The sequence below is a fragment of the Helianthus annuus genome, chromosome 6 (genome assembly GCF_002127325.2).
Source record: "Helianthus annuus cultivar XRQ/B chromosome 6, HanXRQr2.0-SUNRISE, whole genome shotgun sequence".
Classification (NCBI taxonomy): Eukaryota; Viridiplantae; Streptophyta; class Magnoliopsida; order Asterales; family Asteraceae; genus Helianthus; species Helianthus annuus.
In genome coordinates, this window is record NC_035438.2 from 38,033,835 (window position 1) to 38,105,923 (window position 72,089).

Below are 72,089 nucleotides of genomic sequence, written 5' to 3' on the forward strand. Positions count from 1 at the left end.
GCTACTAACTCGGTTTGCTTGCTAGCTTGGATTCCGCACTCGCTAGTAGGTTTGTATAACAAGGTTTAGGTTCGTAATCCTCCGCGAAACAGGGACCTACAAGTGGTATCAGAGCTAAGGCTCTTAACCTTGTTTAAAACCGGGTTTTACAAGTTGTGGTGTGTTGAAACACTTGGTTTTGCACCTGTTTTTACTTAGCTTCTTGTACTTTCTTTGAGTAAAAACGTGTCTAAACTAACCGGGAGTGTTTAAAGTGGGGTTGGGTAACTTGAAAAATTGTTTTAAGTAATTTTGAATTTTCCGGCCATATTCCGGTTAAAAATTCCGGTGACTGGGGTTGAAGATAAGGTTGCCATTTTTGGGCATTATTTTTGAAAGTCAAAAAGTAGGTGAAGATTTGTGTGCAGAACATACCTTTCTGCCGAAAGTACTTCACCAACCCATCACCTTTTTCACCAACCTATCACATCAGATCAGTCTGTGTCAGAGGTCTCGAAAGATATCTTTCGACATCGAAAGACTATCCTTCGACATCTGTCGATCAAGGAAGGCTCGAAAGATTGTTATCCTTCGACCCATCCTTCGAAGTCTGAGTCATATCCTTCGAGAAAGGAATCTAATCGAAAGACAAGTGTCCGAAAAATAAGGATCTATCGTATTGGTGAATCTTTCGAGATCTGTTGTTCGAAAGATAAGGATTTAGCTCGAAAGATAAGGATCTTTAAAAGGAGAATCCTTCGAGCTCTTGAATCTTTCGAAATCATTGTTCGAGAGTCAACAGTAATCTTTCGAATACTGTTGATCCTTCGAACAAGATTATATCTTTCGATTGTGGTCTGTTTATAGTTAACAAGTTTCTGTGATTTCAGATCTTTCGACCAGGATCTTTCGGTTGTGTTTCGGATCATTCTTACTTAGCATTTATTTTGCTTATCTATCATGAATCCGAGTTGGTGGGGAAGTCCGGCTCCAGACAGTGGAAAATACATGAATACCAGTCAATCTCCATCATGGGCCGAATCGCCAGTATCTACATCCTCACAAACAAATGCCACTCCAGCTGGTCAATGGGCGTTTGTTTCAAATCAAACTCCGAGTATTCAAAGTCTTCTACTAAGCGAAAGTGAAACCGGAAGTTTGAACAGGCCTCCAAAGTTGATGCATCTTAATGAATATCCGGGATGGGTTGATCGTTTCCATACATATATTCTTGGTCAAAATACAGAGTTATGGTTGCGGTTCACTACGGAATTCGATCAAACTATCGAGGTTGCTGCTTCTTCGACAGCTACATTTGCCGATCTTCCTGATGATCAAAAGAAGACGTATGACTTAGAAAAGAAAGCATACGCTATTCTCACTCAAGCACTGAGCAAGGATATTTATCATCAGTTCGTCAGTTTCAAGACTACGAAGAAGCTGTGGGATGCATTGAAGACAAGAGGAGTAGGTAATGAAGCCACACGTCAACTACGACGAGATCTACTAAAGAAAGAATTCGATGGCTTCACATGTATGGATAAGGAGTCCTTGGGAGATATGACAAGCCGCTTCTATCATCTACTTACTGAGCTGACCAACTTTGAAGTCACAACGACTCCAACAGAGGTGGTAAAGAAATTTGCCGATGCATTGCCTCCTCAATGGAATAACTTCCTGGAAATCTTGAAGTACAACGGAACGTTGAAAACTACAAATATCAACGATTTCGTGCAGCTTCTGGAGAACAAGGATCAGGAAGAAACGTTGAAGGCAAAGAGAGTTGCAGTGCCACAGAATCCAGAGATGTATTATGGCACCTCCACTACTTCATCTGCAAAAGCCGGTTCACATGCTCCACTTCAAACGGCGTTTGTCACAAGCACGGATATGTATGGCAATCCAGTGCAAGTTCCTGTAAAGCCGCCTCCAACCACAGATTTGTATGGAAATCCAATACAACCACCTCCTCCTCCTCCTGCTCAACAACCACAATATGCGTGTTATGGAGGAACATCATCTGCTGCAGGTCAACAATCAAAGCCAAGTACAGTACAGCTCGACACGTCAAGCTTCTCTAAAATCAGTGTGGAGATAGCTAAGGAACACATGGAGCTGCTTAACACTGTAGTGAGCGCGTACTGTGGGTTGATAGAAGGTCAGATTGGAAACATTAATCTGACACAAGAAGATTACAGGCAGATTGATAAGGAAGAGATGGACTTGATGGATATCAAGTGGGCCTTTGCGAGTGCAGTGAGAAGAGCAAAGGATTGGATGGAAAGTACTGGCAGAACCAGCTTGGAAAGTAAGCGAGACACCAAGTATGGGTTCGATAAGCAAGCTGTTAAATGCTTCAACTGTGGTGAACGGGGCCACTTTAAAAGGGAATGTACAAAGCCAGCACAGCACGGGAATCAAAATCCCTTCAGAAACCGAGGCAACCAGCAGAATCAGAACAGAAACACTGAGCGTTCATTGGTGCCTGCAAATAACCAAACCAACCGAGCACTTGCAGTTCAGGTGGATGAAGGTTGTGACTGGTCAATCCAGTTGGGTGCTGATGCTCCTGATGAAACAGCATGTTTTGCTCAGGTTGTAAAGAAGCTAGTTCACACCAGTGGTGGAGAATCTTCTGCCAGTGGTGGTGAATCATCTGAAGATGAAGATTCGTCTGGTTACAGTAGAAGTGTTGATGAAGAATCATCCAATTCTGGTGATGATTATGTGGGTGAGACATCGAATGCAGCAATCGATGCAGATATTGATGAACTCTTGGAGGAAGCTGCAGCAGAAGCTCAAAGAAGATCTATTCTGGTGGATCAAGCTGCTTATACTTCGTCTTCTCTCCATTCAGCCTTTATGGCTAATGTCGACGGTTCATCAAGTCAGGTATGTGTCGATGAACCCACTGCTGTTAATTGTGATGAATGTGCTAGGTTGCATGCTAGATGTGCTGAGATGGAGAAAAGTATGTCTGAGTTGCAAGGCAAACATGATGCTTTACAAGCTAGTTTGTTTGACTTGCAAGACAAACATACTACTGTGAATGAGAATTTGAGTGTCTTGCAAAGTAAGCATGACGCTTTGCAAGAAAAATATGATGTGACCTTTCTCCACAATCAGAAATTGACTGTGGATCTCTCAAAATGCACAGAAGCCAACATGTTTCATGAAAACCATGAAAAAGAATTTAAGTCAATGATTGAAACATTAAAGAAAGATAAAACTGAATTGACAAAAATGGTTTCAAGAAAACAGACGGACATTAATTTGTATATCTCTCGTCTTGAAACAATGCAAAAAGAGATGGCCTGTGTGAAAACCGAAAGTGATGCGATCAAACTCAAGCTAGACAGTTATTTGAGTTCTAGCTATGTGTTAGATCACATCATTGACGTTCAGAAGGAAAAGAGAGATGTCACATGTATAGGCTACAAGAAGTGTCCACCACCAGTGAGACATAATTATGACGCCATGCCTGATGAAGAGGACAGGGTATTCTTTGAACCTACTGTGCCTCTAGATGTTAAGGAGTTTGCTGCAGGACTCGGATACCAAAAGGAAGTATCCTCAGATTCAGATGTGTCAGCAGATACATTTGTGAGTGCTGAACAGAATCAAGATCCTCCAGTTGTGATTGAGGATGCTGATTCGTCTGATGATGAATCTGACGATACTGTCCCAGCAAAGTCTGATGCGGTAGCCAAAAATGAGGACATACCTCTTGAGAATCACATTCTATGTGATCCCCCTGTCAAACCCGCTAAGACTGTTGCAACTGAGTCCTCGTCTGAGAAGGAGTCGGAGAGTGTGAATTTGCTGTACACTCTAGTTGGTGATGATAAAATTTACTCAGACAAAGATTTTCCCATTAAGAATGTTAATCAATCCTTAATCTGCAAAGTCTTTGAGAATTCGACAAGTAAGTTCTTGGGAAAGGCAGGACCTAAAGTTACAGTCACACAGTGTCCCCCAATCCCAAAGGCTGAAATTCGAAAGCAATTTGGAAACAAGAAATTACCAACAGTGACAACACAGCAAAATCACACCAAACCCAAAGGTAAAACACCGGCTCAAGCTAACAAGAAGCCGAACCAAAAGAAGAAGAAGAATGTTAACTTTGTGAAATCGACGGGAACAGACAAAATTGAGAAGTTTGAAAATCAATCTAACTTAGATTTTGTCAAGAAAGCTATTGTCGAGAAAAGAAATGAACCAAGCAGTTCAAAAACTAGTACCTCGAGTTCACAAAGTTCAACATCATCGGCTAGACGATCACATGATTCTTCGGGGTTTGTAGAACGAAGATCATGTTTTGAGTGTGGAACCATTGGGCACATTATTAGAAACTGCCCATATCTTCATAAGCAGAAAGGAAAGGTTGATGATCCCCGTGGCAAAACTGACCGTAAGCCAACTGTTTCCACAAAACAAGATCCCCGCCTTGTAAAAGAAAGGGAAAAGAAACAGAAACGCCAACAGGTCAAAAAGATAGAAAAAGCGATTAAAACCGATGCGGTTCAAAAACAATCTGTTGTTGTAAAACCAGAAACTTCTAAAACTTCAAATCATCAAGAAGTTAAACTTTTAAAGAAAAACACTGGTGAAACAAAACAGACTTGGAAACCAAAAACGGTTGTTGAATCAGGGGGACCATCACAATTCACCAACCATCAAAGACAAGAAGTGATTGTCATTGATGAAAATGGAAGACCCAAGACCACAATGGCTTGGGTCCCCATCTCCAACTAATTCATTTGAGTTCATGTGCAGGGTGCTTCAGGAGGAACTATCAGTAGTCACTGGATTGTTGATAGTGGGGCATCCAGGCACATGACGGGCGACATGAAGCTTCTCTACGACGTTAAATCTATTAGAGGAGGTTATGTTGCTTTTGCTGGAGATAAAGGTGGATATATAACGGGTGAAGGAATGATATCTAACGGGATTGTCAGCTTTGACAAGATCAATTATGTGCAACAACTTGATCACAATCTTCTTAGTGTTTCTCAAATTTGTGACAAGAAATTCTCAGTACACTTTGATGCTAATGGATGTTATGTGCTGAAACCCGGCTTCAAAATTCCAAAAGAATGGATTCTCTTGTCGGCTCCAAGGATAAATGATTTGTACGTCCTTGACATGAGCCAGGCTATTACTACGTCTGCACAAGCAACTTGTTTCGTTTCTAAAGCCACAGAAAAAGACACTATCTCTTGGCACAGACGAATGGGCCACATTCACTTACGCAAAATGAATCATTTGGTTTCAAATGAATTGGTGAATGGTGTTCCCCTCAAAAATTTCCATCTTCAAGACGTCTGTGTTTCGTGCCAGAAAGGAAAGCAAACAAAGAAGAAGCACCCTACAAAGAAGATCAACACAGTGGCAGTTCCTCTTGAGCGTTTGCACATGGATTTGTTCGGTCCTGTCAAGCACAAGAGTATTCGGGGTGATCAATACTGCCTCGTGGTTACTGATGATTATTCAAGATTTTCTTGGGTTGCGTTTATGGCACACAAGAGTGAAACCTTTGGCATTATCAAAAACTTGATCATTCAGATTGAGAATTTGTATAAGTTGAAGGTTAGGCGGATACGTAGCGACAATGGTACTGAATTTAAGAATCATTCCATGGCGGAGTTCTGCACTTCAAAGGGTATTCTTCATGAGTTTAGTGCAGCTTATACTCCTCAACAGAATGGTGTCGCTGAACGTAAGAACCGCACATTGATCGAGACTGCTAGGACAATGTTGGTAGAGTCACAGTTGCCCATTCCATTCTGGACTGAAGCTGTGGCCTCTGCATGTTACACATTGAACAGAGTCCTTACAGTCAAAAGACACAACAAGACCTGCTTTGAGCTTCTTCAAAAACGGAAACCAGATTTGTCTTATCTCGAACCGTTTGGAGCTCCATGCACAATCATCGATCCTAATGGAAAGTTTGGGGCAAGAGCAATTGATGGATACTTTCTTGGGTATGCCACCCCTAACTTACGAGTCTGGAATCTAGAGACTAAAAGGGTCGAGGAATGGTCTGAGGTCAGAGTACAAAGGCACACCTTGCCAGTCAAAAATCCGGGTCAACCTTGGATGTTTGAGTATGATGACTTCTTCAATTCGATCAATGTTGAAGCCGTTGAAGAAAATGCTGCGGCTAGGATGTTTTTCGAGAGTGACAATGCAACAGTTTCACCGGTGGCTCGTCCAATTCTTGTGAATCAAGAACCATCTTCTTCGGTGAACAATAATACTCTCAACAATGAGGATTTTCATGATGCAAACGAATTGAACGAATCTTCAGAGGATGATGAATTTCTAGATGCAGATCAAGAAGCTCCTACAACAGCAGTTCATGGTACTTCAGAGGGTACTCCTCCAGTGGTTACACATAGAACAGCTGAGACTACTGCATCATCCTCTTCGTCAATTCCGGGTCTTGAATTGGTTGTTGATCTTAATCTTAACAACCTGGGTATAAATGTTCCAGTTCCAGATAATCCAGAAACAAGGATTCATAATACCCATCCTCAACAAAACATCATTGGAAATGTGCAAAGTGGCGTACAAACAAGAAACATGTTGCGAAACAACAACAATGCAGGCTTGTATGCAGCTATTCGAGAATCCGGGCAACAAAACGATTGGTCCTTTGCGTGTTATGTTTCACAAGAAGAACCAAGAACGTGGAAAGAAGCCTTAAAAGATAATGCTTGGGTTGAAGCAATGCAGGAAGAACTGCAACAATTCCAGAAGCTGGGTGTCTGGAAACTAGTAGAGAAACCTGCTGGATACAAGAAGATTGGTACCCGTTGGGTTTTCAAATGCAAAAAGGATGACCGCGGAGTTGTTATCCGAAACAAAGCTCGTTTAGTCGTTCAAGGTTTTCGTCAGATTGAAGGGATCGACTACAACGAAGTCTATGCACCAGTGGCACGTCTCGAAGCAATTCGAATCTTTCTAGCCTATGCGTCCTTCAAAGGATTCAAGGTTTATCAGATGGACGTGAAAAGTGCATTTTTACACGGTGTGGTTGAAGAAGAGGTGTACGTCGAACAGCCTCCAGGTTTTGAAGATCCTATCCATCCCGATCGGGTTTGGTTGCTCAACAAAGCTCTTTATGGTCTTCATCAAGCACCACGAGCTTGGTATGCAACCTTATCACACTATCTGCTGGAGAACGGTTTTCGTAGAGGTCTTATCGACTGTACTCTCTTCATCAAGGAACAAGATGGAGATCTTCTTCTGGTACAGGTATACGTTGATGACATTATTTTTGGTTCTACTAATGATGTCTTGTGTAGGGAATTCGAGCGCATCATGTAGGATAAATTCGAGATGAGTGCTATGGGGGAAATGACTTTCTTCTTGGGCCTACAAGTGCAACAAACGGAGTCTGGGATATTCATCCATCAGACTAAATATGTTGGTGACATCTTGAGCCGGTTCCAGATGTCTGATGCAACGCCCATTGGTACCCCATTGCCAACTAATCACGGAATTACTCCAGACTCGAAGGGAGAAGCTGTTAGCCCTTCAATCTATCGCGCTATGATCGGATCTCTTATGTACCTCACAGCATCAAGGCCAGACATAATGTACCCGACGTGCCTGCTTGCCAGATATCAAGTTAATCCGAAGGCCTCACATCTTGCTGCTGTCAAAAGGATCTTTCGTTATTTGAAGACTTACCCCGACACCGGTCTGTGGTATCCTAGGGATAATAACTTTGACTTGGTCGCATTCAGTGATTCTGATTTTGGCGGATGTAAAATCGACGGCAAATCCACAACGGCTGGATGTCAGTTTTTAGGAAATCGCCTAGTTACATGGCAGTGCAAGAAGCAGACGTGTGTAGCTACATCAACATGCGAAGCTGAATACATTGCTGCCTCAAGTTGTTGCTCCCAAGTTCTTTGGATCCAACAACAAATGCGGGACTACGGTTTTGAATTCCTAACTACTCCTATTTACGTTGATAACTCTGCTGCTTTAGATATCACTAGAAATCCTGTGCAGCATTCAAAGACCAAACACATCGAAATCAAATATCACTTCATACGTGATTGCTTTGAGAAAAGGCTAATCGATGTTGTTAAGGTCCACACCGATGACCAACGTGCCGACTTATTTACCAAAGCTTTTGACAAATCTAGATTTGACTTCTTATTATTGGTAAACGGCATTAAGGTCAAGCAAGAGTAAAACCAACATCGGAAAATCATTTTTGTAAATATCTTTGTGTTTTAAATTTATCTTAGTTTGTTGATTTTAGGGGGAGTAAATCCAAAAATCGGAAAATACAAAAACATCGAAAAATTTCAAAAACACAAAAACAATAGAAAAACAAAAATGAGTTTCCTGGAGAGCAAAAGAGAAAATGATAGTACATCAGTGGTCTATCCAAACCTCTTTAAACCTTAAATGCAAAACGATAAGCAGCTCTATATAAGATGTATCGGTAGGCTCACAATCATTTTAAAGTGTGCAGGGTGATATAAATCTTAATCGACTGAAGATCAGGTGGGAACCATTCATTGGCATATGGTCTTAGTACCGAAATTTCGTTTGATAGATTGCCGAGGTTCTGAGATATTCGGTCTTTATGCTGCTTATCATCTGGGTATCATGGTTGTATCTTTTACCGAAAAATAACGGGGACGCAAGTCTAGATCTTCCATGATACTATACATACGTGTACATATTGCATACTGCATTCGACCTCAATAAGTGATAAACAATCACATGTCCAAATCAAATAAGTGATAAAATATCACATTTATCCGGGTGTCAAGTTCGTCTCTCTGCTGTACGGAAGTACTGACCTGTTCACGGACTTGCACCTGTGCCCTCATGCATACGAAAATCAAGTTCCTCATCAATAAGTGATTATATCACAAAGGACTTGTTTTCAATTCAAAATAAGTGAGTATCTCACAATTTATACGGTCAAACAGATGATAATCGGTATACTCACCGGTAAGATGAACTCTCGTGCATACCTTGATACGGGAATGTGTCGTGATGTGGATGAACACCGGTCGGTAAGTATAAATCATACATTAACGTATCCTCTAAACATGATTACATCTGATAAGTTGAGCTTAAGTGGACAACGATACCGATAATTGTTATAGGATGCTTATCTTAATGTTAACTAACTGAACAACAAGAGTGTTTTGGCATGACCGTACACTGATATGATTCTCTTACCCTCGAAACTCGCAAAAAGAATATCTGTATATGTTTATGTACTGCTTAACTTTTATTATTTCTTTTAAACAGTTTCGTCGTTTGGTGCATATCAGCACGACATTAGCGGTGATGTCGTTTGATAACACTCAAAGGATTTTAACTTGTTGTCTTTTAATCTCAAAAATACCAAAAAGATTTTAGGTGTGTTTTAATATAAACTTTATAAAAGCCAAAAAGATTTTCTTTCTACTTTGTTTTCGATCGTACGATGTTGGAGCTCAAGTCTTCGTTACCTGAAACCTGACGGAAAACCGAACTGACTAAATCTTCATAAACGGTCAAAAATTTGCAGATTTTGAAAGTTAGTGTTTTAAATTGATAAATTTATTAAAACTTTCAAACTGTCGGACGGTGTTTGTTTGTGACATGGTCATTCATGTGTTTATGTTAACTATATTCCAAGCAGTTGTTCTCATTACGCGTTTAGATTTCTTGCATGTGCAGATTCTAAAGGCTAGGAGAACATGGTCGATGACAAGCTTTGGAATGAAGACACGACAAGAAGGCACTCAACTAATGAAGATGATCGAGTTGCCGCTGGCCATCATCAACACCACAAGGATCTCACTTCATAAAGATAAAGTCTTTTCACGAGCATAACTCAAGGGGGAGCTTATGTTAAGGGGGAGTTTGTCAACACACTTCCTACATGATACGGGTAGTTTGTTGATACACTCTTTGCTTTCAAGACGTGAAGACTTTGAAGATCCTCCGACATTGAAGACTTGAAAGGACATCAGAGTTTTGAGAACTCGAAGACCCAAAGACCGTCGAAGTTCAAGACGAGTCTACATTTATTGGAAGACAAAGACAAAGCTACAGCCAAGGGGGAGTTTGTTGGTGCACTTGTGTCTGTACTTTGTCTGTATTCGGTCTGATATAAACGATGTCCTGATTTGTGTTGTAAGTTGACCAAGTCAACCATCCTCCGGCTTGACTTGGACAACATTTGAAAGATGTTCTGATCGAAGGATAGCCTCGAAGGATACACCTGATCCTTCGAGGTGATCGAAAGATATGGTTCGACCATGGTTCGACCATTAGACCTCGAAGGATGATCCTTCGAGGTCCATGCTGATCTTTCGTGTGAACTGTGATCGATAGATGATCCTTCGGACCATCTATCAGATCCTTCGATCCAGACCTGCTGAGCTGGGTATATATACCCATGCATGTGTTGAGTGTGAGTTAGTTCTGTCATTTGCACATTCGAGAGATAGAGAGTGTTGAGAGCATTCTGTCCAGAACTCACACACACACTGAGAGAGTTTATAGAACATTTCTGTAAACATTGAGCTTGTAACCGAACCCTCATTGCATTAATACAAGTTGTGTTAATCGGTGAACTCGTGTGTTTGTTTCTCTACTTGCTACTAACTCGGTTTGCTTGCTAGCTTGGATTCCGCACTCGCTAGTAGGTTTGTATAACAAGGTTTAGGTTCGTAATCCTCCGCGAAACAGGGACCTACAACCACAATTGAAGCACTTTACTGCCTGTTTATCGAACCCATACTTGGTGTCTTTCTTGCTTTCCAAGCTGGTTCTGCCAGTACTTTCCATGAAATCCTTTGCCCTTCTTACAGCACTAGCAAAGGCCCACTTGATATCCATCAAGTCCATCTCTTCCTTATCAATCTGCCTATAGTCTTTTTGTGTCAGATTAATGTTGCCAATCTGACCTTCCACTAACCCACAGTACGCGCTCACTATAGTGTTAAGCAGCTCCATGTGTTCCCTTGCTACTTCTACACTGACCTTAGAGAAGCTTGAAGTGTCGAGCTGTACTGTATTTGGTTTTGATTGCTGACCAGCAGACGATGTCCCTCCATAACACGCTTGTTGTTGAGCAGGAGGAGGAGGAGGTGGTTGTATTGGATTTCCATACATGTCTGTGGTGGGAGCTGGCTTAACAGGAACTTGTACTGGATTGCCATACATATCTGTGCTTGTGACAAATGTCGTTTGAAGTGGAGCATGTGGACCGGTTCTTGCAGACGAAGAACTGGAAGTTCCATAATACATTTCTGGATTTTGTGGCACTGGAACTCTTTTTGCCTTTAATGTTTCCTCCTGATCCTTGTTTTCCAAAAGCTGCACGAAGTCGTTGATGTTTGTAGTTCTCAAAACTCCGTTATACTTCAAGATTTCCAAGAAACTATTCCATTGGGGAGGCAATGCATCAGCAAACTTCTTCACCACCTCTGCTGTAGTTGTCGCTACTCCAAAATTGTTCAACTCTGTAAGCAAGTGATAAAACCGGCTTGTCATATCTCCCAAAGACTCCTTATCCATGCACGTGAAACAGTCAAATTCTTTCTTGAGAAGATCATGACGCAATTGACGTGTTGCTTCATTCCCTACTCCTCTGGTTTTCAACCCGTCCCACAACTTCTTCGTTGTCTTGAAACTGACAAACTGGTGGTAGATATCTTTGCTTAACGCCTGAGTGAGAATGGCGTATGCTTTCTTTTCCAGATCATACGTTTTCTTTTGATCTTCAGGAAGATCGGCAAACGTAGCAGTATCTGAAGCAGCAACCTCTATAGCTTGATCGAAATCTGTAGTGAAACGTATCCACAGTTCGGTATTTTGACCAAGAACGTATGTACGAAATCTATCAACCCAACCCGGATACTCGTTTAAGTGCATCAACTTAGGAGGTCGATTCAAACTTCCGGTTTCGCTTTCGCTCAATAAGATACTTTGAATGCTCGGAGTTTGATTTGATACTAATGCCCATTGACCTGTCGATATGGCATTTGCTTGCGAAGATGTCGACACCGGAGATTCGGCCCATGAGGGAGATAGACTTGTATTTGTGTACTTTCCACTATCCGGAGCCGGTGTACCCCACCATGAGGGAGTTGAACCTGTACTTGTGTATTTTCCACTATCTGGAGCCGGAGTTCCCCACCAACTTGGGTTCATGTTTTATAAGAAAAATGAATTCTATATGAATATCTCGAATGATAACAGCCAGCCGAATGATCCAAGCTCGAAAGACAAGACAAACACAAACTTGTTAAACCTAAACAGACTAAGATCGAAGGATCAATAATTGTTCGAAGGATCAACAGTGTTCGAAAGATCACTGTTGAATTTCGAACAATGATTTCGAAAGATTCACAATTGAAAGATCCTTATCTTTAAAATATATATCCTTCGAAAAGATTCCCTAGATCGAAGGATAAGTCTCAGACTTCGAAGGATGTTCGAAGGATGATTATCTATCGAAACTTCCTTTGATCGAAAGATGATCTTTCGACTTCGAAGGATATCCTTCGATCTCTACTGACACGGCTGACACGAAAAGTGACAGGTTGGTGAAAAGGTGATGGGTTGGTAGAAAGCTTTCGGCAGAAAGGTATGTTCAGACCATACCTTTTCACCAAAACCAATTTGACCAATAAAATATTGCTTAAAATGGAAAGATCTTATCCAGAAACCGGTCACCGGAGTAAGCCGGAATTTGGCCGGAAATCACCAAGTTTCTTAAAAACAAGTTTTTAAGTTACCCAACCCGTCCTTTAACACACCCGGTTAGCTTAGAACACGTTTTTACGTCAAGAAATGCGAGAAAAACACTAAAAACGGGTGCTAAACCATGTGAGTTTTTGTCCAAACACTCCAAAGTCTTGTATAAACTCGGTTTTAACAAGGAAAAGAGCCAATGCTCTGATACCACTTGTAGGTCCCTCGGAGGATGAGGTTAAACCTTAACCTTGTTATGTTAACACACTAGCAAGTGCGGAATCCAAGCTAGAGTGCAAACCGAGATGAAACAAGCACAAACACAAGACACACAATATTCACCGATTAACACCACTTGTATTAATACGAATGAAAGGTTCGGTTACAAGCTCAATGTTTACAAATCTATTTTGCAAACTCTCTCTAGGTCTGTGTGTGCTCACAACAGAAAGCTCTCTCTTTTTCTATGTCTGTCTATCTTTCTGTCTAGCTTGCTTCTACTGAAGTGAACACATTACACGGTTATATATACCCAACACAGATCGTCTGGTCGAAGGATCAGATAGACTGATCGAAAGATCATCTATCGATCTGAAACCTGTCGAAGGATCCACATATACCTCGAAGGATGATCTATCGAGGTCCATCAACATCCATCGAAGGTTTATCTTTCGAGCTCATCGAAGGATCTAAGCAATCCTTCGATGACTCATCCTTCGACACAGACATATTACAATCATGTACTAACTGTTTGTCCAAGTCAAACCAGGAGGATGGTTGACTTGGTCAAACTTACAAGACTAATGAAGGACATCGTTTTATATCATGACAAAATACAGACAAAGTACAGACACAAGTGCACCAACACTATCTTAATAATGTCAAACCCTAACTTGGTTTATATATACTAACCTAACTTGCTAGCCAAGACATTACCATATTAATTATCACATAATTAGAAAACTTAACCAATTTAACCCACTTATCAAATATGGTCTCCAAGTTCACTAACTTGTGACTTGCTAAACCCATTTATTTTCCGGGTTGGATCCCTCGCTCAGGCCAAACAACAATTGAGCCAACATAGATTTCTTCTACTAGTTAGGCATACCTATCCTAAGATTTAACAAAACAGCAAAAAAGTTAGACAGTTTAAAGAAATTGTGAAAGCATAACGATCCTATAGCGAATGATACTTTCATTACATGTTATAAACAATTACCGTTATGCTTGTCCAAGAGTCAAAACCCATACTTGTAATTACATCAACCGAATGAAATAAATTAGAAAACCGAATGTCGGTCTAGCCTCCTGCAAAACAACGTACTCTAGTTAATATTTTTTGATGTAATTTTTTTGAACGTCTAATAAAGCCTGGTCACCGAGTATACTTATTGGCAAAAGGCCACTAACGTCTACAATCGCACACAACGCTGGTAACCCGGCTTGTCACCAGTTTCAAAGGAAACTCACCTCCCGAAGACCTACTGTGGTAAAACCCCTGGCTCACGCATGACGTTTTATCACCAACAAGACTCCAATCGATAACCTCCTCTAGAGAAAGTCACTAGAGTACCGCTAAAGCACCGCGCCCCTTTGTTTTTTTTTTTTTTTTAATGTAATGATTGGGAAAGGAAGAAGAAAAACTAGTTATGTAATTATTTAACAAATTTAAAGTATGAAAAAAGGGTAGTCACTAGTCAGTGATAGGGATTTACGGGGAAATTTAAAAGTTAACATAAGTAATTGGATGGTCATGTGATGTCATGAAACTATGATAGGTCACCGCTCACTAACTTGGGTTAAAGGATGACCAATATTGTAATCAATAAATAAACTATCGTCATTAGTTAGTTCGTAAGTTACATTAAGTTTAAATAGAAAAGTAAAGTGTAACAATTTAATAAAATTAGTGATAAAAAAGCACCAACATTTATTTTGTTATTATAGTAAAGTGAGAAATTAAAAGAACTTATTTAAAAATTACCGACAAATGTATGCTCTGGGTCGTCCACATCTTGAGGTCAAACCCATTTTTACGCAAAAGAAAGCATTTGGACTTGAGTTGATCAAAACATAAGATAGTCAAAATTTATGGTTTAGAAAACATAGAAGAACATAAGTTTCTTTCTAATTTTGGACAGTTAACAACCTCTAAGCTCTTCCCATCTTTGGTGGTTTATTTTCTCCCCCTCATTTTCCCATTCATTTCTCATTAACATCATATTCTCCATCCTTACTTCCTTCCTTCCTTCCCATTTTCTGAAACCAAAACAAAATATTTTTCACTTTTATGGTAGGAAAGTAAACTTGAAACACGATGAAAGGGGCTGATCTTGAAAGCGTTCAGATCGACCCAATAGATGGCCGTAAGCCTGCCGGGTTGCCACCGATGTTAAGCCGCACCTCTAGTAAGGCAACATCTGTTCAAAAGGGACCGCCACCTTCTGGTGGAGGGGCGCCAAAAATGGGCCGCACAACATCAACGGCTGCCAAAGGGCTTAATAGCTTACGGTTTCTTGATAGAACCGTGACCGGAAAAGAAGGGGATGCATGGAGGTCGATTGAGAGACGTTTTAATCAATTTGCTGTCGCGGGAAAGCTACCTAAAGACAAATTTGGAATCTGCCTTGGTTAGAAATTAAAATTAGTTTGAAAAATGTTGACATGCATATAATGCATGCAGGTGGTATATATATATTTTCTTTGTTGAATGTTCGTTTTATGTTTGTAGGAATGGGAGATAGCATCGAATTCGCAGGGGAGTTGTATGATGCAATGGCTAGGCGTAGGAATATAGATGGTGAAGAAGGGCTCACTAAAGAACAAGTTAGAGATTTTTGGGAAGAGATGACAAAGAAAGACCTTGATGCTCGGCTTAGTATCTTTTTCGACATGTAAATAGAAATTAGCCATGTTTGTTCGATTGCGCTTGCTTATGATAGAATCAGAATATCCAAGCTAAAGATTTTATTGATTTAATGTTTTAGGTGTGACAAGAATGGGGATGGGATATTATCAGAGGAAGAGGTAAAAGAGGTGAGAAATTATCAAAGAAACGTTTTTATCTTCCCATTCATTGCTAAAATCTTAAACTCATGCTGAATTTTCTCGTCCTTAAGGTACTTATAATGAGCGCTTCGGCGAACAAGCTTTCGAATTTCAAGAACCAAGCCGGGACATATGCAGCTCTAATCATGGATGAACTAGACCCTGACCATCGTGGTTACATAGAGGTTATATATATATATATATATATGCTATTTTTGCAATATTTGAAGCCTGTTTGGATTTGTGTAACTTCTATAAATAACAAGTTTTTAGCATTTTATGAAAACTTCTGCTTCTTATTATCTTGGCCACTTTCATATCATTGGTAACAGAACTCATTATTTGAAATTAAAATTAGATTACCTCTTTATCATGCTTTTAAACTAATTTAAGAGGCGATAACTCTCAATTTTAGTCATTTTCAAACAAGCAAATATATGATTGTTGCAACTTTAAGCAACAGAATCAAACATAACACTATTTTCTATACCTGGTTTTGTTAGATTTAATTATCTTATTCTGATTTTCAGTATTATAGAATTACTTCAAAATACACATTCAAATTAAACACCCCTTTCACCTTGTTACTATTTTTCTAAACTTTGTTTCTTGGGTTAGATTCACCCACACCCTACTATGAGTGGGATCTTACTGCGTATATTTTTTTTGGGGACAGATGTGGCAACTCGAAATCCTGCTAACAGGCATGGTATTGAAGGATAATGGCAAGCCAAACCAGAAATCAGAGAATACTAAAAAGAATCAAGATACAACGAATCTAGCAATGTCTATGATCCCACAAAGCTATCGCCACCCAACTAGAAGATTCATAAATGAAGGGATAGAACTTGTACAAGACAACTGGAAAAGATTTTGGGTAGTAACCATATTCCTCGTGCTTAACTTCTTACTTTTTGAATGGAAATTTCTTCAGTATAGCAAACTGCCAACATTTGAAGTAATGGGTTATTGTGTATGCGTAGCCAAGGCTGCGGGTGAGACCCTAAAGCTTAACATGGCTCTAATTCTCCTTCCGGTTTGTAGAAAAACACTCACAGGCTTACGAGAAACATGGTTAGGGAAACTTTTACCTTTTGATGATAACATCAACTTCCATAAACTTATCTCCGTCGCCATTGTGATTGGAGTTATAGCCCATACTGTAGCACACATGGGCTGCAACTTTATAAGGATTAGCACTTGCCCCCCAGCCACTTTTCAACGTGTTTATGGAAATTTGCTCCCAGCGCAACCATCGTACAAGGATCTAATGTTAACAATCCCAGGTGTTACGGGTGTGATCATGGACGTAATGATGTTCTTTTGTTTTCTACTCGCGACGCATGCTTTTAGAAGAAATGTCATAAATTTACCATGGCCGTTTAATAATTTAGCCGGTTTTACCTCCTTTTGGTATGCCCATCATCTTCTGATTATCGTTTACATCTTGTTGATCCTGCATGGGTACTTCCTCGTGTTCGCCACTTTTTGGTACATGAAAACAGTAAGCCAATTACCTAGTGATACCAACAGTTTACACATACCATCTTCGATTCGACGTTTGAACCATAAATGCAAACTTAATTACATTGCAGACATGGATGTATCTTGTGCTCCCAATGTTGTGTTATGCAAGTGAGAGAGTGTTTACAGCCTCTGACCATAACCATCGGGTTAATATCGTTAAGGTGACCATCAATGCATCTATTATCTCTCTTTTTAACCACCCATAATGAAATCTGATGTGTATATCTCTTTATAGGCTATCATATACACTGGAAATGTCCTAGCTCTCTATATGAGCAAACCTAATGGATTCAAGTACAGGAGCGGGATGTACCTTTTTGTTAAATGTCCAAATATATCAGGTTTCGAATGGTACAAATCTCTTTGATCCAGTCCAACTTAATATAAAAATGTCAAAGAAGTATTGTTTTACAGCGATATAAATTTAAAGAAACCAAATGTACCCTATAAAATCCTACACATGGGAATTGCTAGGAGAGTCTGCAGAATAATTTTAAAGAAATGATTACGAAATAACCAATACGTATACACTATCTAATAAAATGCTCAAAACCTTTCACTTTCTCACAAAACAACCACATCTTCGGTCATTAAAGGGAAAGATGGTATTTTGTTAAAGTTATCCCCAAGCTGAACTAAAACATGATATTGTTTATCGCAGGCATCCTTTCTCCATAACTTCTGCACCTGGAGATGATTACTTAAGTGTACATATTCGAACTTTAGGAGACTGGACAACAGCCCTTAAAAACGAATTTGCAAAGGTAAAACCAATTAGAGCTTCTAGGCTTCATGCACCAGTATTTGAAACTTACTGGTCAATGTTTATATACAACCTTTTTTACTGTTAATCTAAATTCTAAAACACAGAAATGCAGGCTTGTGAGCCTCCACCACAGAAACCTCAAATTGGTGCTTCTGCTTCAAGAGCTGTAAAAGGAAACCTTGTTCGATTAGAAACCAAAGCAAACGTTAATGTTTCTGTAGAAGAAGCGCAAGCAATGTAAGCATAAAAACAAGCCTAAACTATCCATTGTGTATTTTTGCATATCTTTCTCTTTAAGTTATGGTCTTGGCTTTGTCTTATTCCAGATACCCTACAATAATCATCAAAGGACCATATGGAGCTCCGGCTCAAGATTACAGAAAATATGACATCCTATTACTTATTGGTTTGGGTATTGGAGCAACCCCCTTCATTAGCATTTTGAAAGATCTCTTAAACCACCAAAGGGAAGCAGTAAGTAGTACTTCTTTTATACCATGTTACCTTATAAAGGGTTGTGCTAAAGGTACCCCACCCTCCTCTCGTTTTACTTATTGCACCCTTAAACTTGACACATCAGTAAATTTTTCCCTTTTCACACTATAAAACAAAAAATTATTGATCTGATGTTTTCAGAGGGGGTATGATGAAAACTTAGGAGGGGTGAGATACGTTTAGCCAACCCCTTCGTAAAACGAGTTATGCTAATCATATTCTCATAGGCGTATGATGGAAAAGTTCCGGAACGCGCCTACTTCTATTGGGTGACAAGGGAACAAGGATCATTTGAGTGGTTCAAAGGTGTTATGGATGATATTGCTGAGTATGACAAAGAGGTAGGTTCAATTCTGGTGAACAAAACAAATGCATTATTTCATTGCTACACAAAGGAGTATCGACATATTACCCAAAAGATACATGTCAGTATTTTTTTTATAAAACAGTCCACACCCCCTCTAATCTTACCCTAATTCTACACCAATATCCAATATGAGACTCAAACCCTCAACCTGATAGAGAGGAACACCACTTTACACACGTTGATAACAGGGATCTCTAACGAAAAAAAACAGTCACACATAAAAATGTTACAAATATAAATTAAATTAAATGGTCAGTAATCACCGACAGATTACCTACAAAATTTCTACCCGTTAAAACCGACAGTTATCGACGAATACAGTTTCATCATTTTTGGAGGGAACGGTAGTCCGTCCGTGATACATTTTGTAGTGTTTTCATGTGTGAAGCAAAAAAGTATTGTTATAATGGGTATTTTGAATGTGAATTGCAGCACATAATCGAAATGCATACCTACTTGACATGTGTTCATGAAGAAGGTGATGCACGATCTGCGCTCATTGCCATGGTGCAGTCTCTACAACATGCCAAAAACGGGGTGGATGTTGTCTCCCAAAGTCGTGTATGTTTTCTTGAAACTGTTATCCCGTATTGTTCTTTACTTCCTAGAGAATTCTGTTTCTAATGAGTAAATCATAACAGATAAGAACACATTTTTCAAGACCTAACTGGAAGAGGGTATTCTCCACTTTGGCAACCAACCATGATTCTGCTAGAATTGGTAATTAGCCACCTTATTTCATAATCTAATATCTACTATCTGTTTTGATAATTTGTGATATTCTATGGATACCTTTTGATCGTTGTTGACTTACAGGTGTGTTCTATTGTGGGAGCCAAACGCTCGTCAAATCACTAGAAAGTATTGCCAAAGAATTTTCCGTAGAAACTTCAACTCGCTTTGAATTCCACAAAGAGAACTTCTAATAATCCAATGTACTTAAAAAGTTTTGGTTACGAGAAATCAACTTGTACATCTAGAAGTCCTTGGTTAGGGTTTGGAATCTTGATTGAAGTTCCAACGCTTGTGATATCGGGCGTGTTTGTATGTTCGTATTTATGATCATCTGCAATAGGAATACCTAGTGTTGATAGAAAAGGATAGTTTTAATTCATACTTTTATTGATATCGTTTTAGTGAAACGCAAAACGGGTTTGGGTTTGTTTTAGTTAATAGTTAATTGGTCAAGACTTATATTATGTTTATTATTAATAAAACTCTATGTGGATCGATGTTAAGTCGGGTTAGGAGTCCAATATGGTTATGTAGTGTTGCAAGGGAAACCTTATTTGAATGGTTATCATAAAACCGATTGGGGAATCAGGATCAACAACCATTGCGACGTTTCATGGTTGTATAACTAGGGGTGTTAAGAACGGTCTGTAATCACATTCCAAATCAATCAATCAAAGTCAAGAATCGTACTATATTTGTTTTTTGTTTGATTCATTTGATACGTTATAACATGGAGAAGAGATGTGAACATTGCGAATTGTATTTCGAGTATGATTCATGGGATGATCTCGGGTTCGAAAACACTAACAGTGGTATTAGAGCCAAAGGCTCAAAATCATACTCGTATGGAAATCAAGAAGACAGAAACCAAGGGAATCGCAGTGGTGAATTAGAGTACACGGGAACATCAAGGTTTGCACAAGGTGAGTTCGCGAACAAGGATGAGGCCATGGGTATTGGTGTTAAGTTTGTCAAAGGAAAAAAAAGGCCACGATAGCGACAAATAAAAGAAGGTTGCATTGGGGTTGTCATCCTTTCAATCTAGATGGAAGAGACCAAGTTTTAGATTCGCCATGAAGACGGTTCCAAGGCAAGATTGTAGGAAAATTAATCGGTAGACTAAGAAAACTAGGAGTACGGTGCTATCCCTGTCACAAGATTAGTCATATTGCATCCATATGTCCTCGTAAGTTCATCAATGTTAAATCTGAACCACAAGATGGTGATTATCTTGTGAAGGGGACAGATGGGGTGTCTGGAACAACATGTGGATTGTTGATCCATCTTACAAGCATCACATGACTGGTAATAAAATGATTTTCAAAGTCTTTAACACGCATTTTGGCATTACTACAAACAAAAAGAGTAAGGATTATGTTTTCATACATGGTGTTGGTGAATCCAAAATAAAGGAAATTGAAAACTATTCCTTGCATATGTTACATGCCAACCATGGAACATAATGTTCTTACAATAGAACAATTGCTATACCGATAGAGGTTATTATTGTGACAACCGACAAAATAAGTGGTAATTCCATACAACTTAACAATTAATTATACGCTTAATTACGGTCGTTTACGACTTAATTTGTGCATGATTAGGTCATACAAAGTCTAACAATCATAGGATCGACATGGTTAAACTTTACAAATGATATTGTTACATTCGTCGCGTCGCGAGAAAACAACAAACTATGTCCAAATATGTTGGCAAAATGCGGAAAATCACTATTCACTGAACACAATATTCATGCCAGCAAGTTCTGAAAACTGGCTGAAATGATCAACGAACGTTTTGAAATCATGGTATCATTGAAATATGAACAAAAACCCCTAATTAGGGGCACAAAATGCAAAAACACTTAACTTTCTGGAAAATGCCCACATTAATAAATTGTCCGATCCGTACTATTATATAACAAATTACACTTTGTCTACAACATCAAAAATTCAGCAATTGCAATGTAAATAAAACTTGTAAGTGATGTTAATCATCCTAAACAATCCCTAGGATATCAATTAAATATCAAAGGTATTATTACCGGTGTTGTCGAATACCTTCCAAATATTACCTGATATCGAGCCGACAATGCGACTAGTGATTAAATTACTATCTTAACATCTAATGCACAAGTATAGTGAACTAGTTAAGATTGGTTTGACATCATAAACGTCATTAACCTTCTAATGATGCATGAACTTCACTAACGACCTAAATATCTCACTTAAGAATTTTGGCACATGTAACTTACACTTTACCCTCACCCCATGTGGGTCCCACAAGCCCTTACCTACATTGCTAATTTATGATAATAAGTATGGTATGTAGGATTCCAATATGGACATGAAAGATTTTGATAATCCTTATAACCATAACCACCATTCCTTATAATTTTCAAGACTCAAAAAAAAATTTGCAACACTCCCTCATCTTTCTCCTTGGTTTCGGCCTAACCACCACCCACATAACCACCCATTTTCCACCATAAATATAACAACCCTCAAAATATTCCGACACCCTAATATATTTTAAAATACCCCAATATGTCTACAAGTTTTTGTGTCGCTCGCGGGCCGCGTAAGACCACACCTGGGTCTACGCGGGGCGCGACAGCTCCAATCTCAGCCGAAACCCTAGCGTGCCACGTGTTGTCATCGTGTCGGAGCTATAGTGCTGACCCAGACAAGCTAGGCCCTACCATCCCTACTACGCGGACGACCCTTATGTCTACGCGGGCCGCGAGAAACCCGATTTCAGCTCCTATAAATTTGGAGCTCAGGCCTTCGGTCGAAACTCGCTCACAATCTTTTCTTTCTCTCAAATTTCACATAGTAGGCAGAATCCTCGGGTATAATACCCCCTAATAATGAAGTTCTGCTCTGTTGTAAGTATCATAATAACCCCTGGATACGTATTAGATACGCTGCCCGATTGATCTAGGGTTCCGTAACGGCTGTCGTGGTTCTGCCTGACGTAGTTGTTGGAATGTCGTCTCGGGGAGGGTATTACTAATGTTAAAATAGGTTATTATACTAACACGTGTGCATTTGTGTAATTTATAGATAATCACAAGGAAAACCTTACAGAAAACCTAAGACAGCAATGTGAGTAATCTCCTTTTTGTAAACTGTTTTTACAAAACCTCACACGATTAATTATATATATTAAATAGTTATTGAGTATTTGTAAGGATACAATTATCGTCGGTATGTTGGGGTTTTGTATACAAAATTTATTACTGCCTTGCGAGAAGTAACATTTCCACAAGTCGGGTTGACAGTACCGTGGGTGGTAATTGGTATAACTTGGAAACAAATGTAATTGCGTGAACGCCCTCAATATTGTACAATGGTCTTTATTAAACTTGATTAAACTGGGATTCACTCACCAGTATTTCCCACTGAAAAAATGTTTTTAAACGCGTTTCAGGTAACAAAATATGAAAACCAAATAGAAGCCAGCTGGACAGCACTGAAGGCTTGGAAAAGTGGCAATAAAGTTACCTAAAATAAATAGATGTTTTTATTAAATAAAATAGGGTATTATCCCTATGAAAATGTGCGTACTTGAAACTTGGGTTTTTCCCATATATTTAATATATTAAAGGTGTGGTATTTTACTCTGATAAAATATGTCCTAACTACGGTCCTGATGTAAATTCCGCTGCCAAAATGGATAAACACAAGATACCACCAAAACTAGCCGCGGCCGCCCGTTCCCGGGTTGTTAGGGGATGGGGGTTGCGACAATAAACCACCACATTTCAAGCATAAAACCTCACTTTACGATGATATAAAGGGGTTTCAAGTTTGGAGGAGCACTAGAGAACACTTTGGAGCTTCATATATTCATCATCTTCATCCTAGAGTTCACTAACTTTGTGCAAAGTTGTAAGATAAATTCTCACCATTTTTAAGCTTCTTATGTTATGTAGGATCATAAAGTACATCTTGTTCATCTTGAACTTAACAAAAATCAAAGCTTAAAACTTAATCACAACATAAAAAGTCTATAAAAATAACATATTATATGTTGATGATGTTGTTTTGTGTTAGCTAGTTTACATGCTCTTGATCATGTTGTTATGTGAAAACACCGGATCGATGACAAACATCAAACATTGCACTTGATTCAAGACATGAAGAACAAAATATGGTAGATGACGAAGAAGATGCAAGACAAACTCATTCATTTCAATACAATCATCACAGATTACATACCAAACGAGTATACATCATCTTCTACAAGCTGGTTTAGATCACAAAGATCTAAACCCTAGCTTTCTCTCACTAACACATAGTCTCTCTCTCTCTAGAATTTACACCAGGAGAATGACCCAGTTGGGAGAGGAGCACAAAGCTTCAAGAGTTGCCCTAATCTACACAATACACACATATATATAGGCTAGGGACTAAACCCGGACAAAACACATTGTCCGGGATACAAATCAATACAATAATCCGAAACACTAGAAAGTCGTCCGGAATGCCTTCAGCAATTGATAATCTTCATTATCATTGACTTTAACTTGGACTTCTGCTTTGGTTGACCAGAACTGATAAGTGACAGTTACCCGGCAGGAACTGCACTTACATGTTAAAGTAGGTCTTTTAGTTTGATGATCTTGTATGAACTTGATTAGAAATGATGATCTAAACAACTTGATGTTTAGATCTAAACAAGCAAGTCGTATTCTCTTCACCTCCTCACTTGATCCGGACAACATAAGTACCATAAAACTTTTCGATAATCCGAAACTGACTTCAAGTTTCCAAACTACACATAATTCTGACTCTTAGTTAGTTATCCGGTACCCCAGGTAACCCGGAATAACTAGAAAAACTCGGAACATGCACAACTCGAAACTTCCGAACTACACAAACTTCTAAACTTAGTTAAAAATCCTGTACCCCAGGTAACCCGGAATTCTAGAAAATTCGAAACTCGTAAAACCCGAAAGCTCTTGAAACCTCGGATCAGATCATCTGAGCAGTATTTAGAGTACAAAGGAATTCGAAACAAGCAAGGAAATAAAGGAAACTCTGAAGAAACCTGGAACAATAAACTCAGAACCAAATTTTAATAATAAACTCAGAACCAAATTTTAATAATACAGACTTATTAAAACTTAAAACTCGGAACAACTTGGAACAAATCCAATAGTTTCAATCCGACTTTAAAGCTCGAAACCTGTTAAAACTTGGAACTGAACAGTAAAACTCGGATCACAGAATCTCGGACTACAATGAACTTTTGAAACTCAGATTCACAAAACTCAGACACTATACTACGATCAAACAAACTCGGACTTAACACTGGTTTCAAAACTCGGATCACATGTTGAAACTCGGAACAGAGTACTTTTGAAACTCGGATCACATGTCTGGTTCTCAAAACTCGGATCACATGTTGAAACTCGGACCACATGTTAAAACAATGAACTTTTAACAAAACTCGGAAGTTTCAAACTCGGAAACTTGTAAAGTAATCGTAAAACTCAAGTATTGTCGGACTTAAACTCAGTGACAATACTCGGAAGTTTCAAAACCCCGGAAAAACTAAAACTCAGACTTAAACTCAGCGACAATACTCGGATATTGGTCCGAGTTTCAAACTCAGCGACAATACTCGAACTTAAACTCAGCGACAATACTCGGATATTGGTCTGAGTTTCAAACTCAGCGACAATACTCGGATATTGGTCCGAGTTTCAAACTCAGCGACAATACTCGGAAGTTTCATACTCGGACTTAAACTCAGACTATTGGAAACTCGGACTGTTAACATTAAAACCAAATATGAAACCAAAACTCAGAACTCTAGTTTGATTAAAAACTCGGAACACTTGAGAGGATTCAAAAATTCGGAGTATTAAAAACTCGGAACACTAGAGGATTCAAAAATTCGGAGTAGGTTGATGAAAGTGTAAAACTCAGACAAGTTTCAATAACCAATCTCCGGACTCTCCCCAGTGTGACTTCACACTGGTTCACCAAAACCCCGGAAACACAAACACAGAGTTTTAAACTCAGACAAACCTTTTTGGATCAAAACCCTAGATCTCCAAAACCCCAGCAGTTCTCTCCAACACAGCTCGAATATCTTCATATCTGGACCAAAATCTTCACGTCTTCAAGATGTTTGGCGGAAACAAACATCAAATCAAGAGCAATGGTGATTCAGAAGGCAGTTAGACCATTCTGAATCGGTAACCATGCTCTGATACCACTGTGAAAACACCGGATCGATGACGAACATCAAACATTGCACTTGATTCAAGACATGAAGAACAAAATATGGTAGATGACGAAGAAGATGCAAGACAAACTCATTCATTTCAATACAATCATCACAGAGTACATACCAAACGAGTATACATCATCTTCTACAAGCTGGTGTAGATCACAAAGATCTAAACCCTAGCTTTCTCTCACTAACACATAGTCTCTCTCTCTCTCTCTAGAATTTACACCAGGAGAATGAACCAGTTGGGAGAGGAGCACAAAGCTTCAAGAGTTGCCCTAATCTACACAATACACACATATATATAGGCTAGGGACTAAACCCGGACAAAACACATTGTCCGGGATACAAATCAATACAATAATCCGAAACACTAGAAAGTCGTCCGGAATGCCTTCAGCAATTGATAATCTTCATTATCATTGACTTTAACTTGGACTTCTGCTTTGTTTGACCAGAACTGATAAGTGACAGTTACTCGGCAGGAACTGCACTTACATGTTAAAGTAGGTCTTTTAGTTTGATGATCTTGTATGAACTTGATTAGAAATGATGATCTAAACAACTTGATGTTTAGATCTAAACAAGATCATCAACCTCATGATCCATAGACTTTACTACAACTTGAAAATGATTTATAGCATATATAACTATTATAAAAGTTAAAAACCATGGTTTTCACTATAATGGTCTTAAAAGTAGATTAAACAAGGTTATTTAAAAGAAAGAACAAGACTAGAAGGCATGCGAAATATGAAGATTTAAAATGATCTTGTTAAAAGATATAAAAGTGTCATCATTTTTAAAAGTGTTGTTGAAAATAAATATAGAAAGTTCATGGAGTATGAGGATGTTTATGTGTAAATTATACATGCAAGGTTGGTGCTTTGAAACTTGATTTGATATTGATTATAATTATGGGGCTTAAACATGTTTGAAATACGTTTTTAAAACGTGAAAAACGCCATAGTTTAGGGGAAACTATGGTGAAATTTTCTAAAATCTTAATCACGATTAAGGTGAAATTAAAGGGGTGATTAACAAGGCTAAACATGATTAGCAACCTTAATCGTGATTAGACAAGTTTGAATGAAAAAGGGTTAAGTCCTAAACTCTAAGGCTTTTTATAAATATTTATAATATAATTTTCATAAATTAAAATGAAGATATATATATATATATATATATATATATATGTGTGTGTGTGTGTTTTAAGGTAAAAATATTTATATAGAAAAGCATATCTTGTGTGTATAATTGCTTATGTATTTGTATGTATGTATTAGATGTTAGGAGCATACTAACCAAATACAAAAGCACATCATACATGAAGACTTTATGAATACTCAAATGTATAAATACAGATGAGAAGTTTCATGTATACTTATACTTGGGAATTTATTACACAAAATATACACACATGAAATATACTTATGTTATACCCCAAAACTCAATGCGGACAACGGACAATCGGACATCGGTCAAACCATACAATATATATATATATATATATATATATATATATACATACGTGTGTGTGTGTTGACAAATTAATATATATCTGAAACCGACACGAAATATAATATAAGCACCATAACGAAATAAATACGTCGTCATCGGCAACAAACGCCTTAACATCACTACAAAAAGTGTGCACATCGTATCTACGGCATTCGGAGACTCTCGACATGAAAATATATATAGTCGGTTACTACAACGGACTCTAAAAATAATATATTTTTAGACTTTGAACAATATATATTTTTAAGACTTCTAAGTTCCAGAAAGTATAAAGTGAATATTCACTAAGTATAAATATATGGGTATATAAGTATATAAATACGTATAAAATACCTACAATAATACACTTGGTGGAATTGCAAGAATACAATAATTGTACATGTATACAAATACGTATAAATACCACATAAATACCAATGATGGAAGGTACAAGTACAAGTATACACCCGGTATACGTATACATATAAATACGACATAAATACCAATGATGGAATGTACAAGTACAAGTATATGCACAGTATATGTATACGTATAAAATACACAAGTACTTGGTGATGTACTCGAATACACTTGTTGAAGTGTACACTCACAAAGAATATCGTACATATGCATTAACGTAAATACGATGTTAAGAATAAATATTTTTAACTATTATATCTATAAAAGGTATACATACATATTTATGAAACAAATTTATACACTCGAATCAAACGTATTTATACATGTGAACGAGGTTCACTAAACTTAAAAATATATATTTGAAGAATATATATGACATGTATCGAACATATACCGTGCGTAGCACGGAGACACTTGCTAGGCCCACTCATACCGTGCGTGGGACGGAGACACTTATGGGCTAGGCCCACTCACACCATGTGGAACACGGAGACTCAAGTGGGCTAGGCCCATTCTTACTTGTGCGAGGCACAAAGACACTCAAGGGCTAGGTGTAACACCCCGAAAACAGGTTTGATAGTCAAACCACGTTATAATAATGAACGGGTAAAAATACTGTTAGTGGTAAAAATTAAACCGGTAAATATTAGGATTTAAATAATTAAACCTAATATTAAATAAAAATGGAATAAAAGCTTTTGAGAAAAAAAAAAGTTTATAAGAAGCCCGAGTTAACGGGACTTAAAATAAACTGGGTTATAACTTCCCCAAACTGACTAAGTTAACTAGGAACATTTAAACCTAGTTATGAGAATTGGTTAGTTGCTAGTAAGTGTTATATGGGGGTTTAAACATTTAGACAAACTAGAGGGGCTAAAAAGGAAAAGGAGTGAAACTTAGGTTTATTAATAAACAAAATAAAACATAACACACATTAAGTGTGTGTGAGGGTAACGATCAGAGAAGAAGAACAAGGAACAAACCTTTGTTCAACCTTAATCCATCAAATTGGAGGATGAATTAGGGCCAAATCACATGCATGAACATAAATTCGTGATCATCTAAGCTTGGAGATCATAAGGTATGTTGTAATTTATGCTTTGGTGATGATGAGTATGTGGATGAACTTGAAGGTGATAACTTTGAGTTCAATATTTTAAGTATCCTGATGAAATTGATGATGTATTTATGTTTATGATCATCATACTAGTTAGTATTTGAGAAATACTTGAATAATTTGAGACTAGGTCAAGTGTTTATACATTACATGAAATGGGTTTTGTATGAAATGATGAAATTTATGTATTATTGATCTTAATAGGTGCTTGAAATCATCATGTCTACTAGTTTGTATGGAGAATTTGCTTTTATTAGGTGTTCGGATGAATGTCTAGTAATATGATGAAATGGGTTTTCACATTAATTCTAGCTTAGCATGATAAATGGGTGAACTAGTATTGATAATTCAAAGGTAAGTTAACTTGATGTTAACTATTACATGAACTTGTTAAAGTGAAAGAAATGATACGAACTGGGTTGGGAATTTAGTTAAAATGGTAGCCTAAAAATAATGCCTACCAAGTATTTGATGAAATGCCTAAATGAGTTTGTTAAACTTAATTGTGCATTTGCATATGTTAATAGGCAGTTGACTTTTAAAAGTCAAACTGACCTATAATAGGATCAAATGGTAATTTTGATATAAAGTCCGTAAGGTGGAATAGTCGTGATAAATGATGACTAATCTAACCATCTTGCGAATGATAAATGGTAGTTTAGCGCTTGACAAGCTAGGTGGAAGCTTGGGAAGAAGCGGGTCAAGAAGATCAAATACGCGGGAAAAACATAATCGGATGCAAGGTAAGTAAAGCTTACATCTTTTAAGTAGAACGTCTACTTATGTATTGGTTAATAACAAAGTGATCTAGTATTTGAAATAAGTCTTTGAAATATGACGTTCCGACGCGAACCAATACGGGTCGGAACAAGTAAAAATGGTAAGAAACATATTTGACGGTAAAAAAAGGGTAAAACGGTAATTTGGTCACGTGCTGACGAATAAACAATGAGTTTTGAAAAGTTACCTTATGGTGTAAGCCATAATGGGTAAAATGGTCATTTAGACCAAACGGGTTAAATGGTGATATTATCACCATTGATAATAATAACTAATGGTTGCTTGTCGAGTTTTGTGCTCACAGGAAGAGTAGTGTATGGCTTGCATTGCTTTTAATTAGTAACTAATAATGTAAGGTATTAAAACAGGTCAATGCTTTGACCCGAGCCAGGTATGTGTAATGGGTCATTTTTGTAAAAATGTCAAATTCAAGGGTAGGATAGTAGTATAATGAATTTCTCTATCATAATCCATCACAACTGAAGTTGTGATGATAGATGAATAAAGATCATTAAGCAGGAATTAAAGATATGAAGGGTTGTTGATAAGCTTAAAGTGCTTAAATCTCATAACGGGTCAAAATAATAATGCGCATAAACCCAGTAGTGGTTGTGTAAATCATAAAATTTATGAATCCGGGTTAAATATTAGGGGTTAATAATGTAGGCAAATGTATTACGATCAATTAGAAACAAGTTTCAAGCTAAACGGATAAATATCAGAGAAGTTACGCAGCATTTACTAAAAAGGGAAAAATGGCCAAGTTCTGTAACCCAGACTTGTTAAATATATATCTGGGTTATCAGTTGCCATAACCCAGACGAGTTATCTGGTCATCTGAGTTATCAGTTGCCATAACCCAGACACGTTATTTGGTCATCTGGGTTATCAGTTGCCATAACCCATACGAGTTATCAGGTCATCTGGGTTATCAGTTTCCATAACCCAGACAAGTTATCTACTCATCTGGGTTATCAGTCGCCATAACCCATACGAGTTACCTGGTCATCCTGTTGAGCTTTCGGGCTTAGCTAGATTAGTTATAGATTTCATATAACTAACGTATATCATGATTTATGATATGTAGGTAATAATTGGAGTACCGGATGACGATCAAGCTCAACGAAGAACCGAACACGATCAAGTTACAAGCTTCCGCACATTGTTTCGTCGTCATTTTTAAATGGCGAACTTATACATATTATGTGGTATTGTTTTTATTGAGAAAAGTTTTAAAAAACCCTTATTTTCATAAGTATGTGAAGTCGTAAATACACATTTAATTGTCGATATTTATACGTAAATCGTTAAATATTAGTAAGGGTCTTACAGTAGGCCCACTTATACCATGTGAGACACGGAGACTCAAATGGGCTAGGCCCATTCTCACTTGTGCGAGGCACAAAGTCTCTCGTGGGCTAGGCCGTCCACTTATGCTCGAGCGAGGCACGAAGACTCACGAAGGGCGAGGCCCGTTCGTACACATCAGTGACGGAACTAGCCCATTAAATCAGGGGTATCCCCAAAAAAATTTACCGTGCAATCATACAATATTAAAAAAGACAATAAATAAATAAAGTATAATCTGGAAATCCATCTCCGACGAACGTTCAGGCAAACTCACCAACATAACCTATAGCTGCAACATGCGTATTAACGATGACATTTTGTTCATTAGCGACGACCTCATTACCGGCAAACATGTCATCGCTAATGCCTATAGCGACGATTTTCGAGGAGACTTACGTCACCACTAAAGCTGTGTTTCTTGTAGTGTTTATTGGCTTCTTTGTAAACACCAATTTAATTGACATTAGCGTGTTTTTTTATTTGAGTATAAACTCTATTTTTTCTTATGTTCTTAAAGCTTTTTTCTTAAACTACATAAACTAAAATTCTGCATAAACTAAAATTCTGCATAAACTAGAACAGTAAAACTATAAAATTATGCATAAAATTAATCTGCATAACAAGTTACCACTTACCAAGTCAGTGATTTCCTTCCGATTTCAGCAGCAAAACTCCAAGGCAGGGGCAGAACGGCCGGAACCAGTGTTATCGTAGCAGCAAACAGCATGATTGTGGATTATTTTTTCGAACCAGTGTTATTGGCAACAGCAAAACAGGAGACCCGTGCGTAAAGGATGACTAGCGGCATTTGGTTTTCTTCCAGAACCTTCAGAAAGAATGCCGCCATAGGTATTTTATGTTTTTTTGGGCTAATCTATTGAGTTGGGCTTATCGAATCAATTGGGTCATTGTTTCAATTAGGCTCCCTTATTTTATAAGTTTGGGTTGGTTAGGGTATCCTTGTATTATTTTAGGGGTATCCTTTGTATAAAACCAAAAAAATACACTACGTATACAGACTTCAGCCGTAGCCCGTGCCACGGCTCACATAACATTGGTTCCGCCCCTAGTACACATTATGAATGCAAAGTATATATATAAGAAGTGTATATATATATATTAAAACAAACATAGGAAACAAATGCCAACATATTTAAAATACACAAGGGTTCCAAATATATAACAAATACAAATATAATGACGTTTAAGATGAGCAACGTGTACACGATTTAATAGAAACCCAAGTGTCTGATGAGTTAGAACACTTGTAGGTTGACTCACGCATTTGGATACCCTGCTTTGCTGCAAATTAAATGGACGCAATACTGTGAGTTCATGTCCCCATTTTCTTTTAAACGTTTTTGATTTTATAACTCTCGGAGGGAAATACATGTCACTATGGTATGGTTAAGCTATGGAATGAAATACTTGGATCATGTGCGAATAGGCTCTCTCTTAAGCACCATTAATCTTGTTTAAGACCAAGGAACAAAAGGGGTAGATCTATTGGGTACAGGCGAGCCCCACTCATGGGTCCTTATGTGGCCGCATGGAGTGCTTTTGTGTCCTAGTCGCGGGTAACCGACACTAAATCGTCTACGGGTTGAGTGCTTCCTATGTCAGCACACATATTAATGTCCTTGCCAAACATTAATGATCATCAAGTTCATTGACGCTTTACATACCAGTTTTCAATTCATGAAATTTCAAATGTTTTTAAGATCAATTGATACGAACTCAAAACACATGAACTTGCCAATTTTGTTGATGTCTTTAAACTACATGTATTTCAGACAATTAAGTTGATCTTGGTGCGGATGGTTACAAGGTTTCAAGGTTATCAAGATGTCGATGTCATCCACGTTTTGAAGTGTTTGGTCCATATATTTCGTCTTCGAACGGGACATAGGATGCAAAGCCTTGATGTTTAAAAAATTTTATTTTGGATAAGTCTAATTATAAAAATTATTAACTTATGTGTCTTTTGTTATCAAACAACTTATGACTTGTAATTTCAATTATGGGAATGGATGAACATCGTGTATGTTTTATTTCGTATAGTTTGTTTACTTACATCGTAAGCAATGAAAACCGATCAAGTTCACACCTTACGCTTCCGCCTATGAGCAGTTGTGACAATTATGGATGGAAATAGTTGTAGTTTAAAAAAGATGTTTAATAGGTCAAAGGGTTATGGTGTCTTTGCTAATAAATTTGAGGTCGAATTAGAACAAGAGAATTTAGACAAGTTTTATGAAAGTTTGGATGCTTCTACTTGTTACCAAAAAGAAAAGTAAACGGAAAAGAAGAAGTGCAAATGTGTGTTGAGGATTATTACGGGAAGGAATTTAGTAAAGATCGTGAAATGGAATAGTCTAAGAATGACTACGGGGTAGTCAATGAGGGTACTTTAGGTCGGAATAGTTTATTTTAAGAAAGATAAAACTGCTTTGATGTTTTACTTGAAAATGATTGATAATAATCCTAAGATTGATAACACACACACATAATCTGCACATTCTCTATAGTGAGAGAGAGAGAGAGAGAGAGTGAGTCACGAAGACAGAGAGAGGGGCAGAAGAAAGGACGACCAGGGGCGGACTTAAGTCTTCCCTAGGGTGGGCGGGCGCACCCCCGGGAAAAAAAAAATTTAGTGCTAAGTTCCGTCGAAAATCCCGTCCGCACCCCTTGAAATTTTTCGTCCGCACCCCTTGGATTTTTTTGTCCGCACCCCACAGGTAAAAAGTGTTATCAATTTATATTTTAAAATTGTTTTTAGTAAACTCTTATTTTTTTTTTTAAAAACACTACCTAAATTATATAATTTTTAATACCTAAATAACTAAACTCAAATACCCAACATCTTTAACTAGCCCACTGTTAAGTCTTAGCCCAATAAACAAACCCAACAAATCAACAATATTTCAAACTAAAATAAAATAAATAAGCCCAAAACCCTTACATATTCTCTCCTGCTTTCTATCATCCCTGCACGCACGCCAGCGATCAGAACATCAGCGACAACGGCAGCGGCATACCACCGTAATCAGCGATCATACAACCACCGATTGAACACGGGTAATTTTCTTTGTTATTTTTGATGATTTTTGGTTTATTTTTTGGTTGATTTTTGGTGGGGTGGGACGGAACCGGTAGCCACCGGAAGTGATTTTTTGATGGCAGGAGACATGTGCTTCTTGTTAGTGATGATATTTTATTTTGTGGTGGGTTATATATTTATATTTTGTTAGTAATGATGATGATATTTTGTCTTTTTTGTAGTGGGTTATATACGACCAGACCTGATGTTTAGGTTTTTTTTTAATGGTGTATATGATGTTTAGATGATTTTTAGTGTGCTTTACATTATGATTTCTAGTGTTTGAATACTTGATACATTATGTAATATGTTATGGAGCCATGAACTTATAGATCAATTTGTTTGTGATAGCCAGTAGGAACCATGAGTAGGGACGTTATGGCGTGATTTCTCAAGAGAAAAGTTGATACATCTTCCGAATTCGTTGATGTGGATACTCTTCATTCGGATCCGTATAATCGCAAGCCGATTGAATCATATAACGTGAATCAACGAGATGAGATTAGAAGGGCATATCTACTAAGAGGACCATATCAACCATTTAGTTTGATGTTATTTTGTTTTACATGACCCGACCCGACTCGAACCGACCCGATACGAACCAATATTTTTAGTTATATATCTTGGGGCCTAAAATTTTTAAAAATGTTCCGCACCCCCATGAAAAATTTCCTGGGTCCGCCACTGAGGACGACCACCTTTCCATGGTGGTGCCACGACGAGCTCATGGCGGCTACTGGCGGGAAAGGGTGGTTGATGACGACGGCTGAAGAAGTAAGGGTGGGGTGGTAATTTTTGTATGTGCGGCGGCAACCTCGACACTGCGGCACAACCACCGCCCGCAGTGGTAGTTGGTGTAGTGGTGGTTTTCATGGGGGTTACAGTCGGTTGAGGGTATAGGGTGCAGATCTACTTCTCCAACTCGTTCCTTTAAACAGATCTGAAGGTGTGATGGACGAAGCTGGGTTGTGTCGAGTTCTCCGGTGACTTACGACTCTCCGGTGAGTAGTTCTAGTTATACATGTCTCTGTTTTGCCCAAGTCTGTTACATCTAAGACTATCTCCGACTTGTAGGGTGAATTTTAGTGGAGTTATGGTGGCGTTTACTGGCGGTGGGGGTGATTCACCAGCCACCGACGACGATGGTGATAGGTGTTGGATGTTTTTGGGGTTTTGAAGCAGATCCCGGCTTGAGTTTTGGTTTGGTTTCAGGTCTCATTTTGGCTAGATCGGGTTCTTTGGGATGGTGCTCGGTTAGAGTGGGTCAAACGGTCAACACCGTCCACAGAAGGTCAATTCTGGGCAATCAGCGGTCAAACGGTCAGCGGTCAGGTCAGAATTGGTCAATTCTTTTATCGACACGTTTGGTTGTATCTTGGTTCATTAGCGAGGTGTAGGAAGGTATTCACACACGTTTAATTTCTTTTATATATTTTTCATACGCGTTGAAATTGTAATAATAGAACACGAGACGAGCTCTAACGAACCCAACCCGACTAGTAGGATTGTTGTATATTAACATATTATTTACGCGTGAGATATTCGGGTTATGTGGACTTGTACACGAAAATATATATGTATTTTATCATATAGTAAACATAAATTGAACCAAAATATGTGACTAGCAAACGAACAAAACAACACTTTGGACTCGATATGTTTGTATGAAAACATTGGGATATACTTGATATTTGAATTGGAATGATTATCAACAACTTCTGTTGTTGGGCTTTGTCCTATAAACAGAGGAAACTTTGCCGATGATTTTTATGAGAATCTATATAATACAACGTGTGTATTTTGTAACAAACGAAAGCATATCGATATTCAAATAATTTATAAAAATTTAAAGTATATATTTATTTTGGGTGACGCTTGCGAATCACGAACCAAGTTTTTTTATACAATTATCTATATATATTTCGAACGGTTAAACGAGATTCGAAGCGTGATTATAGTATGATAATAGATAATATTATTCGGGACATTTCTTATTATTCCTAATAAAATAAACTTAAATAAATATAATGATATTTATTTTAGCAATTATAAATGACACGCAAGCGTGTCCTTGACTTATTGTTTGGCAAAGTGTCATACGTTTATTATATATGTACTTTACACCGTATAATATATATATATATTATATATATATATACACTTTACGAAAACTCTAATAAGCATGTTTTATTTAAATTAATTGTTAGTATGTATAAAAATTAATTGGAAGACCGTATTGATATATTACCCGAACCTTGGATATATGTGGGATTAAACGAACCTAGGATTTTTGTTTGCACCACCGTAATAAACTTCCTATCGGGTCGTTCGGCTAATGATTCGATAGAGCTCGATCACACATAAAAATGACTTTACCCTAGTATTGGTTACTTATGATGTGCTAAATTATTAGGGATGTCTTGGTGAATATTTCCATGCTATGCCGGTTCGTATCGTTGACACAATACTTTTGGAAATAACACGCACCCTAAGGAGAGTTCACTACTTTTTCACAAGCATGCATCCCGGGGGACAAACCACTATTCTTGGGAGGAATATTTTTTCTATATGTTGTAGTTTAAATCCGATGTTGGTTAATAAACTCAAACTCTATCACGAAAGTCCCTACTTACATACCGAGCTAGTTGCCTGGGAGGCAACGGGGTATTAGTTGATAGCGCTATTAGGCCTGACAAACCTCACACCATGCTGGGAGCCGGGTGTGAACTAATGACCTTAAGAACTTTGATCAATGATGATAGACATTGATGAGGGCACCAAAAACGAACACTCAATCGGTACAGAGTTTATTATTCGTAACATGTCTTTAAACTAAACACTTACATGATTTATGTTAAACAAAACTGTGAACTCGCCAACCTTATGTTGACACATTTTTTATGCATGCTTGCAGGTTCATCAGGCTTTGGAACTTGCTGTCTGGAGAGCGGGAAGTGTCATGGGGCGTGCTACTTGAGGAAACACTTAACGTTTTGCAACTTAAAATGATTTGGTTTTAATTATGTTTAAACAATACATTTGCTTCCGCTGAACGTAAACTATGTTGGAACATTATTTATGAAATGCACTATTCACGTTGGACGTGACGATTGTGTTTAATATTTTTACTAATAGTTCAACGTGATTAGTGGCTAGATCCTGGTACGTCACACGCCTCGCGGTGAGATCCGCATGTGCTATTTTGGGGGTGTGACAACGTTTCTTTCCGGGGGCACAAAATTTTTAATACTTGTCGGTTATATATAGATGTGAATGATCAACTGGTAAAACATAGATGATTTTCTTTTGTATCTAACATGTTCAAAGTGAAAAAAATATAAAGAAATATGATAGGTTTGTCCTTGATTTAATGTGGCATATAAATGAAAAATACAAGTAATAAAATGGCATCATGTTATTAATTACATTTGCTTTTTAATATCTAAAGCATTTGAGTTTTAATATCTAAATACGACGGTGAGGGGCACATATTTTATGGCTCAGACGAGGCACCTGAATCCTCAGGACCACCTCTGTTTACCAAGTTGGTAAAATGGTTCGTTCAAGATTATCTTTGAATTTTAAAGGAGAACATATACCTCCTCGTGTATCAATGGGTGATAAAGCATATCTATTGGAGTTACACACAATTATGGATAGCATGGGTGGCTTTAACAAAGTCACTAAAGAAGTCATGTGAAGATCGTGGCTCTCAAACTTTGGCATGTAGGCAAAGATGTTAAAACATTGAAATTAACCTACATAAAATACCTTGATTTATTTGAATGGTATTTCCATGTGATGAGAAACAGGGTTAAGTTAAGCGAGAAAGGAGAAACGGTACTCTAAGAATGTGAAGATCACGAGGTAATGAAAAAGGTGACAAAGGGCAAAAAGAAGTGTAAGTGTGTCACACCCTGATTTCCCGGTGGGCCCGTATTTGGGGTTTATGCGTGAGATTGATATAGATATTCACATTTAGCACAGTGGAAGTGTTGGTATTATAAAATAGTTATTACAAAGTACAAATGTTCAAACGTTCAAAAATAATATACATACTGAAAGTGTACTAAAGATCCATAGGTGGATCGAAATAATAATATGATTACAGAAAGACTACTAGGCTTTTTTCTTAAAGTCGCAAATTCCAATATACAATTACCGAGCAGCTCCAGCCTATTCCGTACTTGCTAACCTGCGCTTAGTCTTTTGAAAATACGCCAGTTTTCACTGGTAAATACAATTAACCGACACGTTTTGAAAATCTTCTCAAAACCATTTTTATACCATTTGGTATATCATTTTCATAAATAACTTGGGACAAACTATATCTCTTGTTACCAATATTACATGCTTGTCAATACATATACATATGGGGCCCTGAACTAAACTCCAAAACATGATTAACCGACACACCACTTTAATCCCCATATTAGGTAAGAAAAATATTTTATCATATCATTAGCATCTGTCAGGTGTATACCTACACCCCCGCGCTTAGGTCATGGCCACTTGCAATTAAGTGAGTCGTGGATATCCGGGACACTGTCGCATTAACCCCCAATGTTTAAGTTATCAAGCATAACGGATTAAAACGGGTTATTTGGATTTTGGACACATTGGAAATTGATCCCATACCCGACCAAGCGGTAATATTTTACCGTATCCCAAGCCCGTATAAGGAAAGTAGATTAAGAGTATTTACCTGAGCTTTATCTTTACAATCCAAAGATATATGTTAAGCACGACCGTTAAATCCAAATAACTAACACATGTGTAGTTTACTGGAGGCTCCTAGTCTGGAATGGACGGAACTATGATCCGTTAGAATGTTAACGGGTCTTATTCAAGTCTTATGACTTGGACCGGTTAACTTATAATAAAATCAGTATGGTTAGCCAGATTAAGCGGAGACCGGATAGAATGTGGTTTGCACCCTCACGAGTACTATGACTCGTATAATATGGGTCAAACAATCATACATTCTGATTAGAACTGATTTGGAAAGATTTTGACCCGATTCGGCTAACTTATATAAACTAGGTTATATAAGTCAATCGTACGCGCATAGGCGGCACCGGGTGATCGGATGGGTGTATATCAAGTCCAATATGCCAAAAACATGCTTAATACAATGTTATATCAGTTTCAAACTCAGTTGATATGTTCATTGCGTTTCAAAAACCGTTATATGCTCAAAAGGGCATGTTGGTCAATATTTGGGCATATAATATGGACTTGCATAAAAACCCGACAAACAATATGATCAAATGGTATAACCTCAGAGGGTTATTCCATACATTAATATGAACATAATACAACTTCAAATCAGTAGCTAACTTAACTTAAACGGGTCAAAATCGAAAGTCAAGTCAAATAGTTTGACTTTCGGTTGTGAACCAAGCTCTAAGCAGGAAATGACGGGTTGGACATGATCTAACATGTCCTAATATGTTACATGAACTGGTATAATTGTCAAAATTGATGTTTCGATACTTAGAAGTTCATTTAACATAATTTACGAAAATCTGTGTTTTGACTTTTTATTTAATAAAACTTTGACCCATCATTTGACCAATCTTAACGTGATCTTCAGAAGGTTCCCTCATAGGGGATTAACACCTACATTATTACGATCACGTAGCCATGTTCGATTCGAACATTGGCTTAATCGAAATGGTCATAACCGAAAGTCAAAGCAAAAGTCAATTTGCTTGACTTCCGGCTAATACCTAGACTATAAATGAAATAAGACTGAGTTAGAACACTTACAAGTGTTCAAGGAAGAGATTAAACTCCAGAGAGGAGGCCTCTATAGATCAAAATCAATCCAAATAGATTAAGAGAGTGAAAGTGAGAAAGGTGCAAGTTCAAATGAGCATGAAGATGCCTATTTATACTTGACCAAGACACACAAGATGATGCCACTTGTCGCTGATGCTTTGAGATGCTTAGGAGTGTCCTAGAAAGTGTCTAACGGAGGAGAGAAGTGGCAATTTCGTGACCTAAGTGGCAGGAGCAGCAGGCTGCTGCTGCCAGCTGCACCCCTTACGGACCGTAAGGGGTGGTGGTTTACGGTCTGTAAGGACCTCAGCGCGCCCACAGTTTAAATACCTTACGGTCCATAAGGCATAAACCGTGCGGTCCGTAAGGGACTATCAAAAATAAAATAATAATAATAAATGCCTTACGGTCCATAAGGCATATGCCTTGCGGTCCGTAAGAAACCTTCATAAGCCAAAATTTGGCATTTTGTCACAAATGACCACTCCACATCCAAACTTCCACATTTTTACATATATAGTCCCTCTCGTCCAAATAATTTGGCATATTCGAAAGTTGATTGGACACGTGTTGCCATACTATTTGCTATGAATTTCCGAGGTGTTACAAAGTGCAAAGCGAAGTTGGCCTAAAGGATGTGGTTCGTATGCCGGGAGCAAAGAAGCACAAGCAATGCATGAATCAGATACCGAGGAAGATCCAGAGGAAGAGCTAATGATCATCGTGGATGACACTAAAGACGGCAAGCATTATTGTATTGATTAAGGAGGTGAATGATATCGTTTTAATCAAACACAAACCGAGTACTTGTGCTTATTATATTTTATTGTTTTAGTTAATTGTTAATTGCTTAAGACTTATGTTATGTTTGTTTTCCTATTTGGTTCATAGGCCAAAAAACCTCTATGTGAGTCGATGTTAAGACTGTTTAATAGGAACTGTTTTCATAAAATTGATTGGGGAATCAATATCAACAACCATTGTGATGCTTCATGGTCGTATAACTAGGGGTGTCAAGAATGGTTTGTAATCACATTCAAAATCATTCACTCAAAGTCAACAATCATTTCAGCAATGCTTACGAAATTCTTCACTGCAAAATGAAAACAAAATCAATAGACAATCAGAGTGTAAACAAGTTACGTGCAATAATCATATCTTCTACCCTTTGAGATCCACCTAAGAGGCAAAGTATCCCCCTCCGGTATGGAATCTCTCCTAACAAAGAAAAACTGATTCGTCCAAGAAGAAACGTTTCTGGTAGTTTTTAGGACAGGGATTGAATGGTGGGGATTGGATTTGAGCAGGAATCGGTTTGAACCGTGGGTAACCAGGGTATCAGGTAAGCTAACTCAGGAAGGTCAAACTGCAACCCCTCTTTTTCGATGATCTCCTCTATGGTGAACAGAGCTCTCCATAACATCAGCATAGCCTGGCTATAGCTAATTCCGGTGTGCTTGAAGAAGTTCTGGGCTAAAGAAGAAAAAGGGTATGAAAACCCTAGGAGAAAAGGGAGTGCAGGAAAACAGATCCAAGTTTCCGACACGGCTTCGTTTCGTATGGACGGGTCAAAGGATCGGAAAATAGTTTCCAGAAGAAAGCAGAACTTGAGGTTATGGATTTCTGGATCCGTGAACTTACAGATCTCAGAAGAAGGGTCCTTTAACAGGTTTTGTGATTTGGGTGTATCATCGGACTTCTTAGTGCCGGATTTCCGTGAGGAACGAGTATGCATAGTTGCCGGAACTTAAAAAATTTGAAAAGGAGAAGAGAGAAGGAAGAAAGGTTACCTGAATAATGAGACTGATGTGAGGATCTATGATAGTGATGATGCGGATTTAAAAGAAAGGGAGTTATCTGTTCTCTATAAATCACTATTATGGTTTATAGCCTGAGCGAGTCCCATCGTATACCCCTTAACGGCTAGTTTGAATTTAAGGCAATATGACAGCTGTGACTTATCATCACACCCGCCATATTGGGGGGCAATTGTTAGGGCTGGTTTTAATTCCTTATGGATCAGTGATCCTTCCATGTATCCTGGATATGTTTATCTTAAAATGTGTAGCGGGTACTGGAAGGATCAAGGATCCTTAATCCTTGTGACGGTTTCTAATAAATGTCTTCAATATGCTATTGTAGTTTGATGCAGGCAAATAAGTTGGACTTGGTCAAGCTGGAATCTCGTGGAATATACTTGAAATAGGGCACGTGCAAAAGAGGGATTAGCCGTTATGGATGGTCGTGGGAGCTTCCTTCTTTTTCGTTTAGTTAGTTAGTAGATAGTTTCCAATTATATTGAGGGGATGATGAGCTCATTAGCAACATAACTCACTACTCGCACACCTAACAACTCTCAAATATTCTCTCTAAAGCACACACTAACGATTACTTGTATTGAGCTCAATCATCATCCGAAGTTGTATCAAATTTTGTGTTATTCTTTTATTAATATAGTTGGTGATCGGTAGTTTCCATCACCCGGGGTTTTTTATGCCGGAGATCTTCTAAAGATCAAGGGTTTTTTCCTCGTATAAATCATTGTGTTCATTGCCATTTTCATTTCATATTCGAATACACCATTGTTCAACACTCAAGCACTCTACCTCACAAATCAGATTTGGTTACATTATTCTTAAACTGATTTTTTACCAAAATAAAAAGTAACATCCCTAATTGTCGGTCAAACAATCGGCATAGTTTCCCTTTGCATTATGTCGGTGTTTGCCAATAGATATTTATGGTTTAGTTTTTTTTACTTCCGTCAGAGATCCGTAGGTAAATACCGACGGATATTTGTTGTCAATATTAGTCCTTCGGTGATACTCTTTTTTCTAGTAGTGTAACGTATTGAAACAATCCATGAGTTGCATCAAAAAGCAGTCTATAAATTCTAGCTAGTTTTTAATAATCAGTTATGACTGTTTTGCTATGTTTTAGTTACCTTTGTCTTCCTATTTAAAAACGCACAATTTAATAAGACATGGTAAGTTTTTTGTGTGACAAAATGTAAACTCTAATATGTTCCACCATATCTGGCATACGATCCTGATATTTCACCATCGGCTTCATTCGTACTACACACTCCCAAAATATGATGATTTTATGAACACGTCTTTGTAATTTGTGTTATAAAAAAAGAAGCACTTGTCAATGTTACAACTAAAATTATATAAATAATATAATTGATTGCTTTCAAGATATGAAAGAACTTAGAGGACAAATTTTGGATGTGCATGTTAACTTGCTTGTCATTATTTATAAACTATTGTGCCACCACACTCCTGGATACACCTCTCCATCCTTCATATTCTCAACATATTTAGTAACGATCAGATTTAATATAAGTGAAGCCACTTGTCTGAATCTAGATTCTAGCTAGACATTCATGTCTTTATGTGAGGCTTATCACTACATCACTATCTGTTATAGACCTCAAACAAGAATCAAGAAACAATATATTATTTGTCATAATCGTTGATTCATTTCAAACGTTAGAATCTATGGTTCGTGCGAACTCTAATCCACTCAACATCAATCCAAAAGATTCTAGTTCTTATTACAGTCCTGGAGGTACCGCCTATACAGGTTCTACCAACAATATAACATTAATATCTATGGATATAACAAGGAATTCTGTGTCAGCTAAATGCTAAATCTAGCAATATATTACACCTGAACTCAAAACTTTATATTTATCATCTAGCAAATTCAGATACCAAAACTACAGATAAAATTTGCTATATAAGCAATAAAATATCGATCTCCGCAGATATTGGAAGCATGATGTTGTATACTGTTTTCAAGGCCACAATCTTTATGCTCCTTGTATCCTCTTGCAGTGGTAAGTTCGGTTCATATCAATGATCCTTCGTGTATGATTATCGGTTTTAGGTGGTCTCAGGGCCGGCCCAAGCCCAAGCCAAATGAGGCTAGGGCTTTATGCCCCAAAATCCACAGGGCCTCAATTTTCCAAAAAAAAGTTATAAGTGTAACATTGGGTTGCAAGTCTACAACAGGTTTGTGATATAGTAAGCTAAACGGCCTTGACTGAAATTAATTTGCTAGTTGATTAATCCAGAGAAAGTGTAACATTATATTCGACTACAAGTCTACAACAGGTTTGTGTGGGGTTTTTTTTAATCCAGAGAAAGGCCCCGAATTTGTAACAAGCTTTGGGCCACCATAATGGTTGAGCCGGCCCTGGGTGGTCTAGCAAAATGGTAAGTGTTTCAGGAGGTTTGTGGGAGTGTTTTGGTTTCTGGGAGTTCACCACCCAAGGTAGCAGACTCTAAAACGGTCTTGACGCCAGATATTCACTTGGCAAGCGACCTCCTCAAAAGCACTGACATGGCAAAACTTTAAAAAAAAAGGATAATTGCGAAAATAATCAAAGTTGACCAAAAAATTCAAAAATAGACATGGCAATTAGCCTTCATGACCAGAGTAATCACCCCTCATTTCCTTTAATCAAAAGTCGACACATCAACTCCACCGGCTAAACCAGCGCTTTTTAGTGAAAAGTGCCGGCTAAGCCCACGATTTTGGTGAAAAGGGACGGCTAAGCCAGTGCTTTTGGTAAAAATACACCGAGTAATCCCGCGCTCTTGCTGAAAAAGCGCCAACTAAGCCTAGTCGATGTCTATTTTCAAAAGCTTTTTGTCAACTTTGATTGTTTTTGTAATCATATCAAAAAATGAGTCTTGCTCCGTTGACAAGCAGACTCCAATTTCGTTTGCTACTTTGACTAGCGTGCTCCCTAGAGACCCAAACAATCTCAAAAGTTGAAAAATAAAACTCCTAGAAACGCTTATGATTTTGCTGTAACGTCTAAAAATCAAAAAAAAAAAGCCATCTTTGATTATTAGTTAATGGTTTTGTAAAACTAATCCTTGTATCTATAAGTTATTTGTACAGCTGCTAATTCGAATCTTTTCCGGGAATACATTGGTGCGGAATCCAACACAGTTAAGTTATCTGATGTGCCAATAAACTCTAATGTGGAAGTCCATTTCATCCTAGCATTCGCTATCGATTACACCCAAGATACTCACCCATCACCCACAAATGGTAAATTTGATGTTTTCTGGGAAACCAACCATTTGGGTCCTTCGGATATAGCAGCAATTAAAGCCAAGAACTCAAATGTCAAAGTGGCAGTTAGCTTGGGTGGGGATAGTGTTTCGAAGGGTAAAAAGGCGTATTTTGCTCCTAAATCCATTAACTCATGGGTTCAAAATGCAGTTAATTCATTAACTAGTATGATTAAGCAATACAATTTGGACGGTATCGACATTGATTATGAACACTTTAGATCGGATGACAAAACTTTTGTCGAATGCATAGGACAGCTTATAAAAATTCTAAAGAAAAAACGAACAATCAAATTTGCTTCTATCGCCCCCTATGAAGATAACGGGCCTGTTGAAAGCCGTTATACGGCTTTGTGGAAGAAATATGGGCATGTTATCGACTATGTGAATTTCCAGTTTTACGCATATGATAAACTCAGTGTATCACAGTTTTTAAAGCATTTTAATCGTCAACAAGCTTCAAGTTATGCCGGAAGTCAGTTTCTAGCGAGTTTCATAAGCAAGGGTAACTTAGGTTTGTCTCCTAAAGATGGATTCTTTGAGGCATGCAAGAATTTGAAGAGTCAAGGTAAGCTTGGAGGCATATTTGTGTGGTGTGCTGATGAATCTAAAGCTTTCAAATTTGTACATGAAAAAGAATCTCAGGCCTTATTGGCTGCATGATCAACATCCTTATTTCATCATGGACATAATATGTTTGATTTCTTATGCCCGTAATTTCCTTCTTCTTGCTACGTAATCGAAAATAAGATACTGTCAATCAAATCAAATCAATGTTAATATACTGTGTGTATCAATAAAACTGTATCGAACAATGCGCCTATAGCATCTATCATGTTAACTTCAGGTTCTGAGCACCTTGGTGCACTTTTACTAAACTGTTTCTTCCACGAATTTGATCAAAACACCGATCAATCACTTGAATTGAGTAAGATAAGATAAGAATAAAGATCATGAAACAACAAAGGACAAAAAAGCAATGGCACTGTTTGTATTGTTGTGCAGATCTATAGGACAATATTATTTTTGTTGTACTATATGGCTATTACTATATGGTGTTTCTTCTTAAAGATGGTAGCTAATATGAACCAGATTAAAACCAAAAAAGCCCTCATTAACATCTACAAAATACGTAATAGGATTTAAAACAGATTTTTAACTTACTGTTAATAGCAGGAAATAATTCATTGGTGCAGAATTCAAAAGAAAAATTGCCATTCACTGTATATTCCAACATAATTCAAACAAATCTCAACATCACAAACCTAGCACTAAAGACTAAAACCCTAACCACCAAATCCGTACAGGGTACGGCCCTGTCTCTTGAGCGCATACACCACATCCATGGCGGTCACAGTCTTCCTGCGAGCGTGCTCAGTGTAGGTGACAGCATCTCTGATAACATTTTCCAAAAAGATCTTGAGAACACCACGTGTCTCCTCATATATCAAACCACTGATACGCTTCACACCTCCTCTGCGAGCCAATCTACGGATAGCAGGTTTAGTGATTCCCTGAATGTTATCACGAAGAACCTTACGGTGTCGTTTTGCTCCTCCCTTTCCCAACCCTTTGCCTCCCTTTCCACGGCCTGACATTGTTAAATTTCTTCAAATTGTTTCGAAATCTGTAACAACAAATTAAACCGAATCAAATATTTGAATCAAAAAACATCTAAACCTAATGGATTTGAATATATATACTATCGACATAAAAATTGAATTCTCCAAATTATTTTAAAATCTGTAACAACAAATCAGATCTGATTATGAAATTCAGAAATTGTAAACAAGTATCGAATAAATCTGAAGCTGATAATGTAAACATAACGAATTTAAACCTATGATGTCGGTATAAACATTGAGGTCTACAAGATTATTTGAAATATGTAACAACGAATTAGATCTGATTATGAAATTTTTGAGATTGAAGATATTTTAATCAAAAAAAATAAGAATAGAATTGCGTAACGTAACAAATTTGAATCGAAATGAAAATACGTTGATTAAAAATTGGAAAAATTGAGTTATACCTGAAAGTTTGAAGAGACGATGATGCAGATAATGTGAATATTGAGAATGAAGGTTTGGTGGTATATATAGGGGGGCGAGTGGGGAAGAAAGGTTTTGAATTGTGTTATTTTGTAGTATTGGTAGCCGTTGATGAATGATGATGAACGATCAAGATGGCGTGAGTAGTCACGCGGATCGCTGACGTGGCATAAGGTGTTTTGGAGAAATGAAGTGAAAACGTTGGGGGGATTTTGTGGGAATTTTAGGCGGGATGAAATTATGCAAAAAAATAAAAAAAGTTAAATACGATTTTAGGCCACGTGGTTTTGGTTATTTTGTCAGGTTAGTTCAAATATTTCATTTTTTTCTGTGGATTCAAAAAGATTTCACCGTTGCCATTTTAGTCCACTGGGTTTAACTTCATCCATTTTTTCTGTTAACTTGAATGGCAATTCGGTTATTTTATATGTAATTCTATTAACTAAAAAGGCAATTCGGCCATATAAAATGACCGAATCGCCCTTCTCGTTAACAGAAATAATTGATGAAGTTAACTCAGTAGACTAAATTGGCAACAGTGAAACATTTTTGAACCTAGGGATGAGATCGGTACGATACCGGTACCGTACCGGTACCGATACCGTAAATATTGTTACCGAAATTGATGAAATGTGGATACCGATTACCGTATTTATAGATTCGGTATCGGTAACGGTATTTCGGTACTTTACCGCTTTGGTGTCATCCATTGTTTGTTTTTACCTGAAAAAATTTCATGTGCAACCCATCCATCAATTATTAACTGAACTAAAGTAATATATTGAGGAATGTAAACAAAAGGTAAACATATTAAGTAGTCAAAAAAATCAAAAGTTAATCATCCATGGGTTCGACTTTTAACATTTAAATTCCAACATGTCTAAAAAAATCATCATAATTGATTAAAAATAACCAAATAAAAGAAATTTGATATTGGTTGTTGTAAAACAATGTTCAAGAAAATATAACTTCATAGTGGAATCTAAGATAATAGCAAAATACATAAAGTCATTATTAAATCCGGTATTAATACCGGTATTTACCGAAAAATACCGGTACCGATACCGTTTTTTACCGATACCGAATTTCGAAAAATCTATTACCGATACCGGTACCGTTTATGATCGGTACGGTACGGCATCGGTACGGTACCGGTATTTCGGTAAAAAATCTCATCCCTATTTGAACCCACAGGAGAAAAATAAAATCTTTAGACTAAACTAGAAAAGTAACTCAAACTACGGGGACTAAATGACATTAAACTCAAAAAAAGTTCATGTAGCAAGTAAGCATAAGTGCATAACCAATATTTTTTTTAAGACAGAATATAGAAAAATGTTTTAAGATAGAATATAGAAAAGTGTTATAAAAATATAAGAAACATATGTACGAGTTGATACGAATGCGAGTTGCTCGAAATTGAGGTATAACTCAAAAAGAGTCCAAGCTTCTTTTGGAGCATCTATTAAAACATATGTACTAAAAACGAATGTCTCATAAGTCATGAAACATTGTGAACAGTATACCAAATTTATTTTGGTCAAGTCTTTCTTGCTAGATCATGTAAGGATTTGTCTTGGATGAGAAATAGTGGTTTGGAAATAAGTATGTTCTTACGCATGCATACTACTTTCCAAAAGAATCAATGTACATGAGTACATGGCGATTACTTTTAGCCTTTTAGGTCTCGCTTGTATGTAAAAATAGTTTAGTTGGAAAGGGTTTTGATGCATAGCAAGTGATAAACATGTATCTATTAGGGGGATGGGGTGTGATCACTCATCACTCATTCATCACTCACAACATCTAATCAAGTTCCACCATGTCATCAACTATTATTCCATCACTCACAACCTTTTTTAGTGGCAATGCTTATCACTCACAACACCCAACAATAAACCCACACCCCCTCACATCCTTTCCTCCATCACGCGTTGATTTTATCATGGGATCCTTCCATCACGCGTCGAAGTATGTTGGTGGTGGTGCTATGTTGCCAACTTCCACGCGTGGTATTGTTCCATCACGCACAATTTCTCCACCCCACCTCCCCTTAGAGAGTGAAATTGCTTGAGTTAGAAAAGTGTCAACAAAAAGCCTAATGTATATGTGATTGTCTAACCACATAAAAGTGCAAACTACATTTAAAATTTATTATAGGCTAGTGTTATACCATAACCGCGCGTTGCGGCGGAAAATCACAGGTCAAGACTTCACGTGTCTAGTAAAATCACGGGTCAAGACCTCACGTGTCTAGTAGTAAATTTGGTTACGCGTGTGGTGTACATCGGAAAAACCATCTATTATTCCTATATGGTTTAGACTTTAGACCATGGTGGCCGGAACTATATACAAACATTGTATCATTAATGTATTTGATAGGTTTAAGTTGCAAGAAAGTCATAATAGTTTCTTAGCCATTCGTTGGGCACACCATGAACCTGTTGCATCCGGCATTTGTTAAGCAGCTACAATAGTTGGTTGGGCGCGCCATGAACCTGTTGTATCCGGCATATGTTAAGCAGCTACAATAGTTGGTTTCACTCGCAAGTGTATCTTAGATTATTCGTGTTGTATCCGGCATATGTTAAGCAGCTACAATAGCTGGTTTCACTCGCAAGTGTATCTTAGATTATTCGTTAATAAATTCGCACATGTACGTTAAAAATGAAAATCTTTCCGTTGCTGTCATTAGTTTGACGTCTTTGTAAATTAACCATAGTCGTTGTGTTGCTTCTCTTCCACAGTTGTTGGCTCCTCCTTTTCAGCACCTTCTCAAAACCAACATTTTCGTGTAAATAATCACCAAGCCACAACCAACGTTTACGTCGGTACCGATTCATGACACCATCAAATGCAAACTCAAAAATAAAAAAATAATAAACATAAAAACAAAACTGAAACTTCTGCAACCTTATCCCTCAACTCAATTTGACTTTCTTCATTATTATCAAATATAAAGAATCTGTTGGTCAAAATCCAGCTAGAAAGTATTGAAGTGAACAAAGCAACTATTTTTATTTTCCAATACAAATCAAATCTAGTGTAGATTCATTAGTACTTTAAATTTTATTATTCTAGATTATAAAAACCAATATCAAATGATTCTTCATAAAATGATTTAAAACTACAATCTACAATGACGATTACCTAAGTTCTAATATGGTTCCTGGTAATACCGTTGAGAGTGGGGCAGCCGGAAAGAGCTATTGTGAACTCTAGTTCATCCTTCAACATCTCGATCACTATTTTTACTCCATATTCACCCTTTGTTGTTAAGCCACACACATTCGCTCGCCCAACCTACAATATTAGAAAATATCACCATGTATAATTCTAAGAAAATCGCTAAAATTTTGATTCGCCCCAAGAGCTAAAGCTTTGAATACATCTGTTCCTTGTCATATACCTCCATCAAATGGAACCTGGTATTCTTCTCTGAACTGCAAGTACCACTTGTAAGCCCTACAAATTTCTTAATCGATGGTGATAATCACAACGTGGTAGGCAAAACTGTGCTCGTGACAAGCCCGCTAACTCGTGCTATAATAACTTCAAAACTTTACCATGTGGAAAATCAAGTCGACCACATGGTTACTTCAAATACACCAACAAAAACCATCATATCAGACTAAAACAAAGATCAGTGGAGCGATTTGAAGGTCTGATGATGGATAGTTAGAAAGCATACATGTAACCTCATTCTCTCAAAGTTGTTGTTCAATTCAATGCTAGCTTTAGTTTTAAAAATGTTGGACCTGTTACAGAACAAAAAACACAGATCTACTGGCATTTTCTATGAAGAAGTAGCGGTGGCATAGTAGACGGGTCAAGTAATGGGTAGGTCCGGGTTGGGTACAACAAATTAATGACATGCTAACAACCTTCAACCAGTTTGACCCGTTTCACTTTCACCCAATGCATTTTGTCTACAAAGTACTCGCCATCATACATGTCACCGTTTATGCATAACCATGTAATCACACATAAGTTTAATTCTTATAACATTTTCTTTCTTCACATATATATGTTCGCTGTTGACATTTTTTCATAAGATTAACTAACATTTCTTTATATCTTGTGATAAACACTATAAATTTTTAAAAAGAGTAATAAAAATGCTAAAAAACACCAACTTTTGTAACATCAAGTGAGTGGGAACAAAGTGCAAAAACCGTTACGATTGCATTTTAGCGACAACAGTTGTGGTTAAATGTGAAGAAAAATATACCTCATAAATCTAATCTAAACCAAAAAGATTGTCGTATGTGGTATGCCTTATTCAGCAAGTAGATAAAACCCAAAATCAGAGTTTAAGTCCTCTTCTTACCATATTTATTATTCTGGCCAAATACATGTAGTCATGACCCCTGAAATAATTACACTTGCCAGTCAACATCCCCTTACATAAATCCCATTTTTGGTTTGATAAGTAAGACTATTCGTATCTGTGTTTTCTTTAAAATATTGTTGCATAAAAATCAACCATTTATTAAAAAAACTAAAGAAAACAAAAGAAGCACATATACCAAACCTCTTCATAAAATTCTTCCTCAAGTTCTTCCGGTGATTAATTAGAAGGCTCACTTCCATATATAGAACTAAGCTCTTCATAGCTTGAAGAGATTATATAATGCCTTCGATGCGGAAGGATTGAAGCAAGCGCACGAGTTATAGTTGTTGCAGCTGCAGCCCGCTCCGGGACGTGTAACATAATTATAACACATATTTTAGTGATAATTTGCATTATCTTTGCTTGAGTAAATACATTTGATCAACTACAAGTGTTATTGATTTTAAATACAAATCAAAACCGTGTTTATATAGCCTTTGAGCACTCTGTAATATTTCTCCTTTGTGGAGCTTAGCTTAAAGAAGAGATTGTTAAAAGTTAAAACCACAACATACACAATTCCTGCTATAAGCTACCAATGCCCAATCCACTTGCCTCCAAAATACCAATTAAATACCGAACAAAACCTAATTACACCACGATGAAGCTTTACACAATCTATCCAAGTCACTGAGTTGCATATCAGAGCGTGTATAACTTTAATCTAACAACTCACTAACAAAAATCATATACCTAAGTTACATACTAACCCTAATAGTTAAACCTGCGTACATTTTCACTGATAATCATCATGAACTGTTATTACACTGAGCTAATTAGATCGAAACAGAATCAATTAACATAACAATATGATCAAGTTACCTCAGGATGATCGGAATTCGATGGAAGAAAACCGAGAGATCTTGCGGAACAGACTGAACAGATAAGCTTCTCACCGACCATCGAAAAATCCATATCGTTGTCGTCTTCGTCGCCGCCGGTCGGTCCACCATCTTTGTTCCTCCAACATTAATCGTCGACACTCCTCGAAACCCTAGAAGCCTCTGTCATCGGCCGGATACCACCACCGTCGTCAATCTCAATCTCTCTCTCTCCCCCTCTCTACTCTGAGAAAAGAACGCGTGTTTGTGGATTAAGTTTAGAAGAAAGAAAAAAAGTATGGGTGACGCATGTTTGAGAACGATGATGAGGCCAACACCTCCAAATAGTCCAATCAGACCACAACAACACTACATTCACTATTCATTTGCTTTCTCTATTATCAGATATAGATTGGTTTTTGTGGCCACTATCATATGACATGTATCATGCATATGGTCAAATGGTTTAAGGCTTAGTTTGTATTTTAGTGTTGGTGTATTTGGAACATGTAAGCAACAATATTAACCTTAATTCATAAGGTATACTGCAATTCCCTTATATTTGTTGGATTTAATTTTGACTTATGGTTCTTATTATTTAGTTTTATTAATTAATATTCCGGTTGTTTTATTTAGTGTTAAAAATAAAGAAAAAAAATCGTGGCTTTGACCGAATTGAGTGGGATCGGAACGTTGGAAGTCCACGTTTCTTTTAGTAGGCTAGGTTGGTTGCAGTCTTTGTTTTGACTCCACTTTTTATGGTGTACGTTAGCTTATTTCAGTAGGTTTGGAGTCCATGTAAGGCTATATATATAGCTCTCTTTATTGAATAAAATTATCATCTTCTGCAACATTTATTTCATATTTTCCTTTCTTTCTTTCTGCAAATACAAATACATATAATACGAGAGTTTGTGTTGTGAGTAAATTTGAGGCTTGAAACCAACATTTGGTATCAGAGCACCCAGGTTAGGGGTCGATTAGAAGAAGATAGGAAGCAGTGATTTCATGAGAATCGCAGCGGAAGATTGAAGACCGAGAAAGACCGTCGTCGCCGGAAGAGGAACCGGTGATAAGAAGACCGCCGTTAGAAAGCTTGTTCCGACGGGAGACATAAAAGACCGAAGACCGTGATCGTGACCGCTACCGGAAAGAGAGTTCCGGTGGGAAATAGGGAAGACCGCTACAGACCGACGCTGGATCAGACCCGGCAAGACAAAGACCGTTTCCAGAAGTTAATTTCTGGAGTGAGACCGAGACCGAGACGACCAACTTGGCTGCAAAAGACCGGCGGCTAGACTGACACAGGTGACATGAGACCGAAGAGTGTGACCGAAAGTGAAGCATGGCAATGGTACCAGCAAAAGAACCAGGTTCGATGTCTTACCAAGTTCCGACTTTGACCGCAACTAACTATCCAGTATGGGCTATCAAGGTGAAGTCCATTTTGGATGCACATGGTCTTTTGGAAACGATCAAACCGGGGGCATTAGGTGCATATCCAGATCCGAAGAAATCAAAACAGGTGCTCGCCTTCTTATTTCAGGCTATACCGGAAGAGATGGTGTTGCACATGTCGAGTTACACGGACCCGAAGAAAGTGTGGGATGGCTTAAAAGTACGATACTTGGGTGTAGATCGGGTAAGGATGGCTCGAATTGCAATGCTAAGAAGAGAGCTTGAACGTGTGAAGATGAAGGAAGGAGAGCTCGTTGATGATTGTGCTACTAAGATAAGCGGATTGGTTTCAAAGTTGAGGAGTCTTGGGCATGAAGTTGAGGAGGAAGAAACGGTGAGAAGGATACTTGATGCAATGCCACAGCCGTTTTTCCAAATTGTGGCTTCGATCGAACAATGTTTCGACTTGACTATGATGCTTTTTGATGAAGCGGTTGGAAGACTTAAGGCGTACGAAGAAAGACTCAAAAGCCATGGTGAGAAAGAGGGAGAACAAGGACAACTTTTGATGGTGAATGAACAAAAGCATGGTGAAACTAGTGTACGCGGAAGAGGCCGTGGGATGAACTATGAAAGAGGTGGAAGAGGCCGAGGTAGAGGATCGGGTCGAGGCGATAAAAGTGGAATTCAGTGTTATGATTGTGGAAATTTTGGGCACTTTAGCTATGAGTGTACAAAGTGGAAAGACAAAGACAACGAAGCGAACTTGATCCAAGACGAAGAGCCGACATTGCTTTGATGAAGAAACGGGTCAAGATTAAAGGGGAGAATGTTGGATTTAATCTTGACTTATGGTTCTTATTATTTAGTTTTATTAATTAATATTCCGGTTGTTTTATTTAGTGTTAAAAATAAAGAAAGAAAATCGTGGCTTTGACCGAATTGAGTGGGATCGGAACGTTGGAAGTCCACGTTTCTTTTAGTAGGCTAGGTTGGTTGCAGTCTTTGTTTTGACTCCACTTTTTATGGTGTACGTTAGCTTATTTCAGTAGTAGGTTTGGAGTCCATGTAAGGCTATATATATAGCTCTCTTTATTGAATAAAATTATCATCTTCTGCAACATTTACTTCATATTTTTCTTTCTTTCTGCAAATACAAATACATATTATACGAGAGTTTGTGTTGTGAGTAAATTTTGGGGCTTGAAACCAACAATATTCACTTCATTTCGGATTTCGGTCTGACACCCTTTACCAATCCACCACGGGGTGCCATACACACACACGCCAGTCACCACCAAGCACAATCTTCACTTCATTCCAGGCACCACCAAGCACAATCTTCACCACCGATCATGGAGTTCATTGTTGAGCTTCAAAATTAATCAGTTCATGGTATGATTTCCATCTTGATTTCACTTGTTAACTCCATTTCACTTGAATGTACTTGTTTATCCGATTTCACTTGAATGTACTTGCTTCAAAATTAAGTCGTTAATGTACATGTATATTCAATTTTAGCTGGAGTGAGGGTCACAAAGACCCAGAACCACCGCACCATGGTGCGGGTGACGGTGGTTCGGCGATGGTTGAACCACTTTGCATTTAAATTTGTTGTGGTCTTCCCGCCATCACCCCAACATTCACCACCCCCATCACCACAGAGCAGCAATGCCATCACCATCTTCTCTGGTTTGCCATCGCTATCACCGAGCAATGCCATCACCATCCGCCTTCACCAAGACTAGTATAATACTAGTTTGGTTATTTGGATATTAACTTAGTATGGTTCTTAACTTAGAGATTATGGTTTAAATATGTGTAGTTATTAAATGATTTGGTTAGATTATTAACTTGACGACTGTTATTTAAGATACGACGTTGTCGGGTTCCCGGCGGTGGTTGTCAGATGAAGTGGAGGTGGTGGCGGAGGAGGTGGAGATGAGGGTTGGGAGGAGGAGAGGGATGAAGGCGAGGTGATCTGTTTTGAGACTAGGAAAGAAGAAGAGGTTAGAAGGGTTGGAAGAGGTGGGAAGACGTTGGACCATGTTTGCATGGGGAAGAGGACGCGCAGAGGTTTGAAGACATTTTTTAATGATATGTCTTCTAAAAAACAAACGGTCTGCAGAGTTAAACATTTGCGCGTGGTCTATGCGGCGCAGACATAAGAGGCTAGAAGAGGTTTTTCTGAAAAAATAAACACCACCTAATGTTAATGTTGAAAGCTGAGGAGTATAAATATAAAAAATACAAAAAGAAAAAAAAAGCAAAAGGACAAAAAAGACAAAGAGAGAGAGAGAGAGAGAGAGAGAGAGAGAGAGAGAGAGAGAGAGAGAACCTAAATCTGTAACGCCCCAAAAACTCGAATTTTAATTGACTAGTATGTCTCTTTGTGTAATGACATCAAATAAAATAACCAAGCTATTTAACTTAGTTAAATAGTTAGTCAAGTATCAAGAGAATGAAACTTAGTGATATTGGTGACAAAGGAATAAACTAGAAGGACTAAAAGTGGGAAATTGTGTTTAAGTTTCTTATAAACTAGAAAGTTCAGTATGTGTGTGTGTGTTGGTGGTGTGGTCGACACCCACAAGAAAGAGATGGAGAAACCTTCAGTTCAGCCCCTTTTTGTCTAAATTTGATCATCTATATAACAACCCTTCTAAATAGTCCGACACCCTAATATATTTAAAATATCCCAATATGTCCTAAAATACACCCCGTATGCGAAAACCGAGCCCAAAATACCTTATATAATTAAATATTAAATAAAAACAAAGAAATAGGGTCGCTCGCGGGCCGCGAATGTGTTAGAGGTGAGCTACGCGGGCCGCAACAGCTCAGAGTCAGGGCGAGCCCCTAGGCCGCCACGTGTCACCATTCGTGTCGAGCCTAGTGGCGAGTCAGCCAAGCTAGGGCCTACCCCAGCTGGCCTCGCGGGCCGCGAAGGCCCTAAAGGATGTTTACGCGGGGTGCAAGGGAAGTCGAAGAGGCACTATAAATTGAGGCCTTCAGCCTCAGTTTCAAACCGTTCAATCTCTCGTTCTCTCTCTTGAAATTCTACATAGCAATTATAATTTTCGGGTATAAAACCCCCTAAAATAACGAAGTTCTGCCTCGTTGTAAGTACCATAACCCCGGTTACGTATTAGATACACTGCCCGATTGATCCAGGGTTCCGTAACGGTTGTCGTGGTTCTGCCCGACGTAGTCATTGGAATGCCGTCTTGGGAAGAGTATTACTAATGTAAATATTGGGTTATTATACTAATGCGTGTGCATTTGTGTAATTTATAGATAATCACCAGGAAACCCTAAAGGAAAACCTAAGACAGCAATGTGAGTAATCTCCTTTTTGTAAACTGTTTTCACAAAACCTTAAATATTTTACAATGTGATTAGCAGTGATTGAATCTGTGTAATTCTTCAATTACTGCTGGTATGTTGGGGTTTTGTGTACAAAATGTGGAACACGTTACCATTGGACAAAGAGTTATCCAATGTGTAATATGACCCACCAGTCAGGATTGACAATACTGAATGAGTAATTGTGTAGATATAAACATTGTAATCGCTCTCAATACTGTTAAATGATAAAACTCTTCTTGATTAAACTGGGATTCACCCATCAGTATTTCCCCCTGACAAAATGTTTTTAAACGCGTTTCAGGTAACAAAATGTGAAAGCCAACTAGAAGCCAGCTGGACAGCACTGAAGGCTTGGAAAAGTGGCTATAAAAGTTACCTAAATAAAGAAGATGTTTTATTTCAATAAAATGGGGTTTACCCCTATAAATCAGTTTGTAATGAAAACTTGGGTTTTATCCCAATATACTTATTTATATAAAATATGGTGTTTTACTCTGATAAAATATTTCCTAACTATGGTCCTGATGTAATTTCCACTGCCAAATTGATAAACACCGATACCACCAATACTGATTCTCGCGGCCGCCCATTCCCAGGACAGATAGGGGGCGGGGGTTGCGACAATATAGCCCTATAAATCACTTGGTAAGCTGTAGATTCTTATTTGATGATCTTTTTAGAAATGGGTTATGATCAAATCCATGAATTGGTATGAAAACCCACTAGTTGGGTGATGAAGATGACATGGGTGTTTCACCCATGTCCAAGTCTTGCTGAAATCATGATTTCTTGTTAGATGGATTGTGTATATTATTGAGTATGTATGATATTTGGTTATATTTGATGAATGAAAGCAAGTAGTAGAAGAATGAGCATGTGATACTTGTACATCATGCTTAGATAGTAGTACGCACATCAAGTGTTTGATGAAATGCATGGGTGAGATATTTAGATGAGATTGGATGTAAACAACGAATAAATATGTATTGAATATAGACATGATGTACTTAAAAGTAAATTATCATGAGAATTATGTTCTTGATGAAATCCATGTCCGAATGTAGTTAAATTATGATTAAGTAGAAGTATGTTTTAAGAGTTGTGTTATATGCTTGGTTGATGTAACACACATCTTGTGGATTGTATGATTGTCTATTGGTGATTGATAAGTAAGGGTGAAACTTATGAGATCCTATAAAGGGGTAATGTTGGAATGATATCGGATTAGCTAAGTATATGATAGGGTACTAGTTAGGAAGTTAAAAAAATGCCAACTTGAATGAAATGAGTGTTTGTGTAACTAGGTGATCATGTGTTCGTATGTGCGTCGTTACATGAGTATGAAATGAATATAATGTTCGTAGTTTAACCCATTACAATAAGATGGATGTAAAAGATTAAGTTGAAAGTTCATATGATAAGCAGTTGACTTTCAAACGACATGGTTAGACTTTTTGCCAAAAATGTAAGATTAGAAATAATTGTGTGATATGCGTTGGGAAAACGATGTGTTATGTATTACTAGGAGATTAAATTTCATGAATGTGGAACCATGTGATTATCGTTTCGTGTCATATGCATATTAGACGTTAGTGAATGATTGACTAATGAAAGTATGCAACTAAGAATTTGAAATGATTATCAATATGGATGAACATGCATACTAACAAGTTATGAAAATAATAGCATGAAAGAATAAGAATTTCATTAGTAAAGACTCAAGCACGGAAGGCTAACGAGTCGACGGGGGGCAAGAAGACGAGTATGAACATGGACGCTAAAGGTAAGTGAATTCCGAAACTCACTTCTTAGTTTACATGATGAAATTGTTGTATGAATGTTAAGGGTCATGTAGGAATAGTTGTGAAATGTAAATAAATGGGTAAAGAATGTTGTAGTAGGTTGTTTATAGTTTAAAAGTAACGAAAAATGCTTGGTGAGACTAAATGGGTCAAAACATGGAAATTGGCATGGTGAGATTTAGTAGTTGGTTTGATTTTAATGTTAAGCGTTAGAAGGATATGGGAAAAGGGTTGAGGAAAAGGATAGGATGAATTTGGGAACTTAAATGATGAGTATTTCATGTTTAGGAACCCCAGAATACTTGGTGAGTGTGTAGAAGGAACAAAACAAGAAATTCAGCGTTGGCTTAGCAGGCCTGGTCGTAAGCTACGACAACTCAGCCATAGCTTACGGCGGGTTTGGCCTTTTGACATGTAGTATGAACTTGTAGGTATAACCATGAATATATAAAAGGATATACTCGCGTTGTAGTCCAATAGTTGCATATCAATGGCAAATATTTTTATGAAGATGTAAAATTTCAATATATATATATATATATATAGGGGAGGGGTTAAATGAGAACACTAAATATCGCGAGAACCGTGAGAACGAATGAAAATACCGCAAAAACTTGGTTAAAAACAATTCAAATTCAAAATTTCCTTTTACACTTATCATTATTATTCGAATACAATATTAGAAATTAAATTTACACATTTAAATGTACATGTATTCGGAAATAATGAAAATTTACACATGTGTAAGTTTACCATTTACACATGTGTAAATTTGTTGTATTTACACATGTGTAAAAATTTTATTAAGAGTGATTTTGAGAGGAAAGATGAATTATTTAAAGAGTAAATTCATTTTTTAATGTTGTATTTTAACTATAATGAAGTTTGTATTAAAAAAATTGGTTTTGATTGCTTTTTTCATTCGTTCTCATGGTTCTCGCAATATTTAGCGTTCTCAAGATAACCCTCCCATATATATATATATATATATATATATATATATGTATAGGGTAAGAATAGTGTAAAAAGGGCCTAAAGTGTGAGAAGTGTATTATAACACTATATATAATACTATATAACACCATATAAATATCGTATAACAATATGTAACACCATATAATACCATATAACACTATGTAACACTATATATCATTATATAACAAATATAACACTATACATCTATCATAGACATGCTATCAGACAACCTATAGTGTTATATTTGTTATATAATGATATATAGTGTTACATAGTGTTATATGGTATTATATGGTGTTACATATTATTATACGGTGTTTATATGGTGTTATATAGTATTATATATAGTGTTATAATACACTTCTCACACTTTGAGCACTTTTTTACAGGATCCTCTATCTATATATATATATAGGATAAGGATCATTACAGAACACTAATTATTGCGAGAACAAAAAGAACAACTCTAAATCACTAAATTTTGGGATTTATGGTTCATATTTCTTAAATTTTATGTTTCTTACATTCATATGTGTATTATATATACATAAAAAATCATATATTTTTCCCTACACATAGTCTACATACATGTAGGTAATTTAACCTACATATAACCTACATGTGTGTAGGTTATTTAAAAACTGAGGATTTTTCATATTTTGTTTTAAATTCTAGTGTGAGAAACAATAAATCTTACATTTATAACATTTTCATTTACTTTTTAGGTTTTTAGGATTGAAAAAATGAGTGATTCATTTTGTTCTGCGTGTTCTCGCAATATTTAGTGTTCTGCGTAGAACCTTCCCCTATATATATATATATATATATATATATATATATATATATATATATATATATATAGGGCAATGCTCCATAGGAAACCTTAGATTTTTAAAAAACTTTGCAAACTCAACATGTGGCCTACATTTATCCACATATCCATAGTCAACTGATTAACCTTTTTGCCTCTAAGGGTATATCAGTAATTATACATCTATCCACCCAACCCAAGATCTCTTCCCCATTTGATTTGACATTATCATTAATGCCCATCACCTCGTTGTACAAATCACCACCCCCCTATTTCTTTTCGATTATTTCATTTTTAAAAGCCAAAATTTATAGATCTCTTCTCCATTAATGTCCCTCATATCTCCTTTAACATCTTCTCCTGCATATCATCCTTTTTCCGTTAATGTCCATGGAGACAAATCCACCAACCTCCGAGTTAATGTCGGCGGTTCATGTTAATCTTCTTAAACCACTCATTTCACACTAGATCCGCCATTAATGCACTATGGAGCATCCATCAACAATGGTAGATCTAAAGGAAAATGGAAGATACTCTGATGTGCTCGACCATGAAAACCCAAAACATCTTCATTGACAACGATGATGTGTTCTACAATGAAGATAATGTTCCAGGTTTGCTCTACAATCTTCATCATGTTTATCAAGAACACCAAGAACACATAGAGAGAAGAAAGTTTGAAGATCTTCATTGTGTTCATCGCATGGTTCTAGATCCGGTAAGTGTTTTAGAGAGAGAAAGTTGCTGTTTTAGAGAAAGAAACAACAATCTCTTGAGTATTTTATTTTAAAAAATCATTTCGCACTTGATGTTTTTGTTAAAATGGTTGTTAATAGGTTTTTGTGTAATGGTTGTTTTAGAGATGAAACATGATTTTTTTTGTTAAAATGGTTCTTAAAAGGGGTAAATGTTTATGTAATTTGCAGGTTTTTATTTTTGTGTTAAAAAGTTGTGTTTGGTTTGGTTGCTTGTTTGGGCTTTTGATCTGAATAGTAACTGTTTTTTGTTGGTTTGGTTGCTTTGTTTGGGGCTTTTGATCTGAATAGTAACTGTTTTTGTGATGTTATTTGAGAAAAAAGATTTTCTGGCTATGAATGTGTTAATATTTATGTTTGGTTAACGACTTAACGGTTATCTTATCTTTTTGTTATTAGGACGGTGATGGATACAAGGGAAATAAGATCCAATTCTCGGGACCGTTGGTTTTGTCAAACGTGGATCAGATGCTCAAGGATCATGACCATGTTTATGTTACAGCACAACACAACTAACACGTGTTATAGCTTGAACTTCTCAGACATGCATGTGTTACATGTGACATGAAACCCATGTACAACGTAACACGTGTTACGTGTGACATGAACACACATTTTTATAACTTCCATGGCATACACACACCCACATGTTTACAAAACGTTTCAAGACCGACCCAAACAAGCAAGGGTAGCCGCCGAAAAGCTAAGGCAGCAAAGGTAGCCGCTGAAAAGCTAAGGCAGACTGTCAAAGGAAGCTCCACCATTTTCTTAGTGCTATGTATTTTCGTTTACTAGTAATATGTAATGTGAGACTCTTATTGTTTTGTCTAGTACATGATGTTAAAATGGTATGGACTTAACACATTCTGGAAGTCTTAACACACGTTATAAAAGAGGCTTAACACACATTGTATCAGGTATACTATGTTGTTATTAAGTTACTATTGGAGTTTATGCATCCATTCTGGAAGTCTTAACACACGTTATAATAGAGGCTTAACACACGTTACTCATGTTACAGTATGTATATACAAATCATGGTGTTTTGGAAACCACTAGCTTATACATGACACCATGTTGGGTTAAACCAAGATTATAACAGAGGCTTAACACATGTTATCCCAGGTATACGGTGTTACAATATTAACTTGTATGTTCCATATTAACTTGTACACGTGTTACGATCAGTATATGCACATCATGGTGTTTTGCAAACCACTTTCATATACATGAATACAAGTCAGGTTATAATGGATGCTTACATGTTATCATATGTATACAAGTGGGGTTACAACAAGATTACGATATTGTACAAGTGGGGTTACAACAAGATTACGATATTAACTAAGCTCACCATTAAACTCATCGCCCCCGTTGACTGTTTTCACCCTTGTCACATGTTAAGCAATTACATGTTCCGAACAGACAAATTGTAACACATGTTAGATCAGTATATACACATCATGGTGTTTTGTAAACCACTAGCTTATACATGAATACATGTCAGGTTACAAAAAGATTATAACAGAGGCTTAACATATGTTATACATTCCAAAATGTGCAAAACAAATGACCCGTTTCATATTATATATTCCAAAATTACTGGTACATGTGTTACCATAAATGGCTCGTTTCATATTACATGTTACATACTAACTTGTACATTTATTACTTGTACAAGTTTTATGCTCAGTATCCACATTATCAGATATTTTAAACATCAACAAAAATAAAATAGATATTACTTGTTTTTTTTAATTAACAAAAGGTTAACACACGTTATATATCATTCTAACAGGGGCCTAACACATGTTATACATGAACACATGTCAGGTTACATCATGGTGTTCTGTTACAGCATGAACCACCAACACATGTTATAAATGAACGAAGACTTCTTTTCCAAAGGATGTGACTTATTCAATGTCCTCGCATTAACGTCGCCTACATCCATCCAGCTTGTCAATTGAATATCTTTTATGGATCTGTTTCTGTAAATCAACACACGTTATATATCATTCTAACAGGTGCTTAACACATGTTATGGGTCTGTCTCTGTAAATCAAGCAACCCAACAAAAAAACAATTATTGTTAAGATCAGAAGCCCCAAACAAGCAACCAAACTAACAAAAAAAAACCCGTTCAAAATCTCATCCTAAAGTTTTGTATTTATTTAAAATACATGAATATTAACCATTACTAGAACACGCATTAACTTCGCCTACATCCATCCAACTTGTCAATTGAATATCTTTATGGGTTTGTTTCTGTAAATCAACACACGTTATATAACATTCTAACAGGGGTCTTAACACATGTTATGGGCCTGAGTCTATGAATCAAGCAACCAAACAAAAAAACACTTACTGTTCAGATCAAAAACCCAAACAAGCAACCCAAACCAACAAAAAAACAGCTACTGTTAAGATCAAAAGCCCCTAACAAGCAACCAAACCAACAAAAAAAACCCGTTCAAAATCTCATCCTAAAGTTTTTGATTTATTTAAAATACAAAATCATATTGACAACCATTACTAGAACACTTTCAGCACACAAAAACATATTAATAACCATTTCAACAAAAAATCAAGTGTGAAATGATATTTCAAGAACACTTACCGGATCTATAACCGTCCGATGAACACGAAGAAGATCTTCAAACCTTCTTCTCACACACACACTCGTGCGTGTGTCATCGTTCTCTCTCTAAAACAACATACTTCAAACTTCTTTTCTCTCACACACTTGTATGTGTGTTCTTGGTGTTATAGATGAACATGATGAAGATTGTTATTTCTCTCTCTAAAACAAAAAATTCATCTCTCTAAAAACCTTCATCCTGCCGTCGTTCTCTCTCTAAAACAACAATCTTCAAACATTTTCTCTTTCACACGATGTAGATCTGAACTTGAAGATCGAAACTTTTGTTTGGTGTTCATCATGATCTTGATTGAAGAGAGAGGAGAGATGAGAGAGAGATAACATGTGTGTGTAAGAGAAATAAAGTTGATGTGTGTGAGAGAAAAGTCAGATTTTCAATACCTTAAATGCCCTTCTCCTTTACTTGTTTATAATTTATGGTTTTATTTAAATGTAAAAGACACCAAAAAAAGCTCAACCGTTGATCTACTTGGATGAAACAAAATCAATGGATGAGGTTGGGTTTTCAAGGTTTTCTAAAAAAGATGGGGTTTTCCATATAACCCAACTATATATATATATATATATATATATATATATATATATATATATATATATATATATATATATATATATATATATATATATATATAGGGGACCGCTAAAATGAAAACCACCTCCAGTTGTAAGAACCATGAGAACTACACCGTACGGGGCGAGTTGGACCATTTTTTTTTCATAAACGTAGATGCGTGTATTATAAACACATTTGTAAAAAAAAATTCAAAAAAAATGTCGTGTTTACGCATAGGTGATTGAAGCTGGAGCTGATCGGTGTTGTTGTTGTTGAGCTGGAACCGCTTGAAGTGGAGCAGCGGTAGTGACAACACGGTTCTTGTTGCTGGAGCTGCTGTTGTTGTTCTTCCTCTTGCGACGAGAGGACTTCGATGACTTCGATGTGGTGGCGGTAGTGTCGGCGGCTGGTGTGGTGGTAGTAGCTTGGTGCAAGTTCTTTGAAGCTTTATCCCAGAATCCAGCTTTTACTCACTTGTCGTTGATTTCAGCGGCAAGCAAGTAAGTTTCTTCGATTGTAGCTGGATTGGAAGCATGCACAAAATCCGCAACACAATCCGGCATAGCGCGGATTTACTTCTTGATCGTCATGTCGGTAGTCTTCACCTGGTCGGGACAGATAATGCTGAGCTGCTTGAAGTGAGCAGTCAGGGCAGCGTTGTCACCTTCCTTCTGCTTCAGATGCCAGAATTCATCCTCCTGCTTTTGGCGCTCATGGGGAGGGTAGAACTCTTCGAGCATAACGTTCTTCAACTCATCCCATGACAGACCATAGGCTGCATTATTTCCGCGCATGTTCCTCTCGGCCGTCAATCAATCTAGAGCGCGTGACTGGAAGACGCCGGTAGCATTCAGAGTGCGGAGATTGTCAGGACATCCACTATGACGCAAAGTGACTTCGATCGAGTCGAACCATTGAAACAAGGCCGCAGGGCCATCTTCGCCAGTGAACTCTTTCGGTCCGCATGCCTTGAACTGTTTGAAGCTGAAAGCAACTTTAGGGGTAGCCTTGGGAGCTTCGGTCCTGGACTCTTCGGACGATTTGCTCATGTTTTCGTACAGCTCACTCACGATCTGAGGAACAATCTTTGCTACTTTCTTAGCAACCATGGCAGCGAGGCATTTGTCTCTCTGTTCTTGGTGGGTAACTCGTGGGTGACGGGGTCCAGATGATGGTCCAGATGACGACATTGTCTGCAACAGACATCGCCGTGGGTTTCAGACACAACATAGTCGAATCTCACCTCACACGCCTAATACTACTAAAGCTTAGGGACACGTATAATCATGTAAGCACATAGGTACATAATCACGGATTCACGTAAGCACAGAAGCACATAACAACGTAAGGCACAGAAACACGGAAGCACATACACATGTAACCACCAGTTGCATATAGAGACACTTAGAGCATTCTGACTGCATCTATCATTTAAAGTCTACGCACGTTCGAGAATAGCGATTGCGAATAATATGGCGAGTAGTATAATATAAGCGTATAACCTAGCATATGGTCGTCCACAATTAGCGATTTGGCAGCGTTTTGAGGTAGAGGTGTAGTGCAAGTTGTGTGTGTCGATCAAAGCGAAGGGCGAAAAGCAAATAAATCAAAAATCGTAACATATCAACAGGTAAAACCACATAAAACACATAAATCCATATAAAATGACGAAATTTTAGAGTCGGCAGTAACGAGCTCAGAATCGAAACACATAAAAATTCGAGAAATAGATTGTCTGCGGCTAGTTAGACTTTGACTAACCAAAGTGATTCGACTATTCACAAGGATGTACCAAAAGTCCTTGTTGACCTAATAGACTGTGCTCTATCACCGACATGCGGTGAATGGCACCCATCCTTTCGGTTGTTCAAGCGCTCGAGTCCTTGGAATTCATCGAGACTTTGGTGAGGGTTTTCTAAGGCAAAATAGGGGACAAAACAAGTCGTCAAGATTCGGGTTTCACCCCTAACTTAACAACTTTGTTTCTGTTTTTGATAAAAATAGAGACGAAAACCTGCGTTAAAGTATGGATTTCATTCCTGATTCAAGGCAAATTCTCGTGTTTTATAGATAAATACAGATCGAACAGGCGATTTAATCGAGAGTTTGCGGTTTCCACACCTAATCTCGACCTAATCACTCGTTTATTTTCGAAAATTTAGAGTGCAGTGGTAGTGTAGCATACGCGAGAATAGCGAGATATGGCAAGTAAGCTCGTACAGCACCCCTAAAGGTACGCACAAGTCGGTCTGTTGGTACCTAACTATAGACTAGGTCATTTCTAAGACATCGACCCGGACTAGGTCGAGTCTTGCCTAATTCCCTATAGTTATGGCTCTGATACCAATCTGTCACACCCCAACCGATGGCGGAATCATCGGGGCGCCGCACTGAGCGAAACAGATTGTCCAGAAGTTTCCATAACAACTATATTTACCAAATATTTAAAGCAACACGTCCCATACCATGTCATAAATGATAATACAATTATTACAGGAAAGATCTAGTCAAATTGTTCTGTTCCGACAACTCAGATTTTTATTACAGACAATTGTTTATTGTTGACCTAGGTCTTTCCTAGCCTCGATTTGACAGCAAAGTAAGCAAATAAGCATCCTATGCAAAAAGGGATCGAGTATACTCACAGCGATTGGTGGATTGAAGGGAGCGCTAGAGAGTAAGGTTAGCCTGATCAGAACGATAGCATAACGATAAGTGACGCTTAAAACGATACAAGTGCAAGTGGGTCGGACAGCAGTTCGATCGGATGGTAGTCCGATCGGACAGCCGGTCGTTCGAGTGATAGTCCACTCGGTTGGTCATCTGATCGGATGACCTTTCGAGTGGATTGTTTCTTCCTTTGAGAAGGATGTGTTTGTGTATGATGGCTTGACTTTTGAAGTTTTTGTTGTAACATTTTGAAAACATAGAAGTATCACTACCTTTCAGGTCGATCGATCGAACGACCGTTCGATCGGGCGATACCCCGATTGGTTGGACACTTTTAGTGAGAACAAGTTCACATCAGTTTGTCATTAGATCGGGTAGTAGTCCGATCGGGTGGCAATCCGTTGGTATTGAACATGTTGAAAATTGTTTAAGTGTTGAAGTCTGATCATTACATGGTTGAGTGATAGTCCGATCGAATAGTAATCCGATCGGTCAGCCCTTCGTTCAATGTTCATCCTTCAAAGTTTTGAAAACAAAAGTTAAGTGTGGGACCAAGGTGTAGATCGATCGGGTGACAACCCATTCGGGTGACAGTCCGATCGGACGGCATTCCGTCCTGGTCGTTCCGTTCGTCTTACACTTGGTTATTTTGATAGTTTGTCGTTTTATCGAGATGTTTTGATAACGTGTTAAACAACAGGAACCTCGTCAATACTTGGTACTCCTGATCGGACAGGAACCACCCAACCCGATCAGTTAACTGTTCGAGACGGTGTTCTATGTTTAACCCGAAATCGGTAAACCTCGTGGATAGAATCCAGATCTTGGACCAACACAACCACAAGAATGAGTAGGAAGTCGGTGTAAAGCTCCGATTCTATCGGTTTTGAGTGCATTGAGTGTAAAAGAGTTGAAAGAAAGTTGGAAACCATCTTTCAATCCTTTTTACCGTGAATATGTTTAGATCTGTGAAAGATCTTTGTTTGTTTATGTGGAAATCGGTTAGATCTAAGTTGTTCTCGGTGGATTGAGGCCAAAACATGAAGTTCTCAAGAACACCATGATGACATCATCCTAGAACACCTCAAATCTAGTGATTTCACGGTTGAAAGTTAAGATTTAAAAGATAGAAAGGTGTAGAATTGAGTGTAGATCAAAGATGTACAAGATTTAGGTTGAGATCTTACCGGAATTGCGAGAAATCAGAGAAAAAACAAGGTTGGAGCGCTGGTCGGAAGTCAGAGAGCAAAGTGGAAAGTTTGATGGTGACATGGGGTATTTATAGGGTTACCCAAAGTGGAAAGGGGCTGGTCGATCGGGTGGCAGCCCGATCGAGTGGCTGGCCGATCGAGCGGCAGCTCGATCGATCGGCTGGTCGGTCGGTTGGTCATCTGGTCGATCAGTCACTTGGTTCGAGTGTTCAGTGCGACAAATTTGGCCATTTCGATTGCGATTGCGAGCGTTGCGATGCGATAGAGTTTCCTAGTCAAATTACTTTTAATCCCAACTACTATATCTAACATTGAATCATCCTATTTCACTTGCGTTTAGTGTTTGCGATTCGAGTTTCGATTGATCACCACAACACAACATAAATAAACATGCACAAGTAACACGTAAAAGGCACACACACGCACATAAGAACATCCAAAGCGCGTAATTCGAGTTGCGAGCGCGATTGCGATAAGCGACAACATATGCGATAAGTAGCGATAATTATCGATTAAACCTCGATTATTAATAGATACTCCACATAATACAACTAACGTTAAGCATAAATTAGACTATCTACGAGTCAAATAAGTCAAAACAGAAATTGAGCAAGGAGTGACAGATCGCAATTAGCAATTTTTTCTTCCTTTGACTTTAATCTTGACTTTGACTTTCGAAACACGGGGTGTTACAAAAATGGTGATAAGTTAGAAAGATCAGGAAGTAAACTGACTATTTTTAAAGGATTAGGATAAAACCATTAAAACGACCAAACCATAGGGAGCAAAACGGAAGTTTACTCCTATCTATACTCTATAATAAAATTTAGGTTTTTTTATGTGTTGTGTGATAAAATCCCTCATTGATTTTTGCCTTTTTTTGAACGACCAAATATTTGTCACCAATGGGATTTAAACTCTCACCACATAGAAAGGCAAAGTCTTATCCAACACCTTGCCTGCAACTCGCTCGCGTTGCGGCCCTTGCGGATACAAATAAAAGAAGAGCTAGATTGGTCTCTTGCAACATATCATCCATCCTCTTATTGGCACTCTGTAAACTATAAAGGTTGTAGTCAAGAGGGTTCGACATTGTGTATTCTATATATTCTCGTTGCATGATGATCCTTGGTTGTGGTTTTGTAAAATCGTTTTACAAACGATTGTACCACTTTAATTTATTCTGCAAAAACTCCCTTAAATGCGCCCACACAATAGAAATGGTCTTGTCCTCATAACATGTATAGAATATAATAGCATAACAAGTACTTGGTTCCATGTAAAGGAAGGCATAGACCAGCATACTAATTTGTTCCAAAAGCTAACAAAACTGAAAATATGAAGAAAATAGATTCTATAAAACCTATTTATAAATGTTAAAAATGGATTAACTATAAGATATACGAGCACAGGTTCACTTTCTCCTGCTCAGCTGATGAATGATGATTGATGATCACTCTGCCTTGTGCTTGGAAGACCTTGAACTCCTTTGACCACTCATAGTCAACCTACCTACAAACTTGAGAATCTCGTCGATCAGAATAACAGGCAAAGCAACCGCCAAAACCAACAGCCACTCGTTCACACTTAGTGGAACGATCCCAAAAACTTGTGCAAGAAAAGGAACATATAATATCAAGAAATGAAGCCCGAATGAGATCGACATTGCTACAAGCAACCATGGGTTGACCCAAGGTGGCATGGTCAACAGGCTCTCGTCTTCCGAAAGGGCATTTAAGGAATTAAACATCTCAATGGCAACCAATACGGAGAGTGAGAGAGTCATGGCTTTGACTTTTCCCGTACGGAAGTAGTCACAAGGGTCAGATTCGAAACTGAACAGTTGGTCTCCGGCCTGGAAGGGCGAAACGGTAAAATTCTCCCAAGATTTACATTGATCCCAGTTTCTGAGCTGGGAGAAAGTAACAAGACTGTGACCGTCTCCGCTGAGGTCGATTCCTAAGAATGAGGCATGAGTGAACCAAATGACGAAAATACCCACAGTTGCTAGTCCGACATAGAGTCCAATCACCTGCAGAACGGAACAAGAAAGTAAATTAGCTCTATTTAGAGGGTGTTTGGCATTGCATGTTGGAATCAGCTTTATAATAATCAACAGTAACAAGTTACGGACTGCAGAAAATACTGTTTAGTGTAACGATAATCATAATAAAATGAGGAGTAAATTGCCATTTTCGTCTCATGGGATTGGCCAGTTTTGCGACTTCCGTCCAAAGGTTTATTTTTCCGCATCTAGATCCAAAAGATTTGAAATCTTGCCATTTTCATCCGGTTCGTTAACTCTTATCTAATTTTCTTCGTTAAGTCAAGGGTATTTTCATCTTTTTTGTTGACTTAAGAGCAATTCAGTATTTTAATAACTTGTACATTATGCTAAATTCTTGTACATAAAGTGAAAAAGACTACATTGCCCTTTAAATTAACAAAAAAGACGAAAATACCCCCGACTTAACAGAGAAAATTGATGTAGTTAACGAGCCGGATGAAAATGGCAAGATTTCAAACCTTTTAGATCCAGATGCGGAATAACAAACCTTTGACGAAAGTCGCAAAACTGGCCAAACCTCAGAAGACAAGAGAAAAACTTGCCATATATCGAAATAAAATCCAGGCATTAATCAAAGAATCATCACTCCTGCGAGGGGCCTTTTTCATGATGTATTTGTCGGGTGGATTAAACCCTAAGGCGGTTGCAGGGGGTCCATCAGTGACCAAATTCACCCATAAAAGCTGAACGGGAATCAGGCCTTCTGGAATCCCGATGGCGGCAGTCAGAAATATGCTAGCAACCTCACCAATGTTTGAAGAAATCATATACCTGTGACAAACAAAGAATAATAAACTAGTGAGCTTAGCAGAATTTAAGAATAATAAACTAGAAAAGAAAGATAAGCTGACCGGATGAAGGCCTTCATGTTGTTGTAAATGGATCGGCCTTCTCCAACTGCGGCCACAATTGTGCTAAAATTATCATCTGCCAAAACCATGTCAGAAGCTTCCTTTGCAACCTGAACATAAGATTCAGTAGACGAATAGATGAGAATTTGAACGTGTTAACAGAATAATGTCTAACTAGTGGGCTACCACCAGCACTCCGCAGCGGGTTCGAAACGTAGTTAAAAATAAGCAAATCGCGAGAGCTAAAGTTGTTTGATGTTTTAGTTGAGGGGCTAAGCATGTCATTATTAAAGTTGAAGGGCTAAATATGTCATTATTAAAGGCTAAACATGCCATATATAAAAGTTCAGGGGCTAAAGTTGATTAATGCCAAAGTTGAGGAGCCAAAGGTGGTTGATATGACATAATAGCATATTTAAAGTATATATAGTATCAGTAGATATTCTGAATATACCTCAGTGCCAGCAATACCCATTGCAATTCCTATATCTGCCAATTTCAAAGCAGGTGCGTCATTGACCCCGTCTCCTGTCATAGCAACCACTTCACCAGCATCCTTGAGCAGCCGCACTATCTCTTGCTTGTGACGTGGTTCAGCCCTGGAGAAAAGAAGCCCGCCTTTTTGAGCCAAATGGCTTTTCGGGTCACGATGTTCCA

The 72,089-nt window shown here is 37.7% G+C and overlaps 5 protein-coding genes and 1 long non-coding RNA gene across 24 annotated transcripts in view; 3 read left to right on the forward strand and 3 right to left on the reverse strand.

Moving 5' to 3' along the window:
• Positions 1-15,021: 15,021 nt before the first annotated feature.
• Positions 15,022-20,052, forward strand: LOC110865267 (putative respiratory burst oxidase homolog protein H). Of its 2 annotated transcripts, none has more exons than XM_035974526.1 (14): positions 15,022-15,344; positions 15,446-15,608; positions 15,702-15,750; positions 15,834-15,947; positions 16,439-17,266; positions 17,358-17,450; positions 17,525-17,640; positions 17,951-18,053; positions 18,168-18,292; positions 18,382-18,581; positions 18,794-18,891; positions 19,350-19,478; positions 19,559-19,637; positions 19,734-20,052. In XM_035974526.1, the coding sequence occupies exons 1-14, from the start codon at positions 15,032-15,034 to the stop codon at positions 19,841-19,843; spliced, it is 2,520 nt and encodes an 839-aa protein (XP_035830419.1). In that variant the 5' UTR covers positions 15,022-15,031; the 3' UTR covers positions 19,844-20,052. The 2 variants fall into 2 exon arrangements, with proteins under 2 accessions (XP_035830419.1, XP_021970197.1); XM_022114505.2 differs by having other exon boundaries at positions 18,382-18,529; positions 18,778-18,891.
• An 8,713-nt stretch (positions 20,053-28,765) lies between these two features.
• On the forward strand, positions 28,766-30,978 carry LOC110863928. Its single transcript, XR_002549473.2, has 3 exons — positions 28,766-28,899; positions 29,593-29,678; positions 30,803-30,978. It is a non-coding gene; the product is annotated as an uncharacterized LOC110863928 (long non-coding RNA).
• Positions 30,979-43,718: 12,740 nt separating this feature from the next.
• On the forward strand, positions 43,719-45,807 carry LOC110944634 (chitinase 2). The gene is made up of 2 exons (XM_035974527.1): positions 43,719-43,793; positions 44,867-45,807. The coding sequence occupies exons 1-2, from the start codon at positions 43,733-43,735 to the stop codon at positions 45,703-45,705; spliced, it is 900 nt and encodes a 299-aa protein (XP_035830420.1). The 5' UTR covers positions 43,719-43,732; the 3' UTR covers positions 45,706-45,807.
• A 422-nt stretch (positions 45,808-46,229) lies between these two features.
• LOC110865266 (histone H4) lies at positions 46,230-47,174 on the reverse strand. Its single transcript, XM_022114504.2, has 2 exons — positions 47,075-47,174; positions 46,230-46,669 (listed from the first exon to the last, which is right to left on the reverse strand). The coding sequence occupies exon 2, from the start codon at positions 46,638-46,640 to the stop codon at positions 46,329-46,331; it is 312 nt and encodes a 103-aa protein (XP_021970196.1). The 5' UTR covers positions 46,641-46,669; positions 47,075-47,174; the 3' UTR covers positions 46,230-46,328.
• A 2,918-nt stretch (positions 47,175-50,092) lies between these two features.
• LOC110865265 (peroxisomal (S)-2-hydroxy-acid oxidase GLO4-like) lies at positions 50,093-52,750 on the reverse strand. 18 transcript variants are annotated; one of them, XR_004860547.1, is made up of 6 exons: positions 52,309-52,750; positions 51,628-51,779; positions 51,424-51,463; positions 50,785-50,851; positions 50,503-50,690; positions 50,093-50,396 (listed from the first exon to the last, which is right to left on the reverse strand). XR_004860547.1 is itself a non-coding variant. In XM_022114502.2 (2 exons), exons 1-2 carry the CDS (start codon positions 52,399-52,401, stop codon positions 50,244-50,246), a joined length of 246 nt encoding a protein of 81 aa, XP_021970194.1. In that variant the 5' UTR covers positions 52,402-52,749; the 3' UTR covers positions 50,093-50,243. The 18 variants fall into 18 exon arrangements, 1 of the variants encoding a protein (XP_021970194.1); XR_004860546.1 differs by having other exon boundaries at positions 50,785-51,463; XR_004860548.1 differs by lacking the exon at positions 51,424-51,463 and having other exon boundaries at positions 51,628-51,789.
• Positions 52,751-69,725: 16,975 nt separating this feature from the next.
• LOC110865264 (calcium-transporting ATPase 1, endoplasmic reticulum-type) overlaps positions 69,726-72,089 on the reverse strand; it is a 5,804-nt gene continuing 3,440 nt past the window's right edge. The window contains exons 6-9 of the mRNA XM_022114501.2: positions 71,887-72,089; positions 71,433-71,542; positions 71,124-71,352; positions 69,726-70,545 (exon numbers count right to left, since the gene is read on the reverse strand). The exon at positions 71,887-72,089 is cut by the window's right edge and continues 175 nt beyond it. Coding sequence (XP_021970193.1) covers positions 69,967-70,545; positions 71,124-71,352; positions 71,433-71,542; positions 71,887-72,089 — 1,121 coding nt within the window. The 3' untranslated portion in view covers positions 69,726-69,966. The remainder of the gene's footprint in view (positions 70,546-71,123; positions 71,353-71,432; positions 71,543-71,886) is intronic.

Coding starts and splice junctions, on each gene's coding strand:
- LOC110865265 (XM_022114502.2), bottom strand. CDS start 52,401: ATGGATTTTTCGATGGTCGGTGAGAAGCTTATCTGTTCAGTCTGTTCC. Junction 50,397..52,308: donor CGAATTCCGATCATCCTGAG/GTAACTTGATCA, acceptor CTAATATTGTAG/GTTGGGCGAGCGAATGTGTG.
- LOC110865267 (XM_035974526.1), top strand. CDS start 15,032: ATGAAAGGGGCTGATCTTGAAAGCGTTCAGATCGACCCAATAGATGGC. Junction 15,948..16,438: donor ACCATCGTGGTTACATAGAG/GTTATATATATA, acceptor TTTTGGGGACAG/ATGTGGCAACTCGAAATCCT. Junction 17,267..17,357: donor CTTTTTGGTACATGAAAACA/GTAAGCCAATTA, acceptor ATTACATTGCAG/ACATGGATGTATCTTGTGCT.
- LOC110944634 (XM_035974527.1), top strand. CDS start 43,733: ATGATGTTGTATACTGTTTTCAAGGCCACAATCTTTATGCTCCTTGTA. Junction 43,794..44,866: donor CCTTGTATCCTCTTGCAGTG/GTAAGTTCGGTT, acceptor TTATTTGTACAG/CTGCTAATTCGAATCTTTTC.
- LOC110865266 (XM_022114504.2), bottom strand. CDS start 46,640: ATGTCAGGCCGTGGAAAGGGAGGCAAAGGGTTGGGAAAGGGAGGAGCA.